This window comes from Propithecus coquereli, unplaced genomic scaffold (assembly GCF_000956105.1).
Source record: "Propithecus coquereli isolate 6110/MARCELLA unplaced genomic scaffold, Pcoq_1.0 Scaffold300, whole genome shotgun sequence".
In the NCBI taxonomy this organism is placed as follows: domain Eukaryota; kingdom Metazoa; phylum Chordata; class Mammalia; order Primates; family Indriidae; genus Propithecus; species Propithecus coquereli.
The window spans coordinates 929,877-1,000,583 of NW_012148620.1; the positions used below are offsets into that span (position 1 = coordinate 929,877).

At 51.9% G+C, this 70,707-nt stretch overlaps 1 protein-coding gene across 1 annotated transcript; it reads right to left on the minus strand.

The window, feature by feature from the left end:
• Positions 1–17,398: 17,398 nt before the first annotated feature.
• Positions 17,399–59,707, minus strand: QSOX1 (quiescin Q6 sulfhydryl oxidase 1). The gene is made up of 12 exons (XM_012649668.1): positions 59,041–59,707; positions 45,074–45,091; positions 38,832–38,919; positions 38,150–38,252; positions 35,738–35,828; positions 32,566–32,711; positions 30,874–31,008; positions 28,996–29,125; positions 25,691–25,813; positions 24,457–24,604; positions 21,051–21,230; positions 17,399–19,030 (listed from the first exon to the last, which is right to left on the minus strand). Exons 1-12 carry the CDS (start codon positions 59,605–59,607, stop codon positions 18,264–18,266), a joined length of 2,496 nt encoding a protein of 831 aa, XP_012505122.1. The 5' UTR covers positions 59,608–59,707; the 3' UTR covers positions 17,399–18,263.
• Positions 59,708–70,707: the final 11,000 nt, after the last annotated feature.

Here is a 70,707-nt window from a genome sequence, read left to right on the forward strand (position 1 = left end):
GTGGGGTGGGGGGCGTTCCAAAGGAGGAGGCCAGACAGGACCAGCGGACAGAGCCAAGAGGATGCCCCTCTCCTCTTTTCTCTAGGAGAAGGTGCTCTGCTCCCCCTTGGAAGCCGGGGAAATGAGGGTCTGTCTAGGGGGAGGGTAGCAGAGGGGCTGGAGACCGCCTCAGAGAAAATTAAATTGCACTTGAGGGCAAATTCTATTAGGGAATAGAGCCTGTCTCTCAACAGCCTGCGTCCATTTAGGTGATTAGCTCGGCCCAGCACCTCCACCCAGAGCCTGGCGAGCCCTGTCCGTCAGCTGGGGGACCCAGGCCGATGGCCTCCGACGACCCAGCTGCCCCTGCTTCCCTCTCTTCCCTCCAGCCTGCCCCGGGAGGACCCTTCTCTCACCACTCACAGCCCCCAAGCTCTTCGAAAGTGGCCAGGAGGGAAGCAGCACCCCGAGGTTCTTGAGAACACTGTGGGGGTGGGGGTGTCATGAACACACATGGGAAAAAGGACGGGCAAAGCCAAAGGGACAGAGATGGGTTTACCCAGGTTAAGGCTGGAGCAGGGACATAGGAGGTCAGAGAGCAGGTGCGGGGGAGACCCCTGGGCACTGGGGCAATCAGGAGGGCTGGACTTGAGGGGGCTGGGAGACAGGAAGGGTCTGGTTAGGTGGAGAAGGCCACCTGGGGCAGAAGGGCAGGAATGGAAGTGAGGAGAGGGACAAGAGACAGGGTCCGAACAGCAGGATTGGGAGCCAAGAAGTAGGCATGGAGAAATACAGCGGCTGGCGGTTGGAGAATGTCAGATGTCGTGGCAAATTGATGGAACACGATGGTAAACGGTCGAATAAATTCATCTGTAAAATGGGCATAATAATGGCAACATGTCCCTTATGGGGCTGTTGTGCTGCTTTAATGCACGTGCTCAACAAAGGCTGGGGGACATGATTAGCGGCTGATCTTATGTTCTGGTGCTTCACGCTGTATCCACGCTTCGGCAGAAGGGTCTGCACCCGAGGCCCTTTGAGGCCGACTTGCCAACCCCCCATTTCCTAGCACCAGCGGCACCTCAGGTCCCCAAATTATAGGCCAGTCACCCCCACTGCTGGCAATCCGTCCCGGGAAGAGATGGTCCCTCCTCTCCTTCATAGTGACAAATGAAAGACCGTGCTTGATGCCCTTCAGTTTCTGGCTACGAAATTATTTCGTTTGCTTAACAAAACTTTATCATGCGCCTGCAATGTGTTCTGCAGGGAGCCAGTGCTCAGTTTCTAGAACAAGGAGAAACGTAAGCACATGCAATTTAAAAATGAGTTCTGAGAACACGTAATGATGTATAAAGCACCATCTCTGCCCAGTGGCATGAAGTGTTCTCGTCTACGTGACCCTTCTCTCACAGGCTGTGCTAAGGCCCACTGGTGCGCCCTGGGGACACAATTTCTGCTCCAGGTGAACTTAAGCTTTTAACCAACGTATCTACATTGCTGGGGTGGCTGCACTCGCCCAAAGTGCGAGGGATTTGTGTTCTGTGGGGAGGGCATGGCAGGGGGTGTTCAGAAAGGGAAGACCCCACGGGAGGGAAAGTATGTGACCTGCCCGGATGGGATGCTCCCAGGCTGCGGGTCAGCCATGCTGTGGCTGGAGAGAGAAGCCCAGGCCTGTTCTGCCCACGCCCCCCAGCCCAGGGTCTGTCTCGCTGGGGCTGCTCCTGCCCAGAGATGGGTTCCAATGAGCCCCTGCCCAAGCCCTGACCCTTGCCCGATTTTCCAGGTACGGGTTTAGCATCTGAAGGTAATTGGCGAGCTGGTATTTCGGATGGCCTGGCGCCCTCCCAGCAGAGGCTGCTCAAGTTTCCCAGGGTCCAGGCTGTCTGGCCCCAGACGCGCCAAACAGCACGGGCAAGGCCCCCGCTCCCTGAGAACACTCTCCCCCGGCAACCCCAATAGCACGGGGGTCAGTTCCCTCCATGGGGTTCCAGGCGTCTTCGGGACAAGGACATACTCCTGCCCTTGATGGGATTTGGGTACCCCCACTTCGTCCCAGCCACCCACTCCTGCGGACCTTCTGGGGCGACTCTGAGAAGGATTCGAGGACTGCCAATTTCTATCAGCTTCACTCTGCAAGGACGGCTGGGCAGACTCCACCGACTGGCCGGGAGACCTTGAGCAAGTTACCTACCCACGCGATGGCTTCCCCGTAGGAGACAGAGACAGGAATCCCTGGCTCTCAGCAGCAAACATGAAATCACTGTGTGGTGATGTTATCAGGAAATCCTCGGGCCCCTTCTTCACACCTCTCTACTGACAGTAAAGAAATGGTCTTGGTCACCATGGTATTTCCAGCTCTGAGAACAGGGCCCAGAGTATTACAACTTCTTAGTAAATATCTGTTACATAGACGGGGGGAGTGAATGAGTTTATAAAGAATCCAGGGGCCGGGCGCGGTGGCTCACGCCTGTAATCCTAGCACTCTGGGAGGCCGAGGCGGGTGGATCGCTCAAGGTCAGGAGTTCGAGACCAGCCTGAGCAAGAGCGAGACCCCCGTCTCTACTAAAAAACTAGAAAGAAATGATCTGGACAACTAAAAATATATATATATAGAAAAAATTAGCCGGGCATGGTGGCACATGCCTGTAGTCCCAGCTACTCGGGAGGCTGAGGCAGAAGGATCGCTTGAGCCCAGGAGTTTGAGATTGCTGTGAGCTAGGCTAACGCCATGACACTCTAGCCCGGGCAACAGAGTGAGACTCTGTCTCAAAAAAAAAAAAAAAAAAAAATCCAGGGCTACAGCCCAGGAGTGGGAGCACTGCGAGCACATCCTCCCTGGGTCAGCAAGGCTGGGGAAGTGGCATCCGCTCTCAGGAGCCGCTGAGCAGCCGGCGGTGGCTCTGTCAGGCCTGGTTACGTGACTGGACGTGTTATTGGTGTGGTCAGCCGGCTGGACACTCACAGTCATGCTGCTGTCAGGGCCCACTTACCTCCCATCTGTAATGGCTCCTGGCTTGTTATGAACTTCCTGCCTTCCCACTGCACTCCGTGGACTCTATTACATGCGCCGCATGGTCTCCCGTGATGAGAGCTAAAGAAGAAAGGAAAGGCCAGGGAAAATGATCCAGAAATGGAGGCACCAGCCTCTGGCTTCAGCCACTGGTGGGTGGAATCGGGCTGGGGTTCCCACCTACGAGCCCTGAGTGTGCTTCCCCAGGGCTGGGGTGCGTGTCCCTGTCCTGCCACAATCCCACTCCTGGCCATTCCTCCAGCAAGCTCAGGAATCAAGTTTCATGGACCTCTTAGCATCACAGGACCATAGCCTCAGACTGGGAGGTATCTTAGAGGTCTTGTAGCCTGGCCGCCCACACCCTGCAGACTACATCTTCAGCATCCCTGCGTGACGGTCCTCGGGCCTCAGTATGAACACAGCAAGTGTCGGTGGCTCTCTGTTTTCAGAGGCAGCCAGGACCACTTCTAGGCAGTTCTACAACAGGACTGCCACTTCCCACAGTTTTGCTTTTGAACAAATTCCGTCGAAAGTTTGATTTTCCCAGGTTGTGTGCGTGTGTTACATATGCTTTGTAATTAGTGCTTACATTGTTGTAAACACTTTCAAAATGACTTTAGTATCTGGGATTACTTGCTTTTTCCACTATTTCTTTAGCCTACAATAATAAGAGGTGATCTTTAAAATTCAAGATTAGATCTTTCTTTTTGCAAAGTGGGCAATTGATTTTTAACTAAAATTTAAATTTTTAACTATTTTCTTAAAAGACAAAAATGAATTGCTCTAAAACATTTGGTTGCCATTTACACGATTACACCCTTAAAGGTTACACATTGTTTGTGCAACACAACACAACACATTCTCCCGCATGGAGCAGGCCCTTGGTGTTTATACTAGTCGGAAAAGGCCATGGGGCATTGTGTTACACAGGTGACCCCAATGAACCATGTCTCTGTATTCGTGCCCTGTGGAGTCCCCTCCTCTTGAGTCTGGGCTGGGCCTGTGACTTGCTTAAACCAATAGAATGCAGCAGATGTGACACTGTGCCCCATCTGGAACTAAGCTTTAAGAAGGCGTGGCTCTTTAGGGAGTTTTTTTTTTTTTTTTTGAGACAGAGTCTCACTGTGTTGCCCGGGCCAGAGTGCCGTGGCGTCATCTTAGCTCACAGCAACCTCAAACTCCTGGGCTCAAGCGATCCTCCTGCCTCAGCCTCCCGAACAGCTGGGACTACAGGCATGCGCCACCATGCCTGGCTAATTTTTTCTATATATTTAGTTGTCCAATTAATTTCTTTCTAATTTTAGTAGAGACAGGGTCTCGCTCTTGCTCAGGCTGGTCTCGAACTCCTGAGCTCAAACAATCCGCCCGCCTCGGCCTCCCAGAGAGCTAGGATTACAAGCGTGAGCCACCGCGCCCGGCCCAAAGTACACATCTTATGCTGCTCCTGAAAACCTAAATATTTTCTTAAAAATACCTTTTTGGTATCTCTCCTCTTTCCGGGAGGTTGGATGAAGCCAGGTGGGGGAAGTTTAGTCAGCCTGGAGCAGTGAGGAGTTGAGTCACAGCAAAATCAGGAAGTATTTTACTGGGTGGTGGGAGTCAGAGGCTGTTCCTTCAGTCCCACCCACTCACTCCTGGTGCCTCCCCGACTTTCCCTCTGCCCTGGCCACTCAGGCCACGCCCGGGGACCCTGGCTCTTCCTGCATTGTCACCCCATCCTGATCTGGGAAGGAAGTGACTGCTCGAGGCTCCCTAGTGCCTTGTCCTGCATACTCTCCATTCGTCTATCAGGTAACAGTCAGGGGACTCCCTTGAGGCCTGGGAGTCATAAATGTTTGCTGTGAGCCTTATTGCCCCCCACCCTTTCTTCTCCCTCAGGAGAAGCCCACTCAAACCCTTCCTCTGGAAGGGGACAACGTTTCAGGAGCAGCACTCTCCGTAGAGACTGGCCCATGTCTGAAGCATCTGTGACTGAGGCCTCCCGTAGTGACTTTCAGAAACACACCCCCAAACTCTCCCCGCCCCAACACACACATACATGGATCCAGTCTTTTCAGTCTCAGAAACAGTATGCTGGTGACAAGACGTGTTGCTCGGGCCACAGGCTGGACACGGAAAGGAATTCTTCCAGAGAGAAACACAATTAGCCCCACTCTCTCCCTCAGGCCCGGGAGGTGACAGCTTCTTTTAGGCTGGTAATCCACCATGAAGGCCGCATTTCACGGTGAGTTCTGGAATAGGCCTGCGGGGAATCGCTCCTGCAGGGCGAAAATTGGAACTCGTCAGGGTAATTTGTCCCTTTTACCACACACTTTGCTCAGGGCGGGAGCTGTGGCGGCTGTGATTGAAACTGGTCTCAGAGAAGCCGCGTGCTAAACCTCTTTACCCTCGGTCAGGAGGGGGCTTGGCCAGCTGACCGGCAAACCTGGCTGCTGGCCCTGGCATGTCATTCGCCTCTGTGTCGTCTGAATTATTCGTCTCAGCTTTCTGACCCTCCCTCCATCAGGAGCGGGAGAATCCCCTGCCGGGCCTGCTGGAAAGCCTTGTCCTTGGGTCTACAGGGATGATGGTGGCAGCGGTTTTGGACACTGCAAATACCTGCTCTCACTCTGTAATCTCTCCGTGCACTGTGGACAGAAACTCTTCATTAGGATATAAGAAGTCCACAGACACTTCACCTTATGGTTTGTGCTTTTGGGGTCCTGTTTAAGAAGTGCTTTCCCACCTTTAAGTTGCAATGGTGTTCCCCCATATTTTTTCTTTTTGGAGACACAGTCTCTCTCCGTCACCCCGGGTAGAGTGCAGTGGCGTCATCCTAGCTCACTGCAACCTCAAACTCCTGGGCTCAAGCCATCCTCCTGCCTCAGCCTCCTGAGTAGCTGGGACTACAAGTGCCTGCCACCACGCCTGGCTGATTTTTCTATTTTTAGTAGAGACTGAGGTCTTGCTCTTGCTCAGGCTGGTCTTGACTCCAGAGCTTGAGCATCCTCCTGTCCCGGCCTCCCAGAGTGCTAAGATTACAGGCGTGAGCCACCGAGCTCGGCCTCCATATTTTCTTTGATTAGCTTTGTAATTTTTATTGTTCATGTTCAGGTTCCTAATCCACCTAGAGTCCAGCTTTGGTGCAAGGCAAAGGTCTAGTTTTCTTTTTCTCCTTACAGTGAGGCAGTTTCCCTGTCATCTTTGACTAACCCATCCATTTAAGATGCTACCTTTATCCAATATCACGTTTTCATATACTCAGGGGTCTTCCTGTGAACCTTTTATTACAATCCATTGGTCCATTTACTTGTTCCTATGGTAAAATCACACTTTTGAAGTTATGAACTACGACTGTATTGTAGTATATTTTAATCTCTCATAGGGCTAGTCCTCCCATTTTGCTCTTTTTCCCCCAAAGAACTGATTCAGCAACCCATGGACTTTTAATCACCCATAAAAATTTCAGAATAAGGTTGTTGAATTCTACAAAAAAAGAAAAAGAAAACAATCCATGTGGACTTTTGCTTGGTGTTACATTGGATTTAAGATTAATTTGAAAACTTTTATCTTCACAATGTTAAGCTTTCCATCCATAACTGTAGAATCTCCCTCTGTTTAGTGAGATCTTTATGTCCTTTATAAAAATGCCTCTGTTTTGTTTTCTCCATAGCATTTATCACTATGTCAGGTCCGTGTTCATTCATTTCTTTATCTGATTCCAAGTCTGTCTCTTCCTATCATCTTGCTACAGAGGTGTAAGCAGAGACCTCTCTTGGATTCACCCCAATACCCCCAGTGCCTAGATGTTACTAACCCTACTTTGCTGATGAAAAAACCGAGGTTCAGAAAAGTTGAACTTCCCCAGCTTGCACAGGTAGTTAGCCTCACGGCCACGGTTTGTAATGGAAGAGCAGGTAGGAAGATCGTTTTGTCCTCAGCCAGTGGCAGGCATGGGGCTACACTGAGAGATTTGGGGCCAGGGCACAAAGGCTCATGCACTCTGGGAGGCTGAGGCGGGAGGATTGCTTGAGCTCAGGAGTTCGAGACCAGCCTGAGCAAGAGCAAGATCCCAGTCTCTACTAAAAATAGAAAAATTAGCCAGGCGTGGTGGTGCACACTTGTAGTCTCAGCTACTCAGGAGGCTGAGGCACGAAGATCACTTGAGCCCAGGAATTTGAGGTTTCAGTGACCTACGATGATGCCACTGCACTCTACCTGGGGCGACAGAACAAGACTCTGTCCGAATAAAAGAAAAAAGAAAAAAAGAAAAAAAGGAAAAAAGGAAAAAAGGAAAAAAGTTAAAAAAAAAAGGAGATTTGGCCTCTACCCACTAGGTAAAAGGGAGAGGGACGAGATGGCAGGAAAGGGGAGATCTGGGGGCTCCGACAGGCAGTGAGGCGGAGACAGGAGAGGGTAGAGTCCAGGAGCCAGGGTGGAGACTGCAGCAAAGAGGAAGAGAAGCAGAAGAGGCCCCAGTGAAAACAGAGCTCATCGAGAAGATGGGAAAGAGGAGCTTTCTAGTCCTGGGGAGAGAGAAGAGAAACTGCCGGGGGGCCAGAGAGGGAACAGGCTTTGAGAGGAAGCCGAGGCTCCCCATGAAGATTTGAGAGAGACAGGGAGGCGGTACCACTCCTGGTGTGTGGGCTGTGCTGTCTGTGCTGACAGGGAAGGGTCTTCAAGATACAGTATTAAGTGAAAAACAAAAAAAAAAGCCCAACCGGGTTGGGCGCTGTGGCTCACGCCTATACTCCTAGCACTCTGGAAGGCTGAGGCGTGAGGATCGCTTGAGGTCAGGAGTTCAAGTCCAACCTGAGCAAGAGGGAGAACTTGTCTTTACTAAAAAATAGAAAAAATTAGCCGGGCGCAGTGGTGCGCGCCTGTAGTCCCAGCTACTCAGGAGGCTGAGGCAAGAGGATCAGTTGCTTGAGCCCAGAAGTTTGAGGCTGCTGTGAGCTATGATGATACCACGGCGACAGAGCAAGACTCTGTCTCAGAAACAAAACAAAACAAAACAAAACAAAAAACCAGGTGCCAAATGCCTCAGGGAGGGGCCCTGAGTGGCTGGGATACAGAAAGGGAGGGAGATGTTTCACTCTGTGTCCTTCTGAATTTTTTGAATGCTTAAGCATGTATTACCTATTCAAAATAGTTAAGGAAATTAATTTGTTAAAAAAGAACAAAGCCTGAGAAAGGACTTCGGGATGTATTATATAAAGGACTTTGAAAACATAAAGTGTTCTTGCCTTTGAGGACTGGTACTTAGCCTCCAGGGAAAAGCCTTTTATGGAATTCCCCAAGAGCAAGGCAGCCCCTTCCTTTCTGGTGCTCCTCGGCCAAAACTGAGTGGCCAGGACGCCACAATACTTCTGATGCTCAGTGCCCAGCACCCCTGCAGCCGGCTCACACCGCCGCCAGTACTGGCTGCCTGCTTGTCCTCTGTTACTTGGGTCTCTCAAATCCACACCCGCACCCCATTCCTGGCCCGCTGGGATTAGTAAAGAAGGCTGATGACATCAATGACGAGACCGTGTATGGAACTCCTTCTACGGGCTGGGCCCTGTTGGCCACGCCTTTACCTCTATCAGGTCCTTTACAGATGCGGAAACCCAGGCTCGGAGAAGCAGCTGCCCAGGCTCACGTGGCTAGTAAGTGGCAGCATCAGGAGTTGACCTGAAACCACCCTGTTCCCACAGTACTGGCTACTTCCTAATAATTTATTTACTTATTTAACCTTTATTAAGCACCTTTGATGTTCAAAGCACAGAAAGGGTATAAAAATGAATGACAGGCTTTGAGAGATGCAGATTCTAGAATGTCCATTCGAGAGATCTTCACTGAACCGTGTTATGTGCCAAGGGCCGTGTGAAACCCAGAGGCTGCAGTGAGCGAGAAGACTGTCCCGTCCTCCTAGAGCTGGAGAAGTGGGTAGAGGAGACACAGCCAGGAAGCCACCCCGTAGTGTTGTAAGTACTCCAATGAAAGAGGTGGAGGTGCTCTGGGAGCCGAGGGAGGGGTATCGGCTCAGGCTGGCCAGAGGGAGTGATGTCTCAGCTGAGTCTAAAATAGGGGAACAACTCAAATGTCTACAGGACAGGCCTCTGAGGTAAATGAGTGAAGGAGGCGAGGTCCATTCTTAGACATAGCTGTGCTCTGCCTGATAGCAAATGCATGCATATGCTTCTCTTCCACACAGATAACCCTCTCTTCCTCGTTCCTTGCAACATGATCCGTGCAGTTAGAGACCTGAGTGCAGGGAAATATTTCCCTCTTCCAAACCAGCGGTGCAAACCTGATCATAAATGGTGACTGCACCTTGGCCTCCATATTGGGAAAAGGTGAGGACGGTGGCTCTGGAGAGAAAGAGGGCCCAGTTGGCTGCTGCCAGGTGCGAACTGGGTCCCTGTGGGCAGGTCTTCTGATTGGGGGGGCTTATAGGTTGTTCCAGATTTTAGTCAATTTCTCTGATTATTTCCTTAGGATAGATTTTGAGCAGTAAAATTACCGAACCAAAGGGAATAAGCATTTCGAAGGTTAACACATATGGCCATATTATTTTAAAGAAATACCCCTATACAGTACCACTTACATTATCACTTTTCCAGCACCGAATGGTGTTGCTACATGGTGTATAAAAAATAATGTGGCATTAATCTTTCACAGCCTTGATTATTGAAGTAGAATGTAGTTTCATTTATTTATTGATCTTTGCATTTCTTCTTTTATAAATTGACAGTTCATATTCTTGGCCCATTAAAAGTGTTTAATTGTATAGTAATAAATATTTATGTAATAAAAAGAAAAACAAACATCCATAATCCCACCACTGACCGTTAATCACTATTAACATTTTAATGTACACATCTCAGGTTTTCACCCTGGTATATATATGCTTTCAATGTCCACAAATATGTATGTATTTTCTTTTTCAAAAATAAGATCATACTACCTTGAACTGTTTTTGTAACTTGATATTTTCACTTAATGGTGCAGTGTGAAAATAATTTCAGGCTAAAAAAATATACATTTAAGGTATTTTTAGTGTTTACATTGTGTTCCATTATAATGATGTACCACAATTTAATCAATCCCCCATTTTGGACTTTAGGTTAATCTTATTTTGATGTATAAATATTCATCAAAGGCTTAGTAAATAGCCTCAATGACTTCCTTAGGATAAATTCCGGAAATAGGATTGTTGGATCAAAGGTTATATATTTTCTTAAGGCTTTTAAAACATATTACCAGTTACAGTACATCACAAATGACATATTTCCCAAAGGTAGCATCAGTTTATACCAGCAGTATATGAGAGGAGTCTGGGACAGATTATATTTTCTTAAAATGGCCTCAAGAATATCCCCCATCTCGTATAGTTTTCCAGAACTTTGTCACATCCTTGTCATGAGGGAGAACCCAGGCAGGACTCCTCCCCTTAACCTGACTGGGCTTTTCTATCTGCTTTGTGGGCAAGCTGTCACCAGCCCCAGCTGAGCTTCCCGCCAGCACCAACTGGCCAGACGAACCACACCCAGGTACCCTGCGTGGAGGGCGAGGAGCTGTTCTCTGCTGAGCTGTGCCACGTTGCAGATTCAGGAGCAAAATGAACGACTGCTGCTTCACACCACTAGGTTTTGGAGTGGCCGTTTCACAGCGATAGATAACTAATACATCTCATTGCCCCTCACCGGAGCAACATTAGGTATTATTACTCTCTATCTTTGCCAATAGGATAGGCAAAAAGTGGCATCTCTCGTTTGGTCTGAATACTTTGGCCCATTATTTTCAATAGGGCTTTAGTATTTTTCTTATTTAAAAAATAGAACTTGTCAAAAGACAAAATTATAACAAATTTAGTGTAAAGATCTTAATTGGCTTTCATTCATGATTCTAGAATCAGGCAGCCCTCAGAACAAGTTCGTTCTGGGGTTGCAACATCAGACAGTATTTATGGATCGAAAACAGAAGCAAAGTATAGAGTGCAATTGGTCTGCCTTTTTGAATGAGTTGGCTGCCTACAATTGACTGAAGCTCAGCTGTTGTAACTCACTGAAATACAGCTGTTTGTTATGTGCACCTGCTCCTAAGTTCACCAGTTCCATTTAGCATGAGTGACTCCATATTGGTTTGATCTGTTGGATCCAGCACAGGAGCCCAGTCCAAATCAGTGGCCTCCTACAAATTTTATTTAACCATCTTTTAGATCTTTTAATCCTACTTATTTTCCTCGTCCTTTTTCCTTTCAATCTATCTACCTACCTACCTACCTATATAGATATATTTTTTTTTCAGAGACAGGATTTCACTCTGTCTCCCAGGCTGGAATATAGTGGCTATTCACGGGTGCTTTCATAGCTCACAGCAACCTCAAACTCCTGGGCTCCAGCGATCTCCTGCCTCAGCCTCCCGAGTAGCTGGGACTAGGGGCGCATGCCACCACACCTCACTTTCAAAAGAAATATTTTATTGCAAAAATTCAAAAACATATTTAAGTCAGAGCCAGGACCAGCGTCGGCCTATTGAGGCACCCCCTCTTGGGTGGGCCCTTGCACTTGAGGGCCCCTGAGGATATGTGTCTCCTTAACTTTTGCACCCTGGCCCCTCGCTTGTCTCACTCTAGTCCTAGGCCTGATTTGAGTCCACCCTAATCCCACCGTCTAGACATTACCACTGTCCATAGTTTGGTATATATTCTTCCAGACTTTTCCTAGACAAATATTTACATATATATAAGACAGCAGTAATTTTTACGTTTCTAGAAATATATCTTTCTTGGACATTTCATTAGGTCAATACGTGAAGACTTAGCTCATTCGTAAGATGGCATGTTACAGAAGTCATAGCCCTTTGTCATATTAATGGCATATATTTTCACAGTTTTTAAAAATGCAGTTTGATTTTGCTATTTTTATTTATGTATTCTTTTAATTTTTTTTTTCTTTTTTAGAGACAAGGTCTCACTCTGTCACCCAGGCTAGAGTGCAGTGGCATGATCATAGCTCACTGCAGCCTCAAACTCCTGGGCTCAAGTAATCTTCCTTCTTCAACTTCCTAAGTTGATGGGACTACAGGTGTGCACCACCACACCCCACTAATTTTTTATTTTTTATTTTTTTTGTAAAAATGGGGGTGTCAACATGTTGCCCGGGCTGGTCTTGGATTCCTGGCCTTAAATGGTCCTCCAGCCTTGGACTCCCAAAGTGCTCGGATGACAGGCATGGGCCACCACTCCCGGCCTTTTAACTTACTTTTGAAACGTAATGTCAAGTAGATTGAACTCTCACATTAGTTACATTTTCCATTGTTTTCATGCTTTTGTCAAAAACAGTGAAGTATTCAACTATATTTTCCTCTGTCTTACTGTTTTACATTAGTTTGTTAACCTGTTGAGATGTATTTTGGTATATGGTGTGAAGGTGGGATCTTAGCTAAATTTTCCCCAAAATAATCAATGTTCTCAACACCATTTGCTAAGCAGTTCCTTCCTCCTCAAGGCAGAACTCTGACCGCAGGAAGATGGTCAAGAACTTGATGGAGACAGTACAGAGCAGATTCAAGCTAGATGAGCTTTTTAGCCCCTTCCAAATATGAGCTGCTCTTCTGTGGTGGGCAGAGGCTTCCAGGCAGACGCTGACCAGAGGCAAGTCATGCTGTCACAGTGGTGGAGCGAGGAGGTTTACCAGGCAGCACCTGAGGCTACTTTGCTCTGGAAGGACCCAGCAGCCCCAGGGAAAGGCCTTTTGCTCTCTCAGTATAGAGATGAGCAAGTCTTGCCAAAGAAGCAACTGGAACTCACCAGCCCCATCAGGTAGATCTCACCCTAGAATCTAGAGAGAGGTTCCCTGAGTCTTCCTCGACTCCCCTGAGGTCAATGCCCCACAGACTGCCCCCTTAGCTTTGTCCCCTCGTGTCAGCAAAGGTCCCCCACCTTTGCCTTGTGACTTCCAGACTATCTTCTGCCAGGACCCAGGCCTGGCGCGCACCCCCCAGCAGCAGTGAACCCTGGAGGGAAGGGGCCAGTGAGGGTGACCAGGGCGACTGGGCCAGCACCATGCACTCTGCACGCCCTCCTCAAGGCCTCACTCCCTGGGGGGCTTCCCTCCAGAGCAGAGGCCAAAGCTGTGCGAGAGGGCCTCCTCCTCTGCGGTGAACAGTGTCGCGGAGGCCCCGGGGACTACGGGCTCTCTCTACTGAGGAGAGCGCACTGCTGGGGCCAGTCAGGAGGGCTGAGGCCGTGGGCAGGAAGGGAGGATGAGAAGGGCAGTTGTTTTCCCTCTGGAGTGTGAATGACCCCCCGGGGCAGCAGAGAACTTCCGGGGAAGCAAGTGCCAGGGATAGGTGAGGCCAGGCTGGACACCTGGGAGAAGCCAGGGGGGCATAAAAGCAGGCCTGAAGCGGAGGCAAGTCAGGCCCAAGGGGTCAGGAGTAAAAATTACATTGCTATTCTTGGAGTTTGGTTTAGTTCTTAAAGCTGGGGGTGGGAATCCTCTCAACCTGCCCAGCAGCAGGAGGTGGCAGTGAGGTGGGAGTTGAAGGAGAAGAGAAGGGGCTCTAGGGAAGGTTGCTTGGGCTCTCCTTGGAGCTTCCCTAGAACCTGGAGGATGCTCAGGGGGCAACTCTGGGGGAGAGAGTCAGGCGGCGTCGGGGCTGAGGCCTGTGGACGCTCTGCCCCAGGCTGTCAGGTGAGGAGTGAGCTTTCCCTTTTCACGGTCGTCAGGACACACAACCCTGTAGTCTGTGATTTCCTCCAGCCAGAAGCCCTTTCTCCAGAAGGCCCTGCAGAGACAACCCCTCACCTCTGCTCCCCATTGAGCGGCATCGATGGGAATCACAGTAGGAGCCAAAGGAACCTTAGGGAGGACCTGTGGGCTAGGTCTGCGCCCTCGTTTTACAGGCTGAGGCCCGGGAAGTGAATGGTTTACCCGAGGTCACACCCGAGGTTAGTGGCAGAGCCAGCAGAGTGATGAACCAGGTGGCCTCCCCTCCTTCAACTCCCGGCCTAAAAACGAGACCTGACACAGGGCACTTCTGCCAGAAATGGTCCCATAGGGCCTCCTAGTCATGGCAGCAATCGGCAGACTTACAATTTGGAAAACCAGAAGGGTAGTTAATAGCACTGTTCGAGGGAAGCAGGGCTGGCACCCACGTGTAGTCCGAACACCACCACACGGTCTCAGAAGAAAGTCTCGGACACGAAATGTAATGATGTGTGTAAGAAGGTACAGACATTGCAGCTCTGGGCCGAGGGCAGTGGGATCTGGGGCCAAGTCCTGCATCTCTTACCATTTGTGAGAACTAAGGCAAACGTGTTTATTTTGGTGGGGGAAGAGGGGACAGGATATTTCATTTTTGGTTTTTTGGGGTTTTTAGTTTGTTTTTTGAGACAGGGTCTTGCTCTATAGCCCTGGCTGGAGTGCAGTAGCATCATCATAGCTCACAGCAACCTCGAACTCCTGGGCTCCAGCGATCCTCCTGCCTCAGCCTCCCCAGTAGCTGGGATTACAGGCGGAAGCCCCTCCTCATGCCTGGCTAATTTTTATTTTTCTATTTTTTGTCTTGCTCAGGCTGGTCTCGAACTCCTGAACTCAAGCAATCCCCTCACCTCGTCCTCCCAGAGTGCTAGGATTACAGGCATGAGCCATAGCACCCAGCCGACAGCATAGTTCCTAATCTCTTTAAGCCTCAGTTTCTTTGATAAATGGTGAATATTAATTCTGCAATAGTATAAACATTTCTGAGATACAAACAACATCGAAGGCTTTTTAGGAGCCCCATCTCATGAAGACATCACCACCGCCGTATCAGATTGGGGGTGGGGAGGCACTTTTTCCATGCAACACCTCAGCTAAACTCTGGATAGTGGCACCTGCTGGGGTGGCTCAGGGCTTGCCACCTGGAGTCACGACTCCAGGGACACCCTCCCCAGAATATTCTGTGTAAATGGCACCCCCAAGCACAATGGGGCCCCTTGAGTTTGTGTGTGTTAAGACAGGAGACTGAAATGAACGGTGGGCTACCATTATTAAGCACTCACCGTTTGCCCAGCATGGTCCAACAATCTGGTGAGGTGGATAGCTTATCTCCACTGACGCACGAGGACAAGGGGACTAAATTACTGGCCCACCGTCACACAGCTAGTAGGTGTTGGGAGCTGGACTCAAACTCAGACCTCAGGTGCCAGAGTCCATTCTCTTCAAGGCTGGACTTGACTCCCCCACCCAGAGCCCAGATCTGAGGGCTCCCTCTGAGCCCTCCTCAGTCTTTCTTCCAGGGCTAAGGCTGCAGGGGTCCCCTGGAGCCCACTCTTCCACCCCCACGCCCAGAGGATGGGCCGTGCCTGGGCTCCCCAATGCCAAGCCCGCTGGGGAGGAGCCTGGCCAAAGGCGGGCCACCCCTCTGGGCCCCCAAGAACACCGAATATGGCAGCCCTCAGGGCTGTGGTCCCTCCACAGCTGCCTGGTGTCCTCTCCAGCTCAGCCCGCTACCCTACTCCCTGGCTTCGCACCCTTCAGGTCTCGGAGAAGCCCCCCACCCCCTCCCTGCTGCTCTCTGTCCTCAGAGCATTTGTCGCGGCCCGTAAGCTTATCCTCATTGGGAATCGTCTTTTCCTCCACGGCAGCAGAGACCGCGCCTCTCCGTTTTATCCCCAGTTTCTCGCCCAGTGCAGCACTGAGAATATCCTTTAAAACATTTTTGAAAAGTTTCTTGCTTAGAATTTCCTGTACTTCCTATTTTTCTTTGCTGGACTTAGTGTGTGCTTCCTACCTTTCCCTCCTTATCTTCCTTGCTAACACCTACTGTTCTTTCCCGGCCCAGCTCAGCCGTCTCCTTGAGGACAGCGTTCCTGAACCCTCAGTAGGTGACATGCCAGACGGAGGCGAGTTTCTCTGTCTGGCCCCATACAAGGAGCCCTCGCTTTGCAGGGCTCCCCTGGGGACCCTCTCCTGCCACGGGAGCCTCCCAAGGTGCAGAGAAACAACCTAGAAAGGTGTCAAGACTCAGCGAGCTCCACTTTTGATAGCCTGGCAGCCTGGGTGGGGGTGGGGGTGGGGACCGTCTGGTGGGCGAAGCGGGTTATGGGCGCTGCCGACTAGAACCCTGGGGAAATCAAGGTGAAAGGCAGCGTCCTGCTGCGGAGGCCCACCCGTGTATCAGTCAGGGGGGCTGGGACAGGGCAGGAAGAGGCTCGGCTGCAGAGACAGCTGTGAGCGGGGAAACCCACACCCACTCCATGGCCCTGAGCAAGGCCCTGACGGCCCGCCCAGGCACCGCGGGTAGACACCGCAGCTGGGGCCGCCCCGAGAGCAGTTCCAGCATAGCTCTCTTTCCAAATACCTAAGTTCGGTTTTAGAAAATACGGTCACTGGAGCCACAGGGCTTGCAGACAGAAATCTTCTGCTCTTGACATTGCGTGGGGAGCGTGGTGGTGGCAGCAGGGTACTCAGTGGCCTTGGTCCAGTGGACACACTGGGCACTGGCCCTGCAGCCTCTCTCACCCTCTTGCGGGCCAGAGCCAGGGCCTGGGGGGCAGGGGGAGGGAAGCAGAGCCAGCCGGGGGACCAAGGGAGGAGGCGGGTACCTGAGCTGGGGCACGGAGAGGCCTCCAGGCTGAGTTCACCCTGAGAGGCAGAGCGGAGCTAAAGAGGTCAATGGAACAGGCCGGGAGCAGGCGAGGGCTGCCCCCCCGCTGCCCCCACCCCAGCTGCCCCTTAGAACGAGGGTCCTTGGCATCCCTCCTGCTCCACCCAGTGCCCAGGCCATCTGAGCAGAGTGAAGATGTCAAAGCGAGACCCCCAAATCGGATTGAGGTTCCTGCTCCCCCTTAATGAGGTTCATTATCAGCTGCTCTGATCCTTGTAAAACCCAGCAGGCTGGATTAGGGGCAGGCTCTCTAATCCTGGCGGGCTCCTCCCTGGGTGCTCTGGCAAAGAAGCCCCCCACCCTGGAGGAGGAGAGGAGGGGGGCCAGGCGCTGCAGCTGGGCTGAGAGAGCAGGAGGAGGCAGGAGGGGCTCCACATCCCAGCGGCCTGTGCCCTGTGCACAAGGAGACTGCAGGGGGCTTGGGGCCTGGAGAGCTCTGGGGGTGTCGGGAGGATGCCTCCTCGCCTGCAGCCAGGAGCCACGTGTGCTGGGGGAGCGCCTGGCCAGGTCCCGGGTGGGGCTGGTCTCTGCGCGTTCTGTCCAGACCTGGACACTCCGTCCAGTAGCAAGTTAAGAACACATTGATGCTTGCCTTAACAAAAATAATTTATTCCACAAGGCTACCAAGCAGTGGGGTAGAGTGGGAATTCCGCGTGTGTACAGGCTGCCCTCCCCTTGTGCCCTCCCGACCTCTGCACACTGGGAGGCGGCACCTGGGGACGACACCTGCCTTGCTATCTTCAGCCCAGCACCCTCCACAGCCAAACTACTTTGCGGACTGCTTTTCTGTCCGCATCTACTTTGGAGACCAAAATAAAAAGACAAAAGACCCAGCTCAGAGAGGGTAGAGCTCAATGGGGAGAAGCCAGAGCACATTCAGTGCGGCCACCTCTTCCCTGTGGCCTCCCTCTACCTCTCATGGCTGAGCCCAGAGCCAAGGCACTGCAGATCCCGACACCCTTCCCTGCGCCACCTCGCCAGGTCTTGCACCAGGTCCCGCCAAGCCACTCACCCCACAGCCCAGCAGCTATCGCCTGCCTCACCTGGGAGACCGGCACGATTCCCAGAAGCTTCCAGACTCCCCCACCCCCACAGCCGAATCCCACCAGGGAGATCTGTGTAGCTGGAGGCTGGGCAGGCCACAGAGGGCCAGAGGTGGTCTGTCCTTCTTTGGTGCCAAGGCCTCTTGGTGTCCAGGAGGAAAGAGGGTGGACGGAGGCCTAGAATGTGGTAAGGAGTTCCACTCCAGCCCACCCCACCCAGGGGACCCTCTTTTGGCTTCACTTGCCCCAATTTAGGGCCAAGACCAAGCAGGAGAGATTGAGGCTCCAGTGAGAATGGGGCAGGACTTCGAATAAGCTGAAAAATGGGATTTGGTGCCCAGAGGCCAGTGGCTGAGGCTCCCTAAGCTCTCTGCCCGCGGCGACCCTGCTCAGTGCCATCAAATGAATCTGGCCCCTGCTCCTGTCGTTTGTGTCTATGGGACTGTCCTTCCCAACAGACCCAAGAAGGTTCACTGGAGCCACTGGTTGTCCTGGGTTTCCCACCCCTCTAGGCTGGACAGGAGCAGGGGGTGGGAGGGGAGGGCGGGGCGGGGGCTGGAAGGGCCCCACGGGTGGCAGCTCCCGCTCTGGCCCCTCCCGAGCTGGGTGGTTCAGGCTGCAGGGTGGCCAGCAGGGCCCTTCGGAGCCCTCATTTTGGCTCGGAAGTAGGTGTACAAGGCCAGCAGGCCCATGAAGGAAAGGGAGTAGAGCCCCACACAGAGGCTGACGTCCAGGCGGGAAAAGCCCCCTCCCAGCACCTGCAGCCACCGGCCACGGCCCTGCTGCGCTCGGGCCTCCAGCTCCCAGGCAGGGACGTCCGCCAGCTGCTTGGAGCTGCGGCCGATTCTCCTCAGCCCTACAGGGCCCCCGGGGCGGTTCTTCTCGGCCCCCGGCTCAGCCAGCAACGCGGCCCCTGAGTCTCGCTTGCTCAGGTGCCGCAGAACACGCGGCTGCCCCGGCTTGTCACCCCCCTGGAGCTCTGTGGCGGGCTCGGGGGGCCCCTGGTCTGAGCCGGCATGAAGCTCCGGGGTGCGACTTGCTTCAGGTCTCTCGGTGGGAACATCTGGAACGGTGGTTCCCGGGGACTTGGCCACCTCAGCCTTCTCAGGGCCCAGAGTTGAATTCCCAGTCTCCAGCTCCAGGCTTCCCAGCGCCAGCTTTGGGGTGGCTGTCAGATTCTGCGTGCCACTCCGGGGGGCCGGCCCAGCTGGAGGGGGGTCCAGGACGATGTTGCTTGGGGAGAAGTGGGCCTTGAGGAAGCTGAGGGTGGCGCCCATGTCCCACACAGGCACCCCCGCCAGCTCATTGTGGCAGGCCGAGCAGAGTTCGCGGGGCGGCCACTGCACCTTGGGGAACTGGGGGTCCTCGCTGGGGGCGCCTGCGGAGGGAAGCACACGGGACGTGAGAAAGCACAGATGAAAGACCAGCCCATGGTGGGTGTTCAACAGATGGCAGCGCCGCGGAAAAGGAGGATGAGGAGGGTTCTATCCACGTGCAGCGCCCAGCACTCTGCGGCTTCCCAGGGAGTGTGAACAGCTCCTTCCCAGTCACTGTCCAGTGGCCTCTTTGCCAACTTTACCACCAGTTTATACCCTGGGACCAGACACAGGAAATGGCGAGGAGAATGGTCTGCAGAATAGTCTGTTTTGCCATCTCTGGATGGTCTGCTAGTGTTGCCTTTTTGTATTTTTCTGAAATTTCCCAAATTGTATACAGTGAAAATATATTACTTTTGTTAAGTAAAGGGAAAATGTTTTTTTCTTTTTCTTTTTTTTTTTTTGAGACAGAGTCTCACTCTGTTGCCTGGGCTAGAATGCCGTGGTGTCAGCCTAGCTCACAGCAACCTCAAACTCCTGGGCTCAAGCGATCCTCCTGCCTCAGCCTCCCGAGTAGCTGGGACTACAGGCATGCGCCACCATGCCCGGCTAATTTTTTCTATATATATTTTTAGCTGTCCAGCTAATTTTTTTCTATTTTTAGTAGAGACAGGGTCTCGCTCTTGCTTAGGCTGGTCTCGAACTCCTGACATCGAGCTATTCTCCCTCCTCGGCCTCCCAGAGTGCTGGGATTACAGGCGTAGGGGAAAATGCTTTTTAAAACAAACATCAGCTATGCCAGGTAATTCCACAGGTACCCTCCTCAAGCCAACTGCAGCTCTCTGGGGTAGGCGGGAGGTAGGGGTGGGCCCCAAGAAGCGGGTGTGGGGAGGCCTGGCAATGCTCAGCAGGGTCTGGAAGTGGCTGGGCCAGCTCTAGGCAGAGCCCCAGGCCAGCCAGGGAACACCAGCCAGCCCATCCATCCCTCTTGTAGGAAGTGCCTGTTCTAAAGGTTTTAATAGGGGAAAAAAGATACTGACCACAAGCAGCAGCAGCAAGTGACACAGAAGTCACAATGGTTATTTTGGGGAGTGGGCAGCAAGTACATTCCAAGAGTCAGGCCTCAAAAAGTGAGCACTCAGTACCTGCTAACTCTTGGTTTGCTCTGAGAGGCCCCCACCAGGGAGAGAAAGGCACTGCCTTGCTTTTGGCCCTCGGAGGGACACCCCAGCTCCTGGCCTTCCAGCGGCAGCTGGGAGCCTGCCGAGGTCATGGGGCTGGAGGGTCAAATGGAGCATTTGGTGGCAGGGCAGGGCGGGGGCATGGGGGGAAGGGCAGGAGGAAAAGACAGGCACGTGTCTTCTTTTCAAAGTCCACGAGGAGGCCCCAGGAGACCAGGACCAAGTGCAGGCGCTGGACCACCACCTGCTCCGTCTCTCCTCGGCTCCGCCCAGCCCCCACCCCTGGGAGGGCTGTGCTCCCCTCCCCTCAGACAAGCCGCCTCCTGTCCACAGATGGCTCCTTCCCCACCCCGCTGTCCCTGGAGTTTAATGCTTTTGCCTGTTGGGCCCATCAGACTCCTGCGCGTGGGGAAAAGAACACACTGTCAGCGAGGAAGGGCAGAAGACAGGGCCTCCCCTGGGGGAATCACGGTCCCTGGTATTTCCAGGAGGACTGGTCCTGTCTTCCAGTGCATTCTGTCATTAGGCCCTTCTGGGGAGTTGCGGGGTGGTGGGGCGGGGGATCCCAGCTCTCTCCTCCATAGTGGTTTGAGTAAGGGGCCAACAGCCAAAAAGCAAGCAGGAGAGGGACCCCAGCAAGCCAGAGTGGGGCGGCGGGGGGGCCCTGGTGCAGGCAGAAGAGCGAGCAATGGCATTGGAACACCAGGGACTTAATGTGTCAAAGCCTCAGTTTCCTCATCTAGAAAAGGGGTCTAGTGATACTGGCTTGGTTGACAGGGCTGGGATATTACTAATGAGACAATGAGTGTCCCTTCCCCCACCTCTGGCCCAAGACCCCAAAGCTCCCTCACCGCCCCCTCCCCTGTAGGTGACTCCAGCCTTGGAAGCGGCCCTTCCTTACCTGCGAGGCGGGCATTGACCCTGTTGTGGGAAGACCAGAACCAGAGGACGGCGTCGTCCAGACTCCCCACCTTGTGCATGGAGGCAGCGGCCATCTGCTCGAAGTGGCCCGCGCAGTCTCGGCAGCCGAAGAAGGCGCGAACGTAGCCCCGGATGGCTTGGAGGACCTCTTGGGCCTGGGCTGCAGGACAGAGGAGACGCCATGCACCTTCAGGCCACCTGCCCCTGCCGGCCCCACCTCCGTTCCCTCCACAGGTCGCCTTGTCCTCCCCAGCCCCGCCGCGGTCACCCCTACGCGGGTGCCCCACACCCCAGCCCACGCAAGGAGAGGCCCAGTGTCCCCTCGCCTACTTCTCTACCTGCCAGGGTTGCTTCGGAGGTGACCCCATCTCCTCGCAAACTCCTAAACCCAGTTCTCCTTCTCTGCTACTCATCCAGGTGCTTGTCGCTTACACCCAGGACAAAGTCCACACTCTTCAGCAAGACACTCAGGCTCCTTGCGACAGGGCAGGAGAGCGCCCTGCTCTAGCCCCACACTCCTCCGCCCGCCTGCTTCAGGCTTCCCCCTCCCGAGCCCTTCTCTCTGCCCTGTTCCGTGCCTCAGGGCTGCTGCCGCTGCTTCCAAACTCTCCGGCCGCTGCAATCCCCCCTTTAGAGGTCAGTCTCCTGTTCTCACCCCTCCATCCACAGGGACCTCAGCACCCTGCTCGCTGTAGCTCCTGGCGAGGTTAGTGCCCACGCCCGCCACGCCTGCCCCGGCCCAGGCGCCACCTCCCCACCAGGAGGCCGCACCTGCCACTGCCTGGGCGGGGGCTCACGCCTTCTCGCCTCCTCCAGGACGTTACTCCTGCGGACACTTTCTTTCTTAGCTGCACCATCGGTGTCTCCCTTACACAGGGGATTATTCCATTACGATAACAAAATCCCCTCTCTGACCAGTTACACCCCGTTCCCGCCCATTGTCTCCAACATCTTGCCTCCTCCTCTCTCCTCAGCCCAATCCAACCCGGCCGCGTCTCCATCGTCCACGGAAACGGCTCTCACGGAGACATCTTCGTCTTGCGCCACCTCCAGCAGCCTGCGCCCAGCTGCGACACTCTACTTTGGGGCCCTGTGGAAATCACAGTGGCGGCTCCTTCTGACTCCTTGCAGCGGTCTGGACGCTCCAGCGCCCCAGAGCTCAATCCTCAGCGCTCTTTTCTACCTCCCCACTAGGGAGCTCATCCAGTGCCGTGTCTTGAACTGTAATCTACATGCCAGGGACCTCAAAGCTGACCTCTTATCCTGCGCCTCTCCTCAGAAGCCCAGACCCCATGTGCACATCTCCATCCGGATGTCTAGGAGGCACGAAACAAGACCACCGATTCCACCTCTCCCCTCGAGCCTTCCCATTCCTCAGCTCACAGGACCATCGTCCCACCAGATGCTCAGGCCCCACGACCCCAGACCCCCCCCCGAGTCCCGGTTCCCACACACTCTTCCTCCAATCCACCATGAAGTCCTACCAGCTCTGCTCTCTAAACACCCCCAAATCTGACCACTTCCTCCACGGGCCCCCCCAAAACTCTAGTCCACCATTGCTCCAGGACCATGTGCACAGCTTCCTAACTGGCCACCCCGTCCCCTTGCCCCACCAGAGCCCGCTGTCCACCGAGCAGCCAGCGACCATTCTAAAGCGCCCGTTGTCTGTGTCGCTCCCCCGTTAAACTCACCAGTGGTTTCTCATCACACAAAACCCAAACCCATCCCTCCCTCCCAGACTCGGCCACGCCAGCCTTGTGTCGGTGCTGCCGAGAGGCCAGACCTGCTGTCTGCACTGCTGGCCCTGGGCCTGTGTTATGGGCAGAACTGCGTCCTCCAAAACTGGTACGTTGAAGTCCTAAGCCCTGGTACCTTGATGTGGCTGTGTTTGGAGACAGGGTCTTTAAAGAGGTCATTAAGGTAAAATGAGGTCATCGGGGTGGGCCCTAATCCAATATGTCTGGTGTCCTTGCAAGAAGAGGAACTTTGGACACGGACGGGGAGAGGGACGACCACCTGAAGACACAGAGGGAAGGTGGCCTCTCCCAGCCAAGGAGAGAGGCCTCGGAAGAAGCCAGCCCCGCTGACCCCTACACCTTGCACTTTGGGCTCCAGAGCCGAGAGATGGGAATGTCTGTCGTATGTGTCATGGCAGCCCCAGCACGCTAACGCAGCCTGGAAGGCTCTCCTCCCAGGTGCCCAGGCTGCCCGCTTCTCCCTGCGTGGGTCTCAGAGAAGCCTTCCCCACCCACCCTCTCTAGACACAGTCCCCCCCACGCCACTCTGCTTTGTCTTCCCCACAGCACTCATCCTCATGCCTGGAGGGATCTGTTTGTGTTTGCTGTCTGTCTCCTGCCCCTGCAGCACTGGCCCCGGGAGGCAGGACCTTGCATCTCAGGCGCTGCTCATCCGGGCTCCTGCGGTGCTGCCTGGTTGCACCGGCCCACTCGAGCTTCCCCCGCGGCTGGCAGCGCCTCTGACTCACTCTGCCTTTGTGCAGGCTGCTCCCTGTGGCGGGGATACTCCTCTTCCTCTCTGAATCCCTAGTCCCCCATCGCCTCTCAGCTCACCCCCTGGGAAGCCCCGTGCCCCTTCCCAACAGCACCGAGCGTGCCCTCTGTTCGGCCCGAACATCCTTCTTTCCGCCGTGGCCCTCAGACCTGGTGCGCTGCAGGGAGCTCTCTGCCCACCCTGCCTCACGTTGGACGGTCACTGAAAGTGTGCACTGCCCCTTTTGCACCTCGTATCTGCCCTCCAAGCTGAGCCAGGGCTTGACACAAACTTGGTTCCTCGGTACAGGGACTGATGGGACGCCCACGCCTTCAGCGGCTAAGAGCAGGCGTGAGACAGCGTGGGTCGTAGAGCACAGCCGTGCCGTTTGGGGAGGGAACTGGGTAGCAGGGAAAATGTTTCCCCGGCTTCTCCTAGAAAATTATTTTTCGATGGGAAATGCAACACAATTATTCAAAGTGCGTGGTATCACCTATGTCGGTTTTCTTTTCTTTATAGGAGTATAAAAATAGAATCACAAATTTTTCATGAACGTTGAGAACACAGCAAGCTGTGAGTCCTGAGCAAGCTGGGAGAGGCCTCATGCCCCAGAGTTCGAGGGGGCACTGGCCCAGAGGCAGAGGACAGGACTGGGCGAATTCTCCGAGCCCACCCCCTTCCGAGATTGGGCCCTTGCTGGTCGCCTGTGGCCAGCTGCGGATGCAGAGGTCCTGCGGCAGGGAGCCCGGAGCCTGTCTCCATCCAAGCCCCTAAGTATGGGCCGGCAGCAGGGAGCCAGTGGGTCCGTTCCAGGGAGCTGCCCTGTTCCCTTGTCCCTGTGGAGGGCGGAACACAGCAGGGTCTGAGGCACGGCAGGGGAACAGCCCTGGACTCACCTTTCTCCCGTGGATGGTCCACCTTGTGCCGAGCTGCCTGCGCGGTCAGGAGGTGGAAGAGGAGCCACAGGGAGCAGGGAAAGCCCCGGAAATGCGGCTCACTCCCTTGGCAGCCGACCCAGTTCACCTTCTCCGCAAGAACAGCACCCTAAGGACACATAGGAATGTGAGTGCGGATACGGAGAGGGAAAAGGATGGGAGAGAGGGAGGAGAGACGCTTCCAGGAGGCTCAAAGGCCAGCACACAGCCCTCAGAGGGAGGAGGTCCCTTGCTCAGTCTATCACCTTGAAGGTGGCATTTCCCTGCCACTGGCTCCTCCCTTCGAAGGAGCAGCAGATCTGAACACCTGTGACACAGGTCAAGTTACGTCCTGTTCTAGCCTCAACTTCCCCATCTCTAAGACAAGAGGGCTGATCTCCGAGGTCCTTTCAAGTTTTGAAATCCTACCAGTCTACAAGGTGTTGCACCTCCGCTGGCTGTAGTGGCCACCTCTGCCAACAGCAGCAGGAGCAGGGGCCCAGAAAGGGGCCCTGGTGGGGGCCAGAGCAGCCGTGCCGAGGGGCACCACGTGCCCGAGGCAGCACGGAGCAGTAGTTAAAAACTCTGGTGTCCGTCAGGCACAGTGGCTCACGCCTGTAATCCTAGCGCTCTGGGAGGCCAAGGCGGGAGGACTGCATGAGGTCAGGCGTTCGAGACGAGCATGAGCAAGAGCAAGACCCTCGTCTCTACTAAAAATAGAAAAATTAGCTGGGCATGGTGGCACGTGCCTGTAGTCCCAGCTACTTGGGAGGCTGAGGCAGGAGGATCGCTTGAACTCAGGAGTTTGAGGTTGCTGTGAGCTGGGCTGATGCCACAGCACTCTAGCCTGGGTGACAGAGTGAGACTTTGTCTCAAAAAAAAAAAACAAAAACAAAAAACCAAACTCTGGTGTCTCACTGGTTTTTAATCCCAGCCCAACCACTTACCGGCTGCATCATCTCAGATGAGTTGTTTAACCTCTCCTAACCTCAGTTTCTTCAGCTGCTAAATGGGGATAACATCTGTCTTCTACTAATGTTATGAGGATTAAATGCACATAGCTCAATAAATAGCTTATTAACTATTAATGGAACAGTGTAAGATCACTGGTTCCTTCCTGAATGCACATCGGTGCAGGTCAGAGATTACACTGTCAACCTGTCCCGTTCCCTAAATATCACCGATGGGGAGGAGATCGTTTGCTTCCCACACTCACCTCCTTCCTGTTGTCCAGAGCAGTTTTAAACAAACTGTAGGGAATTTTCTTTCTCTGCTGCCTCTTGAGCCACTCGTTCACGGAGTGCAGAAAGTTCTGGACTAAGGGCGAGCCAGGGAAGTACTGTGGGGAGGAACAAGCGGAAGTTGGAGAGCGAAAAGCAACTCCCCCAGAGTCCCACAGTCCTGCAGAGGGGAGGGGCTATGCAGAAGTAGGCCAAGGCAGTTTTCTGGAAAGTTCCCAAACCACCAGGGTGTCTATCCTGTCTAGGACGCAAATGTGGATTCCTCCCTACCTTTGCTCTAGGCCCCTGGTAAGGCTAGAGGACAGGGGTGGGAAGGGGGGGTTCCAATGGGAACTGGGCCCTGATGGTCTCCCCATGTCCAGGCTTCAGGCTCCCGTGCAGCCCACCGACCATGTGCCACCCTGGGAGGAAGGTTGCTGGGACCCTGGGCCACAGGTTCTCTCTGAAGGTGATCTTCTGATAGAGCAGCTGACTTGTCAACTGACGGGCTGGCCGGGCTGGGCTGGCAAAAAACCTTTCATTTGTATTCCGTGGGCTGCCCGTGGGACCCGCCAGGCCAGGGGCTTCTAGCCAAGATCCAGACCTTGATGGTAACTCCCAGTAGTCTCTGAGGAGCAGGAAAAGCCACTTTGACAATAAGTCAACTCAAATCTGATTAGTATCAGCACTTTAAAACCACAAGGGCTCCAGGGAGGAGGACGTGTGTGCGTGCACGTGTGCGCGTGCACATGTGCACACACAGGGCGGGAGGCGGGAGAAAGGGCTGCAGCAGCAGAGCAGGTCAGATAAAACCCCCAGGAGGCAGGTGGACAGGACGACGACCCTGAGAAACTTACAGTGAAAAAAGAGCAAAGAAAAACATTTGTGAGAAGGCCACTGGAGACAGGAATGTTAGCTAAACCGAAAAACCTGCTAACAGATCCAGTCCTCTGAGAGAGCCAGTCCACGTTGTTATCAAACCTCAGGGGCTGGACAGTTTCCCCCAGAGTGAGCAGTGGCTGGAAAGAGCCCTGTGTCGCCACGCTCCCTGCTGGCAGCCCCCAATTTACAGCTGGAAGTCAGCACTTCCCATTGACCTTTGCGGCACCTTGACGAGCCTCTGAGGCTCCGGCTCTGCAGCAGCCGGAAGATGGATCAAGGGCTCTGGACTGCAGGGAGCGAGGACAGCCTGGTGACCGCACGCCACCCAGTGGCCAGTCTGGCCAGCCGCTCACAGCAGGAGCAGGCAGAGGGGGGGCGGGAGGGCAGCGGCGACTTGCAGAGGGCCTCCCCACGGGCACCCCCAGAGCTGGCAGTTCTCCAGGGCTGAGCCGGCAGGCAAACACTTTCCCCCTCAGGCCTTTGGTGCCCCTTGAGCGCCGTGCACAGGCCGGAGGAGAGGTGGGTGCAAATCCCAGCTCAGCCGCTCACGGCTAGGGGAGCCTGGACAAGGCGCTTCACCTCGGGGCCTTTGTTTCCTCGTCTATGAAATGGACATAATACTAGAACACACCCTCTGGAGTTTGTTATGAGAAATAAAAATAAGCTAATACACAAAGAGCACGCTGCAGAGTCTGTCCGGAAATGGCAGCTGCTACTGTCATTACCACTCAGGGCAGAAGACTCTGCAGTCTCCGGGGATGAGTGGGCAGAGCTCAAGCCATGCCCCCCAGGCCCCTCTGCTCCTGCTGTTGGGCTTCCCCGGCTTCCTTCCGCCCCGTCTCCACGCCAGCCCTGTCCTCCCGAAGGCCCCGGCTCCGGCAGGAGGGCTCCTTCACCACCAAGTCACTTCCAGGCCTTGCAGAAGGTGGCAGCCCAGCAGGCGCCGCCGAGAGGGGCGCTTACGCCTCTGCCCCACTCACGGATTTCCCGGCTTTCATTCTTTCCCCTTGTCTGGCTGCAAACAGCCCCACTAGGGCCACACAAAGAGCCAGCTTGGAGCACGGCTGAGATGCGAGCAGCACACAAGAAACCACCTCCCTGCGGTGATTCCTTCGGAGGGACTGGGACGCAGGGGGTGGCTGTCTGAGGAAGGCGGAAAGCACGCTGGGGGCTCTCCTCAGGAGTCAGGAGTGGGGACCGCTCAGGGGACCCATCGGCCACTCTAGACTCTTCCCTCTGAGTCTCCAGGCCGCCAGCCCAAGGCCACTGCACCGTGGGGACCTGGCGCTCTCGGTCTCTGAGGCAAGGTCTCTACTGTGGCAATGGGCTCAAGAACAGGGGCTCATTCTGCGAGGGGCCAAAGGCTGTCTTGCCTTAGACCATGACATCCTCATGAGGCCCTCTCAGCGTCATCACGCATGCATGTGACAGTGTGGCCTCGTGGCCAGGACTAGATGACGTGGGGAACGTCGCCCAGGCTGGCAGGAAGCTCCCAAGGAGAGGCACAAATTGCTCCCGAGGCAGCCCCAGCCCCCAGGGCTGAGGGAGGCTGAGCCAGCAGCCAGCCCCTGCAGCGACCACAGCCTGTGTCTGACTCAGCAGGGCTCGCTGGCGGTTCCAGCAGGGCGGCACTGGCGCGGGATCTGGAGCCAGAGAGAGGGACGGCACAAGCAGGAGGCAGCCCACCCCCCTCGCCTTCCGGGAGGCAGCAGTGGGCAAAGCAGCTCGGGCTCTGCAGCCGGGGCGCTCAGTCCAGGCCTGGCCAGAACATCTTCCAGCTGGGAGACCCAGGGCAACCCCAGGTCACTTGAGCTCCCCGGGCTTCTTAAATGGGGTGATATCTGTCACCTTGCAGAGCAGGTAAGAGGATTAAACGTGTGACAGGCATCAGGCAAGAAGGAGCTGCCCTTCATGGAGTAGCCACCTTCCCAGGAAACCACAAAGGAAGGAGGACACGGCTAGGGCCCGGGGTCTGGGTCAGACTAGGAGGGAAGAAAGGAGATTCGGAAACAAATCGTCTCCTTCACCGTGGCATCCCAGGGCTCCTGCTTCCCCACGACCATGGCAGGGAGAGAGATGCCACATTCTGGCGCTCAGACTGAGGGGGAGGACTCGGGCCTGTGGGCAGAGCCACAGTCGCTGAACCAGCTCAGAGTATCCCCAGGTGTCAGGGTCCCTGGTCCTGTGTCCCACCCACCCCCCTGCGTGGGGCAGGGTCGTCCCTGGTAGTGCAGGGCTGGTGTGGGGTACGCCTGAGGCTGGACGGGGGCAGCCCATGGTGGACTGGGAGAGCTGTGGGTCCAGGTGTCCGGCCAGGCCACGGGCTCCCAGAGGAGGGCTAGCGTGGGCCCAGCTTGCAGGAACGCACACTGATCATAAGTGGAATCGCACAGACAAGAGAGGCCATGGCCCTGCTTACCTTGGCCAGCACTGCCACGAACTTTTTCAGGGCCACCAGGCGCTGTCCCTCCAGGACTGAGAACTTGCCCACTTCTACCCGCAGGATGTAGTGTAGCGCTGATTCCAGGTCAGCCATGTAGATCTTAGAGCTGAGGAGCCAGAGGGAGGCAGAGAGGCAAAGGGGCATTAACCATGGGGAGGGTGCTGGGCGGGGAGGCGCATCCAGGGCTAAAGGGAGAGAAGAGGAGGGGCACTGCTGATGGTCACAGTGTCCTGTAAGTTAGCACTTGCCTCTGCCAAAAATTGGCTGTGTGACTGTGTAAATTGGCTGTGTAAATTGCTTAACTTCTCTGAGCCTCGATTCCTCATTCGTAAGACAGGAATAATAATATTAATACATTGCTCACGAGAAGGTTGCTAAGGTGATTAAATATTAATAAAAGCACAAATGTAAAACTCTCAGCAGCTCCTGGCATAGGACAGGGGTTTCCCCTCCTCAGGCCCAGGGCCAGCCCGTGGCTCACCAATCAGGCCACTTCTGAGCAAAGACCCTCTAGGGACAAACGGACCAGTAGGTACATACACACAACATGGCTCTGGAAAAGCTGGGCCCTCTTTGAAAGCCCAAGGCTGGGGACTGGGGGGTGGGCGCTGGAAGGGAAGTGGGGTTTGCATTTCTTTCAGTGCTGACGTGCTCACAGCTGCCAGGCCCCATGTCACACCTCCCCACAGGACGGGAAGGGCTGTGGTTTCCATGCTGGCTGCTCCGCCCCGCGTCCATCACGCTACTTGGGGTCCAGGCTCAGGGCTCTGACGGCATGAGCCTTGAGTGCTGGCTGCCGCTCCACCCCTGCCCACCAGACCTGGGTTCTAGACTCGGTTCCACAGTGAGCTAGTTCTGTGAGCTTGGGCAGGTCAGTGACCTCCCCGGGCCCCATTTACCTGACCTGTACAACGAACGAGTCACACCTGCCCCGCCTGCCTCCCAAGGTCGTAGACAACTGCTACAGGCAATGACAGGGTGAGCGCTGGGACTGCCTGTGCTCCCCTCTCAGGGCCAAGTCCCCTCTCTGTGCTCTACTCAGTGTCCTTGGGCCTCAGTTTACCTCTCCAATTCTCTCATGCAGCCCCTCATGGAGGCCACCATCCTGACCAGCTCTGAGCTCCCTGGTCCCATAGTTCCATTTGGTATGCAGCCGGTGCCAAAGCAAGAAGTCTATGGCTCTGTCTCCCTGCCCCACCAGCAGGAAGTCTATCACAAGAGAAAACCAAGGAGCCTCAGAGAGAGCAGCTTGCTTATGCTTACAATTATGCACAGCGATACAGGCTACCTGAAGAAGTGGTGAGCTCCCTGACACTGGAAGCATTCAAGTGAGGTTAGCTGCCTTCCCAGAAGGGATGCTGTGAAGGGCACTGTAAGGTCTGTGTGAGCAGGGCCTACCTATGTCCTCTGTATGTCTGTGTTTACAGAGCCTCGCACATAGTGAGTACTCAAAAATATTTGCTGAGGAAATAACGGCTTGGGTGGGAAATTGGTTTGGAGGCCTCAGAGTATCCGTCCAAGCTGATTCTACTTGTTCTTGAACAGAGATGAGCTTAATGACCGCAGGCACTGCAAAGCATTGCTTCCATCACGAAGGGTAACTGCAGATGCTGTTCCCCCCACCCATAGTCAGCAGTGGCCGGGCAGCCAGTTAACTGCCGCCGCTCCTGCACCTTTGAGGCCCCTGTGCGTGCCTGGCCCTCAGTGAGGGGTGGGGGTCTAGGCTCAGGAGGGCACGTGCTGAATCTATGACAGGGCACAGGAATGAACAAGAGAGTGTGATTGTAAACGGGGGGTCTGTGGACACAGGAAGGGCTGGGATGGGGGATACGCGAGCACCAGGTGTGGCCTTACCGATCTGCGAGTTTCCAAACGGTGGGAGCTATGCTGTTAGCAGTGGTGGGCGCAACGGTGGTCCGGGCAGCCTCCCTGGTGAGCCCAGCGAGCCTCTTCAGGTAATCGGTGTAGAAGGCCCTGGATTCCACCACCCTGTGAGGGCAGAGAACCACAGAGGAGAGGCAGTGAGTCTGGAAGAACAAAACCCCAGAGTTAAACAACGTCAGAAGAGGAAGCGGAGTGGCTCAGCCCACAGAAATGTCCATTAGGAAATATTTGAACATGGTTCCATCGTGCCCCCAGTGAGGCCAAAATAGGGCACCCGGGCCTCACTTAACCTTTCTAATCACTGCACATGTGGGTCAGGAAAGCCTCTTTGACACCGGCCTGCGGTCGAACCCCCATCTGGAAAAGCAGCAGGGCCTGAGGATTCGCCACCCTGCGCTCTGGCTCAGGCAGCGCCTGGCAGAGCCCACGGACGGGAACGGCTGCCTTCGACGACCTTCCTCACCGACCTCGGGCCCCAAACAGCAGCTGGCCTCGAGAAAGCTGCCCACTCACAAGCTTGCTGGAGATACTGTGCGGTGACATTACTCCCCGAGGAAGTCAAGGGAGTGTGATTTTAAAAAATAGATAGCCTTGACCACAGAGAGCCACCAGAATGCTCAAATCTTTTGCTAATCCTTTCGATTTCTTTCTCTCTTCCAACAGAGAGGAGTCCTCAAGGGCGAGAAATATCTCCTGGGCACGAATTCCCTCTCGCACACCCGGGTCGGGGCCACCCAGAGGGAGAAATGCGAAACGCAGGGGCAGCGGCGGCGCGGGTGCCCAGGGGAGCTGGTGGCGGGCCACAGGCTCTCCGCTCCGCCGTCCTGGCCCGACGCTGACGGACGAGCAGATGGCTCAGAGCACCATCGCCACAAGCAATTTTCCCCTCCACCAACTCCAAGGGAGGAAACGACGCCTTCTCCCCCCGCCAGGCCTGGCACTTTCTGGTCCTGCCCAGAGAGCCAGCCCCGCCCTGTGGCCACCAGGCCTCCTGCACTGCCTGCCCCAGTGCCACCTGGTGGCCGGGCCGGGCGAGGGCGAGCAGCTACCCCGCCAGCCCGGTGCGGGAAGCCCTCAGGAGCAGCGTGCTGGGCAACGCCACCACCGCGCCTTCGGCTCCTTGGCCCCGAGCTCCTGCCTGCAGGGCCAGGCTGACATCAATCATCTGCCCAGGGAGGGCACCGAGGCACCATCTGGTGCCATTTAACGGGCCATTCAGCAGCGGGAGCCTGACAGAGGGCTGAGGCTGGCCTGATTGTTTTCTCTCGGCATTTTGGAGCTGGCTATTGTCTGGCTCCTAATGAACTTTTCTGCAATTAGAAAACCAAAGGGAGGGAGGGTCAGGCATATTGGAGTTCTTGCCAGGCCTGCAGCCTGCCAGCGAGTCTGTCTGAGAGCAGACGAGGACGGGAATCGGGCCAGGGCTGCGGCGGGGACTGCACACAGCAGTGGGGGGTGGGCGCCGGCACTGGCGGGCTGGGGGCTGAGCAGGACCCCTGAGCCGTGGTGCTGGGGCAGCACTCTGGGCCGGGCTCCTGGCTGTGGAGGCAGTGGCCCGCCAGGACAGGCAGCTGTCTGCCCTTCCTGCCCACGACTCTAGGCGGGCAGGAAGGACGGGCGCGGGCAGGTAGCAGAGAGAAGGCAGGGAGCCGCCACACTCACACGGACACTCGGGAGACAGATCCGTTCCGAAACAGCAGGTAACAAGATGGGAAGTCGGTGACACCAAACTTTCTCACCACGTTGTCCTCCGTGTTCAGGACCCTGCGCACCACTATGCCTTGGTGCTGGGACAGGTCCAGAGTCACCTGCAGAGACAGGAGGACACCTAGGGGGCCAAGCCACTGGACAGAGGGGTACAGGGCTGAGTCCCAGCTCAGTGCCCTGGGCAGGCACCTGGGTGGCAGCTGTGTTCCTTCCAGACTCTAAGCCTTTCAAAGCGGAGACCACTGTGACGCATGAGAGACACTCGTGCCACCAACCGCACCTAACCCACAGCAGCAAGTGTCAAACGCTGCCCACGAGGAGGGGCCTCGGAACTGTGCAGACCACACATCTTGAAAAGTCCTAGGAGAGTCCCAACTGAATATAATTTTCTTTCCAGTGAAAGCCGTCTGTAAAAGGCAGAATAAAATGCGGTTTCATTCTTATTCTTTTGTGTTTGTTTTTCATCCTGAGCAAGCACTTTCTTTCTTGTCCTTATGCCTGTCCCACCCCAATATCTGACTGCTCCCTGATGTCCCAGGATTCCCCGGGGCCTTCTCGTGATATCCACTGCCTGGCAAATATCCCGTTAGAACTTACCAATTACTGTTTGTCTGAAACCGCAATTGCTGGAGGCAAGAGCAGTCTTTCTTACTGAAACTTGAATCACAGGAGACTTTTAAAGAACTATGATTTTATTGTGTTAAAATATGTATGGTGATAAATTCATGGGCAAGATATGAACAAAATAAGCCTCTGGAATTGGTGAACTTTTGAATATTTAGCCCAGATGTCTGTAATAGTCAGAGGGGGCCTCTGGGCCAATGTGTATATTTATTATAAGGCCTGAAAAGGTTTTTAAATTTGGGGCTTTCTGAAGGCAACAAGAGGGATTGTTGAGAATGGCAACATCCCCACATCAGGAGAGAGGAGTCGTCAGCATGACCGAACGTGACGACCACGAATGGCAGGTGGCAGGTGGCAGGTGGCAGGTGGCAGGTGGCAGGTGGCAGGCTGCTGTTACCACCGTCTCCGTCCTCCTCGCCACGGAGCTGGTGAAGCCCCCTCACTTTTATTCTTATAAAGCTTCCTATCTATATTCCAAACCAGCAAAATGTACTTATCAGACATGCTGATTTTATCTGTAGAAAGAAGTAAGAAAGGACACGCGTCGGCTAACATTTACCGAGTCTGCATTACGTACTGTGTGCAGATTGCCTCGTTCATCTTCGGAACGACACTGAAATGGGGAGTGTTCTTAGGAGACCAAGAGGGGCAGCGCGGAACACTGCTGCCGCCTGCGTTCGAATCTGCCTCCACCAGGCTACACCTCTCCCTGCCCCAGTTTCCTTATTTGCAAAATATTAATAAGACTACCACCAACCTCAGGGACTTTTGTGAGAACTGAATGGGTTAATTTTATAAAAAAAAGGTGTGTGACAATGACTAGCAATGACATAGTAAGTATATAAGTGTTTATTTAAAACTAAAACTATTTTGTAGCTGAAGAAACTGAATCTTAGAAGTGAAATCATGTCTCCAGGTCACGTAGCCAGCACGTGTCGCAGCTGGGCTACAGATCCCAGCTCAGTCTGGCTCCAGAGTCTGGGCTCTCGGTCCCGGGCCCTCCTGACTCCCTAGACGTCCTGAGCACTTCCACAGGGACATGGGGCCCTTGGCTCAGACCCCGGGGGCCCCTGCCCCTGGTGGCTCAGCGCACTGTTGGGGGAGGAGAGGGAGAAGAGCTGATTCATTCAACATTTATCAATCACTTATACTCAACACATGTCCCCCGGGCACGGACTGGAACCCCAGAGGGTCAGCCACTCTTCAGCCCCTTCTCCACCCCGGCACCTCCCCTCTCAGGGCACAGAGGCCTAGAGACAGCTCTGGTTTCAGCTCAAACTCTCAACTGTGCTTGATGAGTTTCAGCGGGAAAATCACTCAGAGCCAACAGTGGTATTTAATCTCATCCCGCTCTCATGCTTTATCTATCTCCCAGGACTGCCTTAGCACATCTCCCGAGCACTGGCGTGTCCCGCCTTTGCATCTGGGAGACGCTCACAGTGGCCTGTGAAGTCCTCGAGCCAGTGGCAGAATGGAGAGCGCTCTGCCTTAGGCAAAGGGAATGGGTATAAAGCACCTACTGTGCCCCAGCTACTACTCCAGGCCCTTTACCTACATTGCCTCAATGGACTTTCCCAACAATATTATGAAGAAACGTAATTATCACTACTCTACAGACAAGAATCGAGGCTTGAAAAGGTGAACCAACTTGGACAAGCGCCATGGCTCATGCCTGTAATCCTAGCACTTTAGGAGGCTGGGGCAGGGAGTGTTGTTTGAGGCCAGGAGCTCACAACAAGCCTGATCAAGGGGCAGACCCCATTTCTACAAAAAATAGAAAAATTAGCTAGGTGCTGTGGTGCACACCTATAGTCCCAGCTACTCGGGAGGTTGAGATAAGAGGATCGCTTGAGCCCAGCAGTTTGAGGTTGCCGTGAGCTATGATGACGCCACTGCACACTAGACCAGGTGACGGAGCAAGACCCTATCTCAAAAAACAAAAAAACAAAACAAAAAGTTGAACAACTTGACCATGGACATATGTGCAAGAGACGGTGTGGAAATTCAAATCCACTTCACCTGGTAAAAGGGACCCCCATTTCCTTATGAGGACCTGGATCATCTGTAATATTCCCTCCCTCCCAAATTTTTAACTTCAAGGGGACAGAGCAATGTAGAAACAACATGAGCTCTATAGCCAGACAGACCTGGTTCAAAGCCTTGTTCTGCCAATTTACTAGCTGTGTGATCTTGGAAATATTATATCATCTTCGTTAATTGTGGGGATTAGCAACCGTGTGTGTCAGTAATCTAGTCCAGTGCACAATAAACAGCAGTTGTTATATGTGGTTTCAGTGAGACAGGTAAGAACAGACAAAAGATTTTTAAATGCTGAGGTCCATCTCCTGCACTTCCTGTTTCTCCCAGCAGGGGTCAGGCCAGTGCCAGGCTAAGAAATGCTCATGGCCAAGAACCTAGAATTGGCAGGAAAAGCCCTGCTCCTCCACTGGGGCCCTCTCCCAGTGCCTATCCAGGGTTTGCAGGGAACTGGAGGGCAGCTCACCTCTCTGCCCAGGTAGGAGCCTTCCTTCTCAAAGATCAGGGCCAGGTAATCTTCGTTGTTTCTTGCAAAGAATCCATCAATATCCGCCAGCCTGCAAAAAACAACTCTGGCAGTCACTCTCCACAGCCAGGGGGAATAAGACAACACCGCTGGGGACGCCAGACACGACCACGCGGCCCTCCTCTGCTTCCACACAAGGCCTGGTGCGACATCTCCCGCTGCCAGCCCTCCAGTGCAATAAACCAAACCCTTAGTCTCTCGGGATGTTGCCCTTGTTGCCTAACGCTGGTTCTTCACTGGACCCACCTTGGATTTTTGTGTTTTGTTCTTTCCTCCCATCTCTTTTAAGAGTCAGGAGTGAGCTGGAGGCTGTCTGGGGAGGAGGCCTGGGAAGGGATGCTTTGAGACCAGTTGTCTTGTGCTCTGGGAGAGGCCCAGGCTTACTGGACATGGTTTTTATTGGTCCCCCGAGAGACTGGTGATCAGAATCCATCAGCTACAAGCCTTGATCGGTGGCCAGTCACTATCAGCTGGGAGATCTGCTTTTTCCTCTCCGGAACAGGCATAAAAAAAGGAACTAAGGAATCAGAAAGTCCCGGGTACAGAAGACCTTAGAAGCTACCTATCTATCTATCTAATCCAATTTCCTTATTTTAAGATGGGGAATCGGGGGCCCAGTTTCCTCACTTTAAAATGAAGGTGGAAATGAATAAGAAAGCAAATTTTATTATGGCCCCAAATCAGAGAATTAAGCTACAAAGTGTTTTTAAAACTAAAAGTTTCCACAGAAAATACAAAAATGATTTGTTTCTTATTCCAATTAAAAGCAGACCATGCTCACACACAGGAGACTGTACCTTCTCTTTACCCTCAACCTGGCGACCTATGTCTCTCTGCCGGATCCTCTGACATGCCAGTGACCACCTCCAAACTGTAGCAAGGGGTCGACGCTGCAGCCGGCCCAGCAAGGATCCAAATGCACACGCTGGAGAGGCGGGGCCGGAGTGCACCCCACTGGATGATGAAAAGAGGTGTCGTGGATACTGACAGTCTCTGGGGTGGCACCGGGTGGCCGGCGTCTCAGACCCCTTCCCCAGACTCCCCCTCGGCTGGCAGAGGAGCACATGCTACATGGGGGCCAGCACCCCTCTGCCCCACGCCCACCGCAGACTTCTGGAAGAGGCACCTCGCTTCTCATCACCTGTCTCTGCCTCCTTCCTAAAGTTCTTTAAAAGGATCACTTCAAGACAGTTTGGCAGGTTTGCCTGATTTGTTGCTGTTGAGATATCCCAGCGCTGAAAATGTGCTGTGAGAGATGTCCAAGTGTGTGAGAGAGACAGAGGAGAGCCACGGAGAAACAGAAGCCGCAAGGATTGGTTGGGGTCCAGGTTGGCACGAGTGTTTCCTGGAGAGATGGGGTCTAGTTGCGGAACCCCAAACCACATCAAGACTATATGCTGGGTCCAGGCTCTCCCTGAGGCCCTCTTGGAGGAGGGAGAATTAGGAAAGATGACAAAGGAGTCTCTATGACCCAAGTGACACTGGAAATACCCTCTCAGCATGGCTATGGCTTGAAGACGCTACTACACAAACCTAGAGAGCTGTTGAGCACCAATAGCGGCCTTAAAGGGCCTTCTTAGCACGCAGGGCCTCCCCTGAGCTCAAGGCTGGGCTTGCTCTAGCAGTCCCTGCAGATACAGGGATTTGTTCCTTCCTGGCAAGTGTCCTCCGAGGCGGGCATTACCTTACCTTGAGTTCTCATCCAGAAGTGGGGGACCTAGTGCTTTTAATCTACCCGCCTCCTTCTTTGGGAGAGTTTGGCAAGACACCATGTACCTCTCTGTCCTCATTTGCTTAGAAAAAGGGCCACCCAGGAAGCTTGCCTGGCACCTTCCACTGCTCCTGCGCTCTGCAGCACAGGGAACCAAAGGCCACCCGCCCCCAGGCATGGCCATGGCTCAGACGAACAGGCACCTTTGGGTTACAGACACAGGACTCTACTCTTCTGACCCCCACCCCCGCCCTCTGCTCTCCCTTTCGCCTGCCTACACCCATTCTGACTCTCATGGCCCTCCCTGGGATAAGGTGTGTGGAATCCATTGGTGGTGAGAAGCAGCAGCAGTAAGACCGGGAGAGGCCCCAGCCACCATTTCCTCCCCACCTGGCGGGATGGGCCCTTGTACCCATCAGTCAGCCCCAGGAAGACAGGGCTGCTCAGTTAGGACCGCAGCAACAGGAAGCCCGTCACCAGCCACCAGCCACCAGCCACTCTGGAGTGCCTCTGGCAGACCGGGGTGCCTGCCCCACAGGCAAACGCAGCAGGAAGAATCAAGCTGGGTCCCCTGCCCTACTCTTCCCACCACCCTCTCACCCCGGCCCACACCGCACTAAGCCTGCCCCAGCCCAAAGTACTTGGCAGGCTCCAGGGGGGGACAGGCTGGCGGCCACGTGTCACGATGGGACTCCAGGGCGTCAATGAGCCTCTCCCGCAGCGTCTGCACATCAGCACCTGCCACTGTAAATGGAAAGAGGTGTGAGGAAGACACCAGGAGAGGACCAGAGCTGCTTCCGGCCCCCTGCCAGCTTCAACCCCAGAAGCAAAGGGCCCAGGGCACAAGCTAGCTCTGGGAGAGACAGACAATATGTCAGCCCTTCTCTGCATTAGAGGAGCGGGGCTGGGGCTCCTCCTGTGGCCCTGAGCAATGCGAGGAGACCCGTCCCTCAGAGAACAGGACAGGGTCCCTCAGAACCAGGACCCACGAGAGCTTCCCCAGGGCTGTCTGGTCTGCGCTCTGGACGCCGACCCCATTGTCACACGAGGGCTCTTCTGGGAACATGGTGCCCCTGCCCCCCACCCCAGGACCCTGGATGGGCCGAACCTGAAGGGCATCTTCAGCCCAGCTTCCCCTAAGGCATCTGCGAGGACGCCTTTAGGAAGACATAAGTCAGGCTTCACTCGGGGACCTCCTCACCCTTGGAGACCTTGCTGATTGTCAGGGCCTTCTTCGCCCCAGCGGAAACCAGGTGAAAGAAGGAAGCAAGGAGGGGCAGACGCTGGCAGTGCCAACCAGACCATCAGAGCCAGGACACTCACCTGGCAACGTTGCTCCTGAGCCACTCTTAGCAAAGGCCTTAAAGAACTGGAAGGAAACACACAGGCGAGAGTCAGTGACGTGTGGTGGCTAAGAGCACAGCACAGGCGTCAGAGGGATCCGCGTTTAAAACCTGGCTGCTTACTGAACGGGGTGATGGGGCAAATTACTAAACTCTTTTGAGCCTCAGTTTCTTCATCTGTAAAGTGGAGAACAGGGGGGTTTTACTCTGGGAGCTGGACACTGATTCCCTTCCATATTATCCTCACATCCAATCCCTCCCCCACAGCTCTGAAGCCCCCAGGGAACTGTAGGCAGCAGCTCACACACTTTACTACAGGTAGTAGTAGACTGGTCCTTCCTCTCCTTCCTTCGTTTCTTTCTCTTCCTCCCTCCCTCCCTCTCTTCCTTCCTTTTTTAGAGACAGGGTCTTGCTGTGCTGCCCAGGCTGGAGTGTAGTGGCAGGATCATAGCTCACTGCAGCCTTGAACTCCTGGGCTCAAGCAATACTCCTGCTTCAGCTTCCTGAGAAGCTGGGACTACAGGCACGCACCACCGTACCTGGCGAATTTGTTTTTCTCTTTTGTAGAGGTGGGGTCTCACTATGTTGCCCAGGCTGATCTCTAACTCCTGGCCTCAAGTGTTTTCCCATCTCAGCCTCCAAAGTGCTGGGATTACAGGCATGAGCCACTGCACCCAGCCTAGCAGGACCATTTCTATAAAGCAGCAGTACCTAGCACATAATTATTGAAAAACATTTATTGTATGAATGAGTGATGAAGTACCACGGCTGTTTTTCCTTGCAGACCCATCTGAAAAAAATAAAGGGAAGTCACTTTATATATCCCTTGTAAAATGTCAGCTTTCTTCTATGTCACTCTGTCCTTGCTCCTTATCTTAGAAAAATGGGCATAGAGGCTGCTGTCTCCATCCACTGAGAACTCCCAGCCATGCGCAGCAGACACTCAAACAAGGGAGGGGTCTCCAGAACAGGTCCTCTTGAAGGGTGGCCTGAGCCCTTGGAGAAACAAGCCTTGCTACAGACCAGCCAATTCAGTTCACCACTTGTCCTCTTTTCCCACGTGCATGACACCTGAGGCCTAGGTCTGTCACTTCCTTGGGACAAGAGGACAGAGAGAAGCAAGGACAACTCCTTACACTCTGGGCTTCTACCCAAGCGGCAAGACAGCTGCCAAGGCTCTTGCCCGTGCTCTCCTGGCTCAGGAGGGACAGAGCTGAGTTGCCCTGACAGGCAGCTGTTTAACTACCTGAGGAAGAGCCTGCAGGCGAGGAAGAGGCTCCTTCTCTGGACCACTTTCGGTTACCCTGGGCCTCTGTCTCCAACAACAGGGCCATTAGGCCTTATCCCAAGATGCTGGCTGAGTACAGGCTCTGGGATCTGGCACACTTGGTTCAAGGCCTGGCTCTGCTATGCTCTTGCTGTGTGACTTTGGGCAACCCATCAACTATGCTGAACCTTAGTGTTCTCATCTTTAAAATGAGGATGACACCATCAACCTTTAAGAATTATTGTGAGTGGCTGGAGCAACACAGCAAGACCCTGTGTCTACAAAAAAATAAAAATAAATAAAAAATTAAACATTAGACCAGTGTGGTGGTGCACACCTGTAGTCCTAGCTACTGGGAAGGCTGGGGCAGGAGGAGCGCTTGAGCCCAGGAGTTTGAGGTTGCTGTGAGCTATGATAACGCCACTGTATTCTAGCCTGGGGAACAGAGTGAGACCCTGTCTCAAAAAAAACAAACAAACAAAAAACAAACAAACAAACAAAAACAAACGCTGTGAGGATACAACAGAATCAATGACAATACATCTAAAGGGCTCGGCACAGTACCTGGCGCATACAGCAAGGCACTAATAAATATTAACTGCATCGTCATCACATGCCCTTCCAGCTTTCCTTCCTTTTAAAAACCAGGAAACATTGATCAGCTAGCACTTGTTTGTTCCAGCCATTTGTAGGCAGAAAAGTAAACTCTGGAGGCCACCGGCCACCCTCTCCCACGTGAGGAACAAAGACCGCAGAGAAGCCGCCATCTGTCCCCACCCGCAAGCTTCTGCTCCCGCTGACCTCACCGGGACCCTTACTCCTGCTCACTGCTTGATTCTCTCTCCTTTCAAAACATCAGCATAAAAACTTATTCGGGATGAAAACCATCCACTAAGGCCATGCATATTTATAATAGTGTGCTTTATAGTTATTGAATTTTATTGACCTAATAAAATTATGTCATCCTAACACTTATAAAGATGATCGCAAATCTCCTGGATTACGGCCTGAGATCAAGTTGATAATGCAGGTTAAGGCATTTATGGCCTGACATTTTTCGTCAGAAACAAAACTGAAAATACAACTGTTCGGGATTTTGTCTGCTCACAAATAATATACCAGAGGGTGATTTCAGAGCCGCAGTTACGCACAGAGAGAGTGCCCTCGTTTATGTACAGACAGGGCAGACTTCGGCTGGTTTCCATAGACGTAAGAACACGGCTGACATCTGGAAGCTTCAGCTGCGTGGCTTTCCCGAAGCTGTTATCTCAGTTCTGAGAGCAACACGGTCATTTTTCATCATCGCTCATCAGGTCACCCAAATCTGAGCAGGGCCCGTATTACAAGGGGCGGCATCACCTCCATCAAAGGGCAGCCTCTCCGAACTCCAGACGATCCTCTCAAGGCCACGGCCAAGGGCGGCTGGGAGTCAGACAGGCAGCCAGAGAGACCCTGCCCCCAGGTGCAGCCTAGAGGGAAGCCTCCTCCCTGACCTCGGCCTCCGCTTCTGTCCTCCAAAGCTTTCCATCGACCTTCCAGAACAACACCAGCACCTGAGCTCTGGCCCCCACACCTCACGCTCCCCAGGAACTCTCCTATCCATGTCCCTGTCATCGTTCCCCTTTCCCACCGGCGCCTTCCCTAGGCCTGCAAACAGATTCTAATCCTCCTGACCTAAACTGTTCAAAAAGAGGAAGGACAGCAAGAGAAGGAGGCTGGGAATCGAGAGGTGCTCCTTCCCTCTCCAGCGGTGGCAGTCCCCGTGTCCCCGTGCTGCCAAGCTTCTCAGAACGGCGCCCGCTCTCGCTCTGTGCCGTGAGCAGCTGGCGCCGGCTCTGGCCCCACCACTCAGCCGGCTGTGCTGGGAGAGCTCAGCGGTGACCTTCTCTTCAGCCAGTTCAGCGACCTCTCGCCAGACCCCGTCTGATCTGATGTCACTCCTGCCTGCTTTGCCGTCCACGGCTAGCGTCTGTCATTTTCTGTGCCACGTTTTCTGCATACTCTCCTTTGCCTCATGTCACCGCCCTCTCCTGGTTTGCCTGACACTGACCAGCCCCTCTTGGCCACCCTCACCCTTGTCTGAGCCGCCCCTGACCACTCTCCTGTGCCCGCTGTCCTCACCATCTCCTGCCCCCGTCTCTCCCACAGGCACACAGCAGATTGTGACACTTCTGTCGAGGGCGCTGTCCCAAAGAGGGCACTCGGTCTGTGCCTTGGAATGGATGAGGAACAAACCTATCGCTTCTCCCTCGCCAAAGGCAATGCCTCAGTCCAAACCATTTGCAGTCTGAACCCTCTGCCTCAGGTCCATACCTGTCCTAGGCCTCTGGTTCCTCCCGGTGGCCTCCACCCAGGTGTCAGGATATACCCCCCCCACACATCCCTGCCCCCAAGACTGAGTCACCCCTCCCCCAACCTGCTTGGCCACCTGAGTTTCGTATCTCACCCCGTGATCGGTCCTGCTCCCTGTCACCTGTGCCAGCACCGCCCTCCCCCACACTGCCATCTCCCAGGGTCCTGCTCCCTGTCACCTGTGCCAGCACCGCCCTCCCCCACACTGCCATCTCCCAGTCGGCCGACAAGTTCTGTGAATTTGACCTTGGTGACATCCCTTCAACAGCCTCCTTCTCCTCCTCGTGCCTTGTCTAGGCCAGGCCGACAGGCGGAGACGAGTTCTGGGCTATAGCGCTAGTCCTCACCCGCTCACCCGCCGTGCGCTCAGAACTGTCAATACGCCCCACCTTTCCACTCTCCAGCATCTTCCTCACCGCCACTAAGGCTAGTTTTTAGTTTTCTAAGGCACGATTCTGGCCTTATCACGTCGCTCCTCCTCAAATCTCCTCCACGACTCCCATGGCCAATGAATAATGTCCAAACTCGCTGTATTCAAGGCCTTCCAGGATCTGAACCCAGACTTAACCCTCACAGCGCCCCATCCTCTACACTCCAGCTATGGTGGGCTTCAACCTGAACTCCGCATGCCCCACCCGGCTGCCTCCCTGGCCGGGGGGCAGGACAATAGTCTATCCATCTCTGCAAGCTCCAAATGCCTGCCCGGCAGTGTCCAGCACACGGAGGTACCCAACCGACGTCTGTTCAGTCGAACAGAGCACCTCTGCCCTTTGATCATCCTGGAAGCTCATCTAGTCCGGGCACATTTTTGTCCTCTTATTAAAATGCACCCTCTTAAGTCAGCCGTTGGAGGCATGTGCCCTGCCCACGGGAAACCACCACGGTTCCCTGGAAACAGGCAATTAAGATGTCAGGAGTGAGTTTCTTTTCTCCGGGGGCAGTCAGTACCCATCCCTTTCCTGTCGTCACTTTAGCAAGAGCTCCAGGAGGACCTCCAGCGGCTCCCAGCGGCATGAAACCAGGTGGCACTAGGCTGGTCTTGCACACCTATGGGGCACCTGCCTTCCTGGGGCCAAGACAGCTGGACAGAAAGCACACTTTCCAGGGGTGACCACTGATGGTGCTGAAGTCAAGCTTTCGTAACAACTTTTAAGGAAAATGATCCAGTCTACAAACGTTTTATGGTCAGCCCACGAGGATCCACAGCTTTCCCCACGTCCTGTGCTGCAGAGGAGACGCCAGGAGAGAGCAGCTGGCTGCTGAGCAGGGGCCCGTCTCCTTCTTCCAGAGGGAGGCAGGAGACATCTTTCTGAGTCTTGTCCTCCTCGCTGACATCTCACCCTCTAGCAAGAGCCACAGAAGATAAAGGCCGAGACTCTGGACCCCCACAGGGCGTCTACGCGCCCAGCCTCACGTTCAAGGACCCACAATTCATTACTGGGCTCCCTCTTCCCCATCCCGCCTCATCCCTGACAGCAGCAGCAGCCCTGCCCACGCAGCCCTGCCCAGGCGGGGCCTGCCTCTCACCTTCTCCCCTGCTTGTGATGCCCACCACCCCTCCTCCTCTCCTAGCCAAACCTCATCTGTCCTTCCACACCGACTGGAAGTCCCCTCCCACGTGCAGTCCTCTCCAACCAGCGAGGAAAAGAGCTCAGGGAGCCCAGGAAACTCCTGCAGCATCTGCGGCACGCACATCACTCACGCCTCCATAAGCTGCTCGGCCCTGTGCGTCCTCATGGACAGAAACCACGTCTCACATTCCTGGCCTTTCCCAGGAAGGCAAGGACAGTGCCATGCACCAGCAAACACCCACTCAAAGCTGCTGATGGATGGGCTGTCTCAGATGCGGCGACCACAGAGGAGCTACCAGCAGTCCCGTGGGGCAACCCAGGAAGGAGATGGGGCAACAGGATGAAGAAAACTAACACTTACTGAACCTCAAATGACACCAGCGTCCCAGCACTTTCACATCTAAGACCTCATTTCACACTTGGCAACAATCCTCTTAAGTAGATGTGATCACCCCATTTTTACAGATAATGAAACTGAGTCCCATGGCTGGGGCATTGTTAGGTGACTTCCCAAGCCACATACAGTAAGCAGTGGAGCCAGGATTTGAACCCACATCAATGATCCCCTCAAGACCTTGAAAAGGGAAGACACCTCTTCTCCCATCCCAAGGCTGCTGCTCTGTGTCCTCATTCCAGCCAGATCTCTGACCACAAAGGGTCTCATTCCATTACCCACTGAGGGGCACTCAGCGGCCCCTGGAAAAGCCCTTTGCCCCAGAAGTTCCAGCCTCTAGGTCTCCAGGCTCCAGCAAGCACCTGCCACAAACAGGCCCCTCCCTCCCCACTCCTTTGTTTTCTTCCCCGCTGGGCTCTGGCTGGGTCTGATGGGGACCTGACGTGGCCTGCCTGCCCACTGGGCCAGGTGTTTGCTGAACAGGCTGGGCTGGTGGAAGCTCCCTGTTTGCTCATGGTGACAAGGGGCAGGAGGCAGAGGAAAGGACAGTGACACATATCACTGGGGGAGGCCAGACTCTTGTGTGGGCCTGTCACTGGGCTTCATTCCAGAAACACTCTCTCTTCCCCTGTCCTCACCTGAGAGCCCTCACAGCCCTACGGGGAGAGAGCACAAGGACAGGCTCCAGTCCCCAGGGGACAGCAGGCAGGGCAACAGGGCTGTCTCTCTGGTCTGCTGGCCATGGGGCAGACCTCTAGGGCCAGCTCTGTTTCCAGGGAGTCCCACCATGATGGCCCCGGCACACCAGGCTCTTAATGGGCCAGCATCTCTGGAGATCTAGAATTTGTCTGAGCAGAGTTTTCCAAACATTGGAAGCAACCTATTAGTAAGTTGTCAAAACAATTTAGTGAACCACAGCCAGTATTTTAAAAAAATAAATGGAACAGAACAGAAAATATCAGAGTGCACTGCACTTAGTAAGAATAAATGGTGTCTTATGAAACTTTCGTTTTAGTGGTAACAGAGACACCCCGACTTTGGGATCACAATGTCAAATGTGCATTTCTTACAGTAGGTCACAGTAGAAAACGTGTGAAAGCCACGGCATGGGGCCTGTGAGCAGAGACCACCAACAGCTTGAACCACTTGCCCAGAGACTGGCATCCTAAGGACAGGGCCCTGAGTGCCTCTCCCTGGCTGAAGCTGAGCCGCAGCTTGCTCCGGAGAGGCAGGGAAGGCCTTGCCGAGGAGGCCACAGCACTGGTCTTTGGAGAGCTTAAGAAATGGACAGATGATGACCCGACTGGCCCAGCCAGGTGCCACGTGTCTGGTGGCAGGGGAAGGCGGAGAAGCCCAGTGAAGGGCCCTCCCGGCGCCCCTCCCGCAGCCGGCTGGGCAGTTAAGGAGATGATTAATCACTTGAGGCATTCAGGCCGCGTGTGCTGCGTGACCTGGGTAGGCGCCGAGGAGCCCTGGACCTCTGGCTGCTGGGCCGCCTCCTTCACGCCCAGCCTCTGGGCCCAGCCTCTCCCAGGCAGAAACGGAAAGGCCCAGGTGTGAGGCCCCATGGAACCCCAACAGGATGCCCTGACCTGGCACTGTACCAGTGCCAATCCCTTCCCTGGGGGACGACAGTGGCTGGACCCCTGTGTTCCATCCTCCCTGGGAGAAAACTACCAGCCTGTGAGTGACGGCTCACGCCGCCAGGCTGCTCTTCCCGCAGCTTCCCGCTCAGGGCTGTTAGCCCTGTCTCGGCAGAAGGAACAGAGCACCCTGACTGAATATTTTCAATTATTATCTTGGGGCCAAGGAGAAGGCAATGTCCCTGCCAGGGAGGTCTTTATTTTAAAGGAATGATTGGTAAGCAGCCTCTCTGCTGCCACCTCTAAGGGACATGGCAGTGGCTATTGGCCATACTGTCCCCAGATCGCCTGGCCATGGCTAAACTTGGGGCCTGGGCTGCGACCCGACATGGTAACAGTTTAGGAAGGGACTTCTACTGGGCGTGGAACCCCCGAATCCAGCAGGATTTCACTGGGCTCTAGGAACAGAGAGGTCACATGGAGTTAGAGCTGGACATTCCCAGAGGAGCCTGGGGCCTTGCTTTGCGGACAATTGCTGCTGGGGCCATTAGGCTGAGTTCTGGCTTATGGTTCTGCTTGGAACTCGAGGCTCCTGAGCTCAGAGATATCTTGTTCCAGGCACAATGCTTGGCATTTCAGCTTTCAAAGGCATTTCCTGATTATTCTTAATGGCTACAGAGGAAACTGCTTTTCTAGATGTCATTTCGGTAGGAGGGGTATATTATTTATAGCTGGAGATAGAGAGGCAGAGGTTTGAACTTGGCTTCTCTAATTTGGAAGAAAACTAACTGGACCCGAGCCAGGCCTGAGCCCCGGGGAGGGCCCTCACTGTCCCTCTAGCAGCCGTGCTGCCTGGGCTGTCCAGGGGCCTCTCATCTGAGAGCCTTGGAAGCTGTTCAGACATTAATAATGTTGATGCCCTGCGGTGGACAAGCTGGCAGGCAAGGCATCATCTGAGAATTCGTGCCACTTTCTGCCAGAGCTAGGGTGACAGAACCCTCATGCCTCGGGTGTGATAAGTCCCGTGCTGGGGATCCCTGCTGCCTGAGGCATCGGCATTCAACAGTGGGGTGAGGCTACCCTGACAGGTCACTGCTGAGCTCCTTGTGGTTCAGGCACTGGCCTGAGGAGAAGGAGGCCTGCCAGAGTCTCCAGGGTCCCTTTCCGGGGGACTGTTAGGCTCCTGGAGTCTGATCCTGCCCATGGATGGGTCAGAGCCTGAACCCTGGTTTTATGGAGTCAGATCAGACCTCTAAGGCTTGGCGGTCAGGAGAGAGAGGAGGTGAAGAGGGCCCTGGGGGCTCTCGCCCGTCTACGTGAGGGTCACTTGCCAGCTCAGATCAGAGCAGCTGAAATCTGCCCAACCCGACACAGCCACAGGCAGCCCCTGTGCCTCATAAAGGGCAGAGTTTTCCAAACCAAGTGAGCCTCTCTCCTTTCTGCCTCTGCCTCTACCACAGGTGTTCCAGCAAGCAGAGGGACAGTGCTCCAGGGGCTGTGACTTAAACACATCAGGCCTGGAGGATCGGAGGACCACAGAGCTCAGCAGCCTGGGCAGATGCTGGAGGAACACAGAGCAGCTGAGGACATGCTTGGCCAGAACCAGCCCCGGCCCACCGCTTTCCCCTCCTTGCCACACACCCTCACGGTCCCGCTGCTGAAACCCTGGCAAAGCGAACCATGGCATCTTCCTGGGCCGCAGCCCGGGCGTGGGAAACAGAAAACAAGTTCATATACTAGGCAGGTCTCCCAAGCTCTGACTTCATGCCAGGTGCCCCTGGAGCACCCACCAAGTTCCACCCTACATGGAGGCTGCTCCAGCTGGAAGGCAAGATACACACACAGGAAGCCACACAAACTGTGAGATGGCAAGGACTGGTACCAAATTATGTGGCACAGAACCTAAAGAGGTTTGGACCCAGGCGAGATCCTGGGACCTGCAGACCAAGGCACGGCCTTTGCAGGAAAGGTGGAAATTCAGCTGAACTTGACAGCCAGTCCCACAGACAGAGAACTGGCTGAGCAAAGGTGGAGGAGAGAACTGGCAGAGACCCAGCTACTGGAGAGTTCTGCGAAGACTTGGGAGCTGAGCTAGATGGGAGGCAGGAAGGGGCCAGGCTGTGCGTGTTTGCCTGCAGGGGTCAGGGCTGCTCCCAAGGGACCCTGGAGCCAATGGCCTCCCTGGGGCAGACGAGAGGAGGAGGCTGCCTGCCCCCCACAAGCCCCAGCATGCCTAGGGCCCCACACCTCCTGCCCAGGGGGGAGGAAGTGGCATTTACACAGGCAGCTCACCCAGTACCCATCATGCACACACACTGTGCTTTGCCAGGACCTCTGATCTCACCCTTGAACCTATTCCTCACGATATCTAAAAACAACACGATTTCAGAAGGCATCAGAGCTCCGCAGAACATTCTGTGCCTGGGGAAGGAGTGTGACCCCCATTTCCCAGAGACAGATGCAGGAAGTGCCTGACGAAGTCGGACCCACCCCTCAAAGGAAAGCAACTAGGCAGGTCCTCCTTAGCACAAGGGAGGGGGGCTGGGGGCTGTGAGGAAGGCCCACAGCCATACCCACTCCCCCCACTTCCCTCTGCTCTTGGCACAGAAGCTTCTGGACTCCCGGCAGGAGGGAGGGAGGGAGCAGGGTGTGGGGGGAAGAAGTGGATGGAAGCGATTACCAGCAACGGACTTCAAGAAATATTCAGCAGAGACAGGTGAGCCATATCCCATCATACCGTTTCCCCGACCTGCCAAACAGCTTTTCGAGAGCTCTCTGGACTCCCCTGGCACATAAGGGCAGCAGCCTGAGCTTGTCCAAATATCTACAACCTGGTTTGTACCCTTTGGCCTCAAATCGCACTTGCAGAGCAGGCTACACAAAGGCGGGTGTGCCAGGCTCAGGACGCAATCCCTCCTGCCTCGACATTCTTCCCTACCCTGCCCCTGCCTGCTGTCCACGCTCCTGGGGAGGGGCAGAGTAGGGTAGTCCGCCCACACGGACCTGCTAATTCCAACCTGCCTCCACATCCTGTCCACTCTCCCTCCTAAGTCCCTTCCCCCACGCACCCCCATCCTCTCACCCCTGCCCTAAGTTGGCTCGGACACCTGCTCTGGCTTCCTTACTCACCTCACCTCTAACCTACTCTCTGCGTCCAGTGAGCAATCGCAGAGGTTCTTCTGACAGGTCCTCTTCAGAGAAACAGAAACGTGCCATTTCTCTCCATCGAGGTTCTGTTGTGCTCCACCCCTCACTGGCTCTCCAGCCACCAAATGATCTTTTCTATCTGTGGGTCTGATTATGTTGCCCTCTACTCAATATTCTTTGGTGGCTCCCATTGCCTTTAGAAGAAAACCTACCGCTGTAAGGCAATTCCTCATCTGCCCTGAACACACACATCCAGCCTGCTCTTCCACTGCCCCAAATCATACTCTAGCAACGACGAAGGTTGTCTCTCTCCCTGAAAGCACTGGCCTCTCGCTCAGATCTCCAGGCCACACCCCATAAGAAAGAGCCCCTCTGCAGCCCACCCTTCCCCCGCAACAAGCTCCTATTTGCAGGTCCAGTTCAATTTGCATACTAGTCCCCCAGGAGAGCTGCCTCGCGAGCCCAAGGCTCAGGGTCCCATTTGTGTTGCTACCACAGTGCCAAGCCTGTTCATCTCCAAATGTCTTTCTGCTTTTGCATCCTCACTGCCTAGCAGCCCCATTATCCAGGACGCAACAGGCACACAGTGAATGTACACTGAATCACACTATCGCCCCAGGCCAGGGGCTGTCTCTCCGCCACTCTAGTGCTACATTTTCTCTTTGCTCTCAGCCTCGGTCTTTCCTCAGGTCCAGATGGAGCGTGAGGGTAAAGCCAGTCACCTGTGAAGGCAGGAATGAAGAATAAAGGGTCACAGGAGAGAAGCACTCCCCAGTGGCAGCCTGCTATCCAAGTAAGGGTTTCTCCCTGGATCACAGGCAAGAGCATCCTAGGTCCTCTCTGTGCCTCCCACCCAAGGGCAGCCCAGGGCAGGGTGGAAAGCACAGGCCACCTCTTAGGGCCATCCGCACACTCTAAGCTTATCTCCTTCTGTTCTGCATCTAGGGCCCTGGTCCCCTTGTTCTGGGGAAACCCACAGGAGAGGCGTAAGTCAGTTATACATAAGGCAACTTGGTGGCCTTCCAACAGCGATGGCCCTTGGATAACCAGGGGCAGGGGGTCTCATAAGGCCACTCTGCAAGGTGACCATGGACTGCAAGGCTTCAACTGCTCCCCTGTTCTCCAAGAGTGTAGGCCACCATCCCCCAGGCCAGAGTTGGTGCCCACTGCCTGCTAGGACACACAGACTCTTGAAGGGACGGCAAGAGGAGAGGACAGGAAGCTAGCACTCCGTGAGTACCCACAGCACACTCTATGCCATCTCACTCTACCGCTACATTTGAGGTGGGCATCATTTCCCCACTCTACAAATGAGGAAACAGAATGAGAAACTTCCAAGCTTGTCCAAGGGCTACCAGACTCAAAATCCATGTTCTTCTCCTCATCAGTGTTGGGGTGTTACCTTTATATTTGTGCGATTTGCTCCAATTATGACCTTCCACATGAGAGAGAGAATGACAGAAATGGGTTTGTCTTCTAGCTCACAACAGTCAACAGCACAAACTCAGCTCTTACTTAGATGATGATGATATTGGCAAATATACTAAGAGTTTATTGTGTGCCCAATTCATTTAGTTTAGTGCTTGCAACAACCTTATGAAGAAAGTAAGAAGGTATTCATCTCCAAACCTGCTCTTCTCCACTGTAAATAGAGAGATTAGATAACCGTGACCAAGGCATGCAACTAATCAACAGTGAATATGGGATTGCTTCCTGAACTCCTTCGCTAGTTTTGTTTAGGGAGCCATTCAAGCATAATTGTAAGAACGAGTAACTTAGGTAAATGTAAAATTGGATAAAAATGTACAGGTGAACTTGTTATAGTTTCAAAAATCTTTTTCAGTAACTTGAAATCTTAAAGTTATTTTATGTTAAACTAAGTAATAGATATTTACACAATGTCATTTCTAAGTAAGTTAAAATACTGAAACATTAATTGCTGAACATAAGTTTAGAGTGTATATGCTTTGGCATCTTGTTTTGTATGCTATAGAGAAGCAAAATATATTTGGAACTGTTAATAAACATGAAAAATTGAGGAAACATGTTTCTAGAAATTGTGAAATGGTGAATGTTGACAGAAGACAATTCACAATGCTTGTTAATTTTAACTGGAAATTAAGATCACTTAGGATTTAAAAATTCTAATATAAGTTAAATATATATTTAGTTAATATAAGGAAACTAAAACTAGAAATAATAAGGGAAATAATTCTGTATGTAAGGGAAGTAAGGCATGTTTCAAAAAAGAAGTTATAAAGTAGAAGAATGTATTTTGGTTAAGGGAAAAAGAGAGTAATTTTGTTCTACAGTAGAGTGACTGGTTATGCCACAATGAGAAAGTGGAAGAGTGGAGGATAAACTAATAGATATAAGGAAGTTGCAGAAGGGTTGTGAAGAGAAAAGATTTTCATGTGTGGTTAAGTGGGCTAACTTATTATAAGTTTTTATTTTTTTTTGGTAAACGAGCCTTAATGTCAAAAGTACACTGATGTAAAACTAGAACTTGGTCCTCTCCGTTAAAATAAAGTTTTCTTGGAGTATTGATCAGCTCTTGATAGGAAATAGTGAAAGATTTTTCTTTACCTTTTAGGTAATTGTCCTAGGGAAGAAAGATTTTGTCTTTTAGCAGGACGATCCCTGTGCTTCGCACTATCTTTACTAGGTCTTTGATTACTTAAGAAAAACTGAGTCCTGTCTTTTAAAGAGCTAAGAAGCTAAGGTTTTTTTCTACAATAATGTAACTTTCTATATTTGCCTTCTGAAGTCTTTTAATTATTACTCTGATTAAATGAATGAATGTTAATTCAGTGACTTGTGATCCTATTTTGATGCGTTTTAAACCTTTAATATTTTTGACAAACTTCCTAAAATCAAATTCTAAATTAAATCTTTTTGACCCTGAACCAACTTTGAAACATTCCAGAGGACCCTGGAACATCTCAAAAGATCTGTAAAAGACAGATATTAAACTAATTAGGCTTATTTGATATGCTAATTATGTGGGAAGCATTATCAAATAAGAAATGATGTTTAACCTTCTTTGAGTTATATTTGCATGGATATGTTATTAATATGTTTCAAAATTCTATGAAATTCCTAGTAATCTGATATGTTATCAGCTATAATTTCAGTTATTATGTTGAAATGTTGTATGCCACAGAAATACCCAAATTTCCTTGTCAACTGTGTTATTAATATAATGAACTCTCATCAGATCTTTAATCATGGCCAATTTAAGTCTCATGGTCCACAGTTAATTGCTTTATTCTAATGCTTCTCTAAAAGCTTTTTTGTAAGCAACTATAATCCTAAAGTGTTTCATCTTCAAGGGGATTCATGGAAAGTATTCTAACAAGTACAGGTTTCTGATAACTTTGAGATCATACCATTGGACTGGGTAAGAATTTCCAGAACGCTAAGAAACTGACAGGTTCATGAAACTGCTAACCAAGATCAGGCAGAACAAGAATTACATGAGACTGAATGAAATGAAGAATTATGGGCCAGGCGCGGTGGCTCACGCCTGTAATCCTAGCACTCTGGGAGGCCGAGGTGGGTGGATCGCTCAAGGTCAGGAGTTTGAGACCAGCCTGAGCAAGAGCGAGACCCCGTCTCTACTAAAAAATAGAAAGAAATGATCTGGACAACTAAAAATATATATATAGAAAAAATTAGCTGGGCATGGTGGCGCATGCCTGTAGTCCCAGCTACTCAGGAGGCTGAGGCAGGAGGATCGCTTGAGCCCAGGAGTCTGAGGTTGCTGTGAGCTAGACGCAAGCCAAAGCACTCTAGCCAGGGCAACAAAGTGAGACCCTGTCTCAAAAAAAAAAAAAAAGAGAATTACGGGTTTTTACAGCTTTTTAATTTAAAACATTGCTATTTCTTTTAATGTTTTGTTTTCCATATTCCAGAAAACTTTTTTCTTTTAAGCTATCTATAGTTTACAGCAATTTGGTAAAGTATACTCTTGCGAACAAAAATTGATACATTTACTTTTTCTCCCTACATGATCCCTCTGGAATTCAGAAACATTCATGAGTATTCTTATTTCTATGGCAATACTATCATCCGCATAAATTCAACAAGAATATGTTCTCTTTTTAATAATATACAATTGGAAATACTGGTTATATTACCAAGGCTTTGACTACAATGCCATATTTGAGAATGTACATAAAATGAATTTGTAGATACTGCAGATGAAGTCTAAAATCTGCGTTGGTTTGGCTTCCTAGCCTTGAGACGTTGCTAAAAGTCTAATCTTAGATTCCTTACCCAAAGTTCCATCAAAGCAAACTTAGAAAGAGCCTATGTGGTAAATCACTACTCTTGCTGCATTTATGTAAACAATTAGGCCAAGTGTGATAAGACTAAACATATTTTGCAAACAAATTAGTCTTACTCTGATTATCTTTGATAGAAATGGGGTGATTATAGAGAGAAAAATTATGTTTCTGAAGAAAAACTATAGTACATCTGTGATTAGAGTGTAGCCCTGTTCACTGTTTTCAAGTTTTTATTATCTACCTATACAGACTGGACTGGATCCTGAATTCTTCTAGTTTCCTCCAATACCGGGCTACTCTCCAGCTGAAAACAACTGCTCTGTGCCTACAGCCCCATAAGCTGAAGCTGGACAACTCTATGTAAGTTTCAAGGGGTAATTCTCATGCCTGATGTGTGAGCCACACAGGGAGTTCACCAACATGCCCAATGCCGTAAGCAGAGACATTCAAACTGCAAAGCAAGACGAGAAGTTGAAAACTGCACACCGTGGGACAATTTTTCCCAAAACATCAGAACGAGACTTCCTATCATAATGAGACTCTGACCCCTCTTGATTTTTCCTTGCTTATGCCTATCTTTTTTCTTGGCAGGATAATGCTGTAGCTAGAATTTCATAATCAGTAGCTTCTGTGGGTAATTTGATGAAATGTTGGATCTGTCATGCTAAACTCAGATCTTTACATGACCCAAAGGATCCTTTAGTCCACCCAGTGGATAACTTTGGCGACATCCCTAATTTCAAAAAGTACAGGGGATCCTTTTAATAGAGTCAGTCTTCTAGATTCACTTGTCCTCACTCCCTGCTTTAATCTAACCCAGTCATGGGATACTAGATAATAGAATTGCTCTATACTATTTGAACGGGGAGGTGTCTGTGCAGTTGCTAACACCTCTTGTTGCACATGGATGAACACGCTAGGTATCACAGGGACCCAGCTGCAAAAAATTAACAAACAGGCTACTATTCAATTTTAGCTGGTTTGGATCATGGGGACCCTGGCTAAGGGGCATACTCCAAACTCTTGATAGTACCCTCCTGAGAGTCATAATAGTAGCCTCCCTGGTGTACTATATCCTCTCAGAAAAGTCTTCCTAAATCATCTCTCTCCAGCTGGAATGATGAAAACTCCAAGAAATGCACAATAATGACACCTTAACCTATGAATGATGGATTGAGACTGAAAACCCAAAATGATGGTGACCGAGAGTAACGCCGACACTGTAAATTTTAGCCACACTCTCACCTACGTGAGTGCCTAACCAAAAGGGGAGAATGGTTAAATAACATTTATAGGAGCCCATTGGGTTGGGCTGAGCTCCCGCACTAGGCCCAACAGACCAAACCAAAACGGAATCACTCTTGCCGAAGTTTCACGCCACCGAGTCAAAACTAAGTTGTTCATCTGACATTCCCAGAAATCAGAAGAGAGAGATAATAGCCAAATCCCCAAACATGCCAGTTTTAGGCAACATGATAAGGGAATCCCCTCTGCTTCAACCTTTACAAGGGATTGAAATGACCAATCTGCTTTTTGTTCTCTGTTTCTGCTTTCTGCAGCCCTTTTAGGTCTATAAAGCCAACTTCCTCTGCTCAGCTCATCAGAACACTCATTCTGTTTTATAGAATGAGGTGTTGCCTGATTCTAGAATCACAAATAAAAGCCAATTAAGATGTTTAGATCGGTTGCATTTTGTCTTTTGGCAAGTAACAGGATGAGGAGTAGAGAGGCCCCTTCTCTAAGTGCTCCACTGGTAAAGCAAAGCTGCCTTTAAGTAAAGTGCTTTGCTGTCAAAGAGGACAGAGTTTGGCAAGACAGTCTTTTTGAATACTGTCACCCTGAAGGCCCGACACCAAAATGATCAGCAGTATCAGTCTAGCTCTACCATCTGGGAGAAAAAATCTTCCTGGTGCAAGTGTTGCCCTGGGCAGAGTAATTTCTCTACCAACAGCAGAATAAATGGGCAAACGGAGAGGGGGAGGGTGGGAGGCAAGAGAAGCCAGGGCAGCTGCGAATTTGGAGTCATGGGTGAGGGTCCCCTGTCGTGGGGATCCTGGTGCCCCTGGGGCTCCCCATGTCTCCTCTCCGGGCTTCTGCTTCCTTAAGGGTCAAACCAGGCCCAGGAGGGACAGTCTCTAACGCCCGTTTCAGGTCTGACCACCATCCAGGAGCTGGATAGCAAACAGCTCTCGACCAGAAAAATGGCCGTGCGGCCTCTGCGTGTTAAGCGAGCCTGGGCAGAGGCACAGACACCGAATCCACCAAGAGCCAGTCAGGTCTAGTGGTCCAGTGACCAGATCCTGCCTGTCCTCAGCTCCAGACCCCCCACCCAAGCGTCCGGGAGTCCTCCCGACACAGAATCAGCGTGTAACACCCCCAGCTAGTCAGTGCTCCGCAGTCACCACCAAAGCCCTTCCTCCCTCCTTGCTGACGGGCAGTGAGGTCACCGGAAGGACAAAATGCCTTCCCTACCCCTCACACCTGACTGACGCCCCCAGTCTGAGTCAGGAGGAGTCACAGCACCCGCAGAAGGTTCTGTCGATCACATTCTCATTTGCAATCCTGTGAGGCTCAGGCCAGCGGCTGCCGCAGCGTTCACTGGGCTCCTACTCTGGACCCGGTCTATGCCAGGCACCACAGGGGCACAAGCAGGAGACACTGTCTGTGCCCTTGAAGAGAAAGGAAAGCAAAACCAACACTGCTCACTGTCACCCAAACATACCTGCCTTACAAATGTCATCTCCACAGCTCTGCCATTTTCCCACCTGGAGTTCCCTTTCTCCCCCACCCACCTCTCTACCTGCCCAGGCTCTCGAGAGTTAGAAAGAGCTGGGGTCAATAACCTCCTTCATTGATTGAGCCCAGGAGTTCAAGGTTACAGTGAGCTATGAGCATGCCACAGCACTCCAACCTGGGGGACAGGGCAAGACCCTATCTCTGAAAAATAAATAAATAAAAACCTCCTCCAGCATCTGTGTAATTGTGGCAAGTTACTTATCTGTTTACAAAAGAAGACAATATCCATAGCTCAGATCTTTACTCAGGTAAAGAGTGTACATAATAACAGCCTGTCCTTAGCAAAGTGCTAGCATAAGGCCAGTGTGTAATAAATAACTACTTGAATGAAGGCTTCTGGTGACCAGATTAGCCTGTGACTTTCCCCTTCCCTGAATTCCTACAACAAGAAATGGCTGAGCCACTCCTTTGGCCCTTTTCAAACACAGCTTCTTACTGTTGCCAATTTTCCTTCTTGTGTGCAGCTCATTTCCCCAGCTGCAATGCAAACAATGCTTTGTCACTCAACAAATATTTGCTGATTGATTAGCCAGTGAATAGCAATGAAGGTCAAAATCAGACACGATTGATTTCCCAAACGCATGGTGAGACAACAGCAGCTGCCTGGAATAGGAAGGGGCAAGCTAGGTCCTCAGAAATGAGATCTCTGCCCCAGGGCAGCAACTGCCCTAGAGAAGCTACTGCTCAAGTCACTGACGTGAGCCCCATCCAGTCAGAGTAAATATGTGAAGCCCACTGAGCATAGTTGCAAAACGCTTCTCTCTCCCCACGACCTTCCACACTCTCTCTCTGCTCCTGCGTCGAGACACTTGTACCATCAGCAGAGGGCACGTGTCATACTCGCATAGCCCAGCGTGGGATGAGAGCACCCCTCCGCAGGCCCACAATTAAACTTTCTTGAGGGACCTCAGAACACAGAGATGAGGCAAGACCAACTCTAGCCACTCAGCAGGGCCTCACCAGGAAACACTCCTTTGCTGTGGAGTGGAGAACATTCTTCATCGCTGCAGGCCGACACCCATTTCTGCCAGTGCCCTCCCCCTACAAGACCAGCCTTAGGGAGCTGACTCACACCAACGGATAACAGAAGACCTCAGTTTCCACTTAAATCTCCCACCTCCCATTCACCCTGGTTCACCTCCACAGACTTTGATGCTTCCCTTTTCCCTTCAGAGGTTAAATGTTGCTTTTGTTTTATTTCTTTAGGGAAAGATTCCATGCACTGGGGAATCCCTTTTGGAAGTGGCAACTGTCATCCAGGCGCACACTAGGTCAGTACCTAGATATGCAATTCATAGGAAAACTCCGGGTTGCAAGAAGCCAAACACATGAGTCAGGTGGAAGCTAATCTTTCCCTCCAGCACTCTCAAGTAGGAAGAATCTTCTAGAATGAGTCCACCTGCAGCCATTAAACACCTGTTATAGCCTCAAAGTGGAAAGTGTTGGGGAATTTTTATGAAGTTCCAACTCACAATGTCCCCTGAGATTACCTCCCTATACGTGCGTGTTCCAGTTCCACAATCCATTATTTTCCTCCCTCCTTCCCTGTTCAGATGTGTTGACATCACTGAAATGGTGTGAAAGGCTGCTCACGGGGGCATGTGGGCGAGTGTAATTGGAGTTCATAAGTTTTGTTTTAAAATAATTTTCCAGGACTATATGGCTAAAAGACACACACATCTTCCACCTAGCTACTTCCGGAATCTCTGCAAGTTGCTCAGGAAATGGAGGCTGAGTATGAAAAGTGACATGTACAGATGCACTATTCTACCACAAACAGTTGAGCTTACCAAGAAATACCAATGGCGCAGAGGGGAACAATGGTTCCAGTTCTCCTTTCTCTAGAAAGGGGCCTATTTCCTAAGATGCCCACAGTTCTCATTCAATGACCATTTCAGGGCAGGAGCTCTTGCTAGCGCCCCAGCACCACAATCAGGAAGTAGCTCCATTCAGGGGCAGCAAAACAGAGACAAATCACCATCACCACCCCACTCCTGGTCCCCCCACACTCACTACCTGGGTTAGACAGATGTGTGACACCACAGGGATCTTTACATCGTAGAAAGGAAACTATGAGATAATGTAAGTCCAGTACTTAGTAAGGTGTCTGACAATAAGCACTCAGTAAATATTAATTACTATTATTACATATCCTCAGCTCTAAGTCTTACGTTTTTCAAAATTTAGCATGTCTGTAACATATACCTTAAAATCTCTATACATTTAGTGACTTTCTTATCTTTCTACCCCTCGGGCTGTCACAAAATGAACGGTATGTCTCACAATTGATGGAATCTTGGAATCAAGGAAATACGGTTTTAGTGCCCAAACCAGTGAGTGGGAATATGGAACAAGGGCCGAACAAACACCAAGGGGCTCTGGGTTCGTGGGGTTAAAACGTAAGGGTGTGAGAGTGCTCAGGGACAAGGAGAAGAGCGACGAGGATGTGGCCCAGAAGCTAATGAACTGGAGGCGGCAAGTCAGGAGAGGCCTGGAACAGACAGGAAAACTGCCAGGCGAGCCTACCCACATCAAAGATAAAGATGAGAAAGAACGTCTATGTACCACCTGGGTCAACTAGCCTAAGGGATGGAGGAGGGTTGTGGGGGCGGCAAAACGAATGTCAGTTTCCTTTTCTCCCCAGCGCGACCCACGGCAGCTGGCAAACTTGGTAGGAAGGCAACGTGAGTCCCTCCCTGGGCGCGAGGAGGAAGGGGATTCTCACAAGGCTGGACGAGAGGAAGCCCTAAAGGTGTCCGAGGAGCATGAGGAGGAACAAAGGAGACCCGCTTGCAGGGATGGGGACCGTAACCCAGCAGGGGACGAAGAGGGCACGCTGAGTAAGTCTGGGGGCCCAGGCCGCGGGGAGGGAGAGCAGCCCGGGATGCGGGCCAAGAGAGAAGACAAGGGAGGAAGGTGAAAGTGGGGGGCGTGGGACGGGCAGCGAGGCAGAGGCGGGCGGAGGCGATAGGACGGCGGGGGCGCGCTCCCGAAGGGAGGGGCGCTCAGTGGAGCAGGTGGAGGGGGTCGGCCCGGGTTGGCAGGAAGCGGCGGGGCACGGGGGGCGCGGGCCGCCCCCGGCCTCTCACCTTTGACGTCGTTGGCCAGCGCCTTCCACGTCGGGGCGAAGGCTATGCAGTGTCCGCACCAGGAGGCGAAGAACTCCACGGCCCAGGCGCTCCGGGAGTCCAGCACGGCGCCGCGCACCGTGTCCGCCTGCAGCAGCGTCAGCGGGTCGGAGGGCGAGTAGAGCGCCGAGCGCCGGGCCGCGCCAGCGCCGGGCACCGCGAGCAGCAGCAGGAGCAGCAGCAGCAGCAGCGACGGCGGCGGCCTGCAGGAGCGGCCGCACCTCCTCATCCTTGGCGGCGGCGCCCACCACTGCGCTCAAGTTTCGGCTGAGTGAGAGCCGGGCGGCGCCGCGGCACCTCCTGCCTCCGCGGGCGAGGAGGAGCCACGTGGCCCCGCCCCGGGCCCCGCCCCGAGGCCCGGCCCCGCCTCTGGCTCCGCCCCCGCCTCTGGCTCCGCCCCCGCCGGCCGGCCCAGGGGGCCCCGGAGCAGGCTGGGCGCCGGAGCTGCGCGACCGAGCTGGCCCAGGTGGCGCGGGCACCTTTCGCTGTTGCCTGCGGCCTCGGAGCCGCGCTGGCCGGGTTCCCGCCTCAGGCCCCCGGAGGCGGGGAGCGCGGCCCAGTCCCTGGAACCAGTGCTCAAACGAAGGGGGTGGGGCGCACGCCGAGCATGGGTCCCAACACGGGTCGCGATCGCATTCGGCGAGGTCATTTGGCCTTTCGGGGCCCCCGTATCCAACGGAAGAGGCATCCTGCGGAATAGATGATGCCTGTTTATACCGCTCCAGGAAAGTTCCGGGGATCCCACCAAGAGATAAGACGTTGTGAGTTAGAAGACAGGAGGGAGAGGGTCGCGTGGTAGAATGGTCTCTGAGTCTGTGACCGCCATGACCCCCCGGGATCCGATGCCCCCACCCCTGCTGAAGCCTGTGACCATCTGAAGGGAAACATTATTTGAGTGCTTCATAGTGATGGATATGAACCATCTGAAAACCACTGGTCTAGAATTAAGAGCAGAAAACATAAGAATCGCAACTTGCCCTGCTTGACCTTCCTGGAACTTCCTGGAATGAAAAGGTGGCAGAAAAGGAATATACTCAGAAATGGGTGTCGAGCGGGGAAGGGGTGCCGAGGAAAGCCCACTGTGGGCTGGGCTGGGTTGGCGTGCTCATTACCGTGGAATCGGGCTTTCCTCAGCACCCACGTCTGGCCACCCTCATAAGGTTGTTAGGGCGATTCCTCCAATCAGGCCTCCCGGGAGCCCCCGTCCCCCATGTCTGACTCCTCAGCCTACTCAGAGCTCTCCATACTCACTCGAATATTCCTGTCACAGGTAACTTGATCAACTAATCTTGTGTTCATGGGGACTAAGGTGTTAATAGATTTTCCCTGGTCACCTTTCCTAGCTCCATTGTTTTGAGCGAGTTACTTTAAGGGAAGAAGGTGCTCCTCAGAGGGTTGTCACAAGTGATCTTTTTCTTTTGTTGTCTGCTGGGTTAGCCCACCTCACCTATAAGCCCTCTGAGACTGGATTTGTTACTTGTTTATGGAAAATTTATTGAGTAGTGTTGTGCCAGGCACTGTTCTAGGTACCAAGAACAAGGCGGTAAACAAAATATAGACTCTAGGGATGTGGAACTTATGTTCTAGTGGGGATAATGGGAGGACATGTAAGTAAATGTAGATCAGATGGTGACAAATGTTTATGAAGAAATATAGACTAGGGTAAGAATTGAGTGACAGAGGAGGTGCCATTTTAGACTTGGTGGTCAGGACAGGCCTACATCTAATATTTGCAGGGACTGAGGCCATAGTACAAATGGAAGACCACATATCATGTTTACATATTTAAAAACTATAAACCAAATACATAAACTGTTATGTAAAATTCCTATCCTTTTATCTTGTCGCATATACCTTCATAATAATCTGGAAGGCCAAATTTAGGTTTAGAATTCTGGACTCTTCTGAGATATGCACTGGAATATGGTGGCTTGGTGGGTAACTGGTCCCTGGCCTTTAGCCTTCCTTCTCTTTATCTCCCAGCTCTGTCCCATACTTCAAGTGGCCTTGTGCCCACACCTGTAACAACCTTGTCTGTACATCTGAGCTTTGTCCACATCTATAAATAGCCTCTCCTTGACCACTCCTTGCCTCCTCAAGAGGATAGAGCTTGGCAAAAGCCAACGCAGGCTGTAGCTGCCAGCCTTTTGCTATTGGGACAGTGAGTTCTAGGGTTTCAGGTATTCACAGTGTGATCTAAGAAGGAGAGAGGGGCAGGAGCTTTGGGTGGGTACATTCCCTCAGCCCATGAACTTCCTGCTCTGTGGAAAGGTGCATGGCTGGAAGAGGACCAAACCACTCAGAGCCCAAGTTTGAGGCTCTTCTTGCTCCAATCTTAAGGCAGTTCCAACCAGGTTAACATTTGAGCCAAAGACCTGAATGAAGTAGGGTAGGGAACGAACGCTGTGGCAACCTGGGATAAGAGCATTCCAGGAAGAGGTTCAGACGTTAGAGTTTTTGCTCCCTTCATGTGTTCATGTTCTCTCTGTCCAGAGTCTTAAACTGCAGAAAGAAATTACGTGTTGACCAATTGGAGTGTTAGTGCCTTCCAACACTGCCTCCCACCTCCAACCCCAGCCAATTCCATTTGCGCCCTGTGACTCAGTCCCTGTACAGCTTCGTTGCCCCACTGTCCTCACTCTTAGCATCCACTAGGACCAGGCCCAGCACAGGGTCATTGGGATGGATGATCCCTTAGGAACCTTGGATTCCAGGGTTTGGAATTACTCCAGTAGCTGGATCAGGCATCAGTAAAGTTTGGCACCTTCAAATGTCTCTATTGTTAAACAGTGTTGTAGAATGTCTGCCAAACCTGCTGAGAGCCTGAGAAAGACACCTCAGATGAGTACACAAAGACTTGCTTGTTTGCATATCTGTTTCAGAACATTGGAAATATAAAAGAATACAAACTATTTGAATGGGGCAGAGAAAGTTTCTTGGCTCAGTGGAGCCTCAGAAGGTTGAGGCTGACAGTTATAAAGTCTGGGATTTCTATACCTCATCAGAACAGGGATTTTAAACTTTTTGAAGTCTTGGGAGCCTTTGTTCAGACAGAAGAATCTTGAAAGGAAGCTTAAACAGATAAGAGCAAGCTGAAAGATGTGACCTGGAGCAAAAGCCACTTTCTGCGGTCTATGGAGCTTCTTGGGAACTCCAGGCTCCCCAGGCCTTCATTTGGAAACCACTGGTCTAGAATCAAGAGCAGAAAACCTAAGAAACACAAGTTGCCCTGCCTCCCCTTCCTGGGACTTCCTCGGATGAAAAGGTAGCAGAAAAGAAAATCTACTCAGAAATGGGTGTCAAGAGGGGAAGGGTACTGAGGAAAGCACTGGAAGTGGGGGAGCACTTAGACAACCTTACCTAAGTCCTCTTTTTCTTCCCCTTCCCACATACAAGCTACAGGAAAGTGGGCCAAGATGAATCCAACGAGAATAATCACAGCATTACCTAGCACACTGCACCTGCTGTCCAAAGCACTTAGACCCCACCCCAGCTCTCTGTGGTTGATGTTAGACCATTTTTACAGATGAGGACACTGAGATGGAAGGGGCCCTGCTGACTTGCCCACTTGTGAATCATTCATGTGTTATCCATTAATAAAAAAGAGGGAATTTGGAAGTCCGCCACCCTAAAATGAGAGAGGTGGCGAGATGAGCGCAGCTCATACACAACACACATCATTATGGTGAGCAACAGAAGAGTGTCTGGTAAACCGTGTCACCTGGTAGCAGAGCATTAGATGACTTTCCCCTTACTCATTTGCACCAAGGATCGGAGAGGGTGTATGCAGCTGGAGTCAAGTGCCCAGCAACAGAGAAGGGACCCTTGCTTTGTCCCTTCAAAACTCACCTCTGTATCTTCTAGATGAACCTTTCCATAGCTGGTAGCAGTTCGAATCCTAATTCTGAAAATTCGAAGAGAAGTAAGGGTCTGTATCAGGTATGGCAGGAAAAAGAAGGCACATTCAAATGGCTTACAGAAAAGGGCTTATTTAGTGGAAGGACTATTTCCACAGGTGTGTGCAGGGCAAAGGGACCTAACTTAGGGGCTGGCAACAGGAAAAAGTCCTTTTAGCACTCCTAGACCAGAAGAAAGAAGGGAGGGAACTCTGAGATAAAAACTAGTGAGAGCTGGAGCCGAGGAAGAGGGGGCATCCAGCTGGAGTTGTAACCACAAAATGCCACCACTGCCAGAAACACAGGGAGGCAGGTAGGAGAGCAAGGAGGCCTGGGAAAGTATAATTTCCACTTCTTTCTCCTCTAGTCCTCCCATCTCTTGCCAGTGCCTGCCATTGGCCAAACCCAATCAAAGCGAGAGGGTGAGGGTGCCCTGATTATATAATTGCTAGAAGTTGGCTTCCAAGACAAAAGGCAGGTTAGAAAAGGGTGGAGAATGAATACTCTACCTAGTACATGGTCCCTAAACTTGTGCCCTTCAAGGCCTTAGAAATGAGAATGGAAAACGCAAAAATCCCTGAACATCCTGTGAGTCTCCTAAGTGGGAGTAGCGGGGCTAGAAATCTATCTACCACTGGAGGGCACAAGCCAGGGAAAGAGGGTGGCGAAGCAATTCCTTTCCAGCTCCTCATCCTTTCCTGTTCACACTTAGTCTGACTGTCTTATTCTTTATCTATAGAGGAAACCAAGGCCCAGAAAACAGAAGGCTTGCTCAAGGCCACACAGCAAGGTAACGGTGGAGTCTGTTTTTGTCAGGCTTTCCAGCATAGCCACTGAAGGGTTGAGAATGGAAATACATGAAAGGGATATTTGGAGCAGACTCCTATGTTCAGGTAGAGCTTCCCCAGGTCACCTGATGGCAATTCAAATGGAATAGGCACCCTACCTCCCCCTCCCGGCCCTCACACATGCACACACAAAGAAGAGTTATTTAGAATGGAATGAAGACACAGGGCTATAAACTCAAGGCCTTGCTGTCTGGGCTCTCTGACCAGCATCAGGGGTGAGGCCTTTTGGAAACCTACAAGTCATAACATGAGGCCTGAAGCCAAAGGGAAGAATGCCACATTGCTGAGTTGCTGGGGTACAGGGTGCCCAGTCTTCCCCATAGAAGACTTCTGGGGACCTTTCCAACTACGTGATATTGTGAGAAGATATTATGGGGGAACTTTGGGCTTCTGGAGTAGATGTTCCAATTTAGAATATTTCCTGCCATGACTTAAGGGTGTATACTGTGGTTCTTACATAAAAGATAAATACAACTATAAAAAGAAGTACTGTATAACACTATTTCTGTGAAAGGACAGAATTTATAAACTTTTTTTAATAACAAGAGCATTCTCAGAATTTGCCTGAAAGGGAAGGTAATTAACTATAACGATGTCAGTACATGTTGGAAGCTGCACTATATGTGTGTGTGGAGGGGGAGAGGCAGGAGAAGCATGAACAAGTTGGATAAGGGCAGCCAACTGAGGCTAGGGGCACCCTCATTCATCCCCAAAGTCACCAGTTTAACTCTCATGGGAGGTGCTGGGAGATGGTAGATGAACGCTTAGTCTTTGGAGTCAGGATACTTGGGTTTCAATCCTTGGCAGCTGCCGTCTTCTCATGAATGTCAGTTTCCTCATCTGTAAATGGGCATGGCAGTAATTTTAAGTGTGTAGTTCTCATCTATGAATGCTTCGGGGGATGTACTGTATTCAGCTGGGGTTCCACTGTTGGCTCGCATTACCAATTCTCAGACTCATCTAGGCTGACGCCTGACAGAGTTCGCCAGTCTACGGTTGAAAAGCAGTTTTCTATTTTTCCTATTTTTGAAATATTAAATGTTTCATTTACAAATGAAATGATAGAGGGATGAATGGGTGGAACACAAGAGAATTTTTAGGGCTTTAAACTTACTGGCATTACCTGTTGTGTTACCTCACACAGGTAGTGGGAGGGGAGGTTGTGGTGGGAAAAGAAATTTTTAATTTTATGACCCTGTTTTATTTTTTAAGAAATTTTTCATACCCATGATTACTTTTTAAAAATCATCTTTATTGAGGTATAATTTACATAGTATAAAACTTACCCATTTTAAATGTACATTTTAATGTATCTTAAGAAATGTATGTACTTGTATAAGCAACAGTACAATCAATATAAAACACTTCTATGGCTGGGTGGGGTGGCTCACACCTGTAATCCTAGCACTCTGGGTGGCTGAGGTGGGAGGATCGCTCAAGGTCAGGAGTTCAAGACCAGCCTGAGCAAGAGCAAGACTCCTGTCTCTACTAAAATAGGAAAAATTAGCCAGGCCCTGTAGTCCCAGCTACTTGGGAGGCTGAGGCAGGAGAATTGCTTGAGCCCAGGAGTTTGAGGTTGCTGTGAGCTAGACTGATGCCACGGCACTCTAGCCAGGGCAACAGAGCGAGACTCTGTCTCAAAAAAAATAAACATAAAAAATAAATAAAATAATAAAATAAAATACATGTATACATATATTATACATATCTATGCATACACACATATTACAGATATATGCATATACACACACACCACTAGTATCCTTATAGCAATATCACACTGTCTTGACTACTATAGCTTTATAGTCTTTTTAAAATTGAGATTAAATTCATATACCATAAAGTTCACCCTTTTAAAGTATGCAGTTCAGTGGTTTTTACTATATTCACAGAGTTGTGCAATCACCACCACTGTCTAATTCCGGAACATTCTCGTGACCCCTAAAAGAAACCTCACACTATCAGCCACTCCCAATTGACCCTTTCCCTTGGTCTCTGGAAACCACTCATCTAATTTCTGTCTTTATAGATTTGCCTATTCTGGACATTTCATGTAAAAGGAATCATAGAATATGTGGCCTTTTGTGTTAGGATGATTTCACTTAGCATAATATTTTCAGGATTCACCCGTGTTGTAGCATGTATCAGTGTTTCATTCCTTTATATGGCCAAATAATATGCCATTGAATGGACTCACCACATTTGGTTTATCCATTCATCGGTTAGGATGTTAGGGTCATTTCCACCTTTTGGCTATTATGAATAATGCTGCTATGAACATTCATGTATAAGTTTTTTGTATAAATGTTATATTTTCAATTCTTTCAATTCACTTGGGTATCTTCCTAGGTGTGGAAGTGCTGGGTCACATGGTAACTGTTTAACTTTCTGAAGAGCTACTATAGTAACTCTTTAAATTAATTGGTAGCGATCCCCTGATTTTATTTCTCTTTTTCAAATTGTTTTGGTGGTTCTGTTTCTTTGCATTTCCATTTGAATTTTGGAAGCTGCTTGTTGATTTCTTAAAATAAGAAAAAAATGTTAAGCTTGCTAGGATTTTGATTGGGACTGTGTGTGCTACATTGTAATTAGTGTGCTACATTGTAATTTTTAAAATCAGTTAATGTTTTAAACAATGCCCTCCATGTGCAGTCAGACTCATAGTTAGGAGACAAGGAATCCAGGCTAGATTGCTAAAATCTTTCGCCACATTTTCAGGGTTAGAATGAAGCAATTTCAAGATAGCTCATGATAGAATAGGCCTGCAGGCCCTGGGGCGAGCTAGCTGAAGACTTCTACTCTACAATTATATCTGTTTTGTACATTTATTACCTCTTGTTATTTGTTTCCTTGATGTTATGCCTCAGAACTTTAATCACGTCTTTGACAATTCCGCCTCATCTCAGCAGTGCTAAGATAGGTACTTGGTCCAGGGTCATGGCTGGAGCCAGTGTGGTGGGGGTAACTATAGAGAAGCAGGAGAACTTCAGGGAGATGTCAAGGCTCAGGGCAGAAGGATCTGAGCCCCTTGAGCAGCTGAAGGGGCTCCCTAAGATTCCGGGATTTATCTGAATAATGGAGCACCTTAGGCAGGACTCTTGGTTACACTCAACAAGATCCTAAACTGAACTAGTTGAAGCAGGAAAGGGGAATTGATTGCCTCAAAGAACCAAATCAAGGGTAGAGGAAAGCCATACCTGGCTTCTGAGTCATCGTGGCGCCATCTTTCATCCCTGTACTTCCACATTGCTCGTCCCTGTACATTGGCTTTATTCTTTCAGCTCTCTGCTTCCCACAGGCTAGAACTCTGGTCTCATGTTTTCATCTCTGAGGTCAAAGAGAAAAGACAGAACTTGTCTCCTGACTTTAGTTAGAAAAATACTGGGGGAAAACTCTGATTGACCAGGCTTAGGTTGTGAGTCCATCCCTACCTAGATCAATCGCTATGTCAGGGTGACAGAGGATCACGACTGGCTCATCCCAGGCAGCGTGCGCATTCCTACAGGAAGCAAGGTGGGCGCTGTAATTGGAGGCCTTAACCAGAAGTACATATTTGGAATTAGAAAGGAGCACTTTCCCAAATAAACAGGAGTACTGTCATGGGGTCAAATGGGGCTGTATAGACCAAAGCAGATAATGACCACCACTGGGAGGGATAAGGTTGTAAGGATCTTGGGGAGAATGTGAAAAGAGTCTAGCACAGTGCCTGGGACAGAATAGGCCTCAACTAATAGGGAAGGCTGAGGTCTTAGTACATCTGGAGGTCACAATACCCATGTCATGATGTGTCATAAATATACCAGAGGTTTTCAGATGTCTAAGAAAACTCGACTTAAACCATTTGGCTGCAAAAAGGGGGAGAAAAGTATATAGAGAAGAAAGAATTATCTTGCAAGAATTTGTAGACACCCTATTAATGTTTGTTGAATAATTGCCCAAATGAAATATTGAGCGTTTTTATGTTCCCAGGTGACCACATCAGCATCCAGATGTCTCATTCTTATTTTAAGATAGCTTTGCTATCAGGAAACATTCGGAAGGATTCCTTGAGGCTCCATCCCTCCTTCTTTATTTAACCCGCTTGGTCTATGCTGTTGTCCATGGTTCAGCCACATTGCTTCAGCGTTGGCCACCCTCCTGCCCAGCCCCTTTAGAGGATGCTTCTGTTGGACAGATGGGTTTTCTATGCTGGCTATGCCCAGACACAGCTCTGCAGTTTGGTGGTGGGCCCTGCCTCTTCCGCAGCTGAGCACTGCAACCTCTGGTCTAGAAAAGGAGTTGGGATGAGTTGTCTGCGACTGTACTTTCATAAAAACATAAAATGCCCTCTCAGCCACTTAGTGAGCTCAAATTTTCCTACCTGACCTACAGGGTCTCCTCTTCTCAACTTTCCCTTACTTTCTGAAACAAAAGCTACCTATCCTCTTGTCCTTTCTGGCAACTTGTTTATATTATTGATCTTGTCTTGAAAGTAATCACAGTTGTGATTATTTCCCTTACCATTCACTGATTGTGTGAGACCAGATCTCTCTTCTCCTTGCTTGTCTGTGCATGTCCTGGTAGATGCTCAGGAGATGTTGGTTTAAAAAAAAAAAAACATAAAAATTATTATCATAATAGCTATGGATATATAACCAGCATGATGCTAGGTGCTAGGAAAACAGTGATGAACAGAGATGGTTATATTGAGCAGCTAATGAAGATGAAGCTTCAGGCCTCTCACCTGCACAGCCAGTGTGAGTGCTGGGGGGGTATAGAATGTTCTAGGTAGGGAGGAGAAGACTGGTTGCCATCAGGAAACATTTCTGTATAAGTATTCCTGCTAAATCGCCTAAGTGAGCTCCTCAAAAGGGACCTAAACCTCTTAAGATCTAGGAATTTGTTGTGATTTCTATTCTCTAAATGAATATTCATTTATACTTAATTTTATACTTGTAATTGCATATTTATTTTCTTAAAGAGAGCCTCCCCAATCCCCACCCCTGTTTCCTCAATGATAACATCTTCAGACGTCACGAGACCTGAGTCTGCCCCTGGTGGTGAACACAAGACATGGTCCTTGCTGTCCAGGAGTTTACAGTTAGAGGAGGAGACACTGATCAAAGACTTGCACAAAGAAACACATCACTGTGAAGTGTGAGAGGGTAATGAAGGAGAACTATGGAGTATCAGGAGTGCAATAACAGAGAAGGCGGAGAAACTTCCCCGGCTGAGAGCTGAAGGGTGAGTAGGTGGCAGTTAGTCAGGGGAGGGGGATTCTTAATGCTTCTGCTACACTGTCACTTACCAGAGTCTCAAGTAGGTTTCCAGGACACAGAGAGGCAGAGAGGCTGTCCTGGCCTGTCAGTCCCAGATTTCTTCCTGGTTTCTCCCCTCTAGAGCCTTTCCCAGGGCACCTCATTCTGTACTTAACCTTCCAGTGACTTCCCAACTACATTAAAAAAATCCATATTGTATCCAGGCCTACAGTGCTGCCTGCCTCCTGGGCCCCATCTCCCATGCCAGCTCCTCTGCCTTGCTCCCCCCCCCCACCAGCCTGGGCCCCCTGCAGCAGTCCCTAGACTGTCCTTGGCCTTAAGTAGCATTAATTTTGTAGCCCCTCCCCCATGTCATCAACTGTATTTAAATGCATCAGCATCTTTCAATATATATTTTTTCCTGAATAAACTCTTCAGAATCAATGTTTAGAATTTTCCTTTGGAATTTAACTATGAGTAACTTCTTTATTTTATAATTGGCTCTGATTTCTCAGCAATTATTGTGCACATGGAGAAGTTATTACAGAGTGAGAAAGTCTAAGCAATGAATTGTATTCAGATGTAATGCAATTTTTTACAATTAATAAATTTAACAGGTAATGAAGACTTAATTACTTTTATACCACTTAAATACACATTTATTAATATCAATTCTGTGGAATGGAATCAGTCCCCCTGCCCCCATCTGCAGATCTGTCCTTAAGGCCTAGAAAAGTTCACTGGCCTGGGTGAACAGCTGTCACGACTGCAGGATGAGAGGGGCTAGTTCCTGCCTCTGGCCTTTGTTCCCATGTTCTTTCTGCCTGTGTGCTCTTCCTGTGCTTCCATGAGAGGAGTCAGCAGACAGGAGTCCCATGTGCTCATTCTCCTTATTTAATTACTTAAAGAAGTTTCCCAGGGCTGCTGTGACAAAGGGCCACAAATTGGGTGATTAAACAACAGACATTTATTAGCTCACAGTTCTGGAGGCTGGAAGTCCAAATTATAGTGTCTTCAGGGTTGGTTCCTTCTGGGGGCTGTTAGCTCAGGCCCTCTTGGCCTCTGGCCTTCCTTAGCTTGCAGGTGGCATGTTCCCTTTGTTCCTTGTCTTCCCTCTGTGTGCATCTGTCTCTGTGTCCAAATTTCTCCTTCATATAAACACACAGTCATATTGGATTAGGGCCCATCCTAATGACCTCATCTTAACTCGATTACCTCTGCAAATACCTTATCTCCAGGCTGGGTGTGGTGGCTCACGCCTATAATCCTAGCATTTTGGGAGGCTGTGGCAGGAGGTTCCCTTGAGCCCAGAAGTTCAAGGCTGCAGCGAGCTATGATCGTGCCACTG

What these genes read in the sequence shown, in the direction of transcription:
- QSOX1 (XM_012649668.1), bottom strand. Translation starts at nt 59,607, where the DNA reads ATGAGGAGGTGCGGCCGCTCCTGCAGGCCGCCGCCGTCGCTGCTGCTG. An exon ending in CCCCCCCTGGAGCCTGCCAA is followed by an intron (nt 35,829 to 38,149) that starts GTACTTTGGGCT and finishes TGTTTTTTGCAG; the next exon opens with GCTGGCGGATATTGATGGAT. An exon ending in GTTTGGAAACTCGCAGATCG is followed by an intron (nt 29,126 to 30,873) that starts GTAAGGCCACAC and finishes CTGGCTCCTCAG; the next exon opens with CTCTAAGATCTACATGGCTG.